At 35.4% G+C, this 53,170-nt stretch overlaps 5 protein-coding genes across 5 annotated transcripts in view; 2 read left to right on the top strand and 3 right to left on the bottom strand.

The window, feature by feature from the left end:
• LOC112099730 (MLO-like protein) overlaps window positions 1-2,203 on the bottom strand; it is a 3,781-nt gene extending 1,578 nt beyond the window's left edge. The window contains exon 1 of the mRNA XM_024187184.1: window positions 2,039-2,203. Within this exon, the coding sequence (XP_024042952.1) occupies window positions 2,039-2,203 (165 nt within the window). The remainder of the gene's footprint in view (window positions 1-2,038) is intronic.
• A 6,192-nt stretch (window positions 2,204-8,395) lies between these two features.
• LOC18048526 (TMV resistance protein N) lies at window positions 8,396-11,351 on the bottom strand. The gene is made up of 5 exons (XM_024187183.1): window positions 10,879-11,351; window positions 9,570-10,417; window positions 9,331-9,509; window positions 8,501-8,722; window positions 8,396-8,401 (listed from the first exon to the last, which is right to left on the bottom strand). Exons 1-5 carry the CDS (start codon window positions 11,349-11,351, stop codon window positions 8,396-8,398), a joined length of 1,728 nt encoding a protein of 575 aa, XP_024042951.1.
• A 4,603-nt stretch (window positions 11,352-15,954) lies between these two features.
• On the top strand, window positions 15,955-17,450 carry LOC112099729. The gene is made up of 5 exons (XM_024187182.1): window positions 15,955-15,959; window positions 16,073-16,466; window positions 16,559-16,629; window positions 16,781-16,862; window positions 17,405-17,450. Exons 1-5 carry the CDS (start codon window positions 15,955-15,957, stop codon window positions 17,423-17,425), a joined length of 573 nt encoding a protein of 190 aa, XP_024042950.1. The 3' UTR covers window positions 17,426-17,450.
• An 8,710-nt stretch (window positions 17,451-26,160) lies between these two features.
• LOC18048525 (TMV resistance protein N) lies at window positions 26,161-29,307 on the top strand. The gene is made up of 5 exons (XM_006441810.2): window positions 26,161-26,177; window positions 26,326-26,629; window positions 26,767-27,042; window positions 27,172-28,386; window positions 28,495-29,307. The coding sequence occupies exons 1-5, from the start codon at window positions 26,161-26,163 to the stop codon at window positions 29,137-29,139; spliced, it is 2,457 nt and encodes an 818-aa protein (XP_006441873.2). The 3' UTR covers window positions 29,140-29,307.
• Window positions 29,308-35,097: 5,790 nt separating this feature from the next.
• LOC112099728 (protein FAR1-RELATED SEQUENCE 9-like) lies at window positions 35,098-35,886 on the bottom strand. The gene is made up of 2 exons (XM_024187181.1): window positions 35,841-35,886; window positions 35,098-35,663 (listed from the first exon to the last, which is right to left on the bottom strand). The coding sequence occupies exons 1-2, from the start codon at window positions 35,884-35,886 to the stop codon at window positions 35,098-35,100; spliced, it is 612 nt and encodes a 203-aa protein (XP_024042949.1).
• Between the last annotated feature and the right edge of the window lie 17,284 nt (window positions 35,887-53,170).

Raw genomic sequence — 53,170 nt, 5'->3', positions numbered from 1 at the left:
GGAAGTGCTTTGGTTCATTGATTTCTTGTTTAAGCAAAGGCCAATTGCAGATGCAATCTTTGAAGATGTGAAACGAAGGTATTTTCTCTTCTCTCTATTCAGTCCATTTTTCGTTATCCTAAAACAGTACAGTCAAAAATTAAAAAAATTCTATGATGTGTATATATTGGTGCTGTAGGGAAACACTGAGGAACATTTTACTGTCCATCTATGCAAATAAGAAATCTGTGGATGAAACACTGGTAGAGGTATTAATATTCTCCACTTATGTGCCATTTTAACCTCTTACAAAAATGGCTACTCAGAATTCATGAATTGACCTAAAAATTGCAGATCATTCGAGAACCCGCCAATGATGAAGGGGCACTTGATGCATTTGTTTCGATTGTGACAGGCCCACCAGGGCCGAACCCCGTGCAATTGATGCCATCAATCTCTATACCTGTACTAGTTTTATAGGGTGATGAGGATCCATTCACCCCCCTCGATGGACCTGTTGGTAGATACTTCTAATCTCTGCCTTCTCAACTTTCATATGTGAAGTTAATTGTGTTGGAAGGAGTAGGACATTGTCCCCATGACGACAGACCCGAGTTGGTCCACGAAAAGCTGCTTCCTTGGTTGGCTGAAACATTTAATTTCTGAGGAATTTACTTTCTCATCAGCAAGTTTTGATGAGCATTATATATTATTCCTATTGTAAAAAGACAAACAGCTCTTGTATTTATATTGTATATATCAAATCTTATTCAACCGCTTGAATATCTTTTGGCGCCGAAAAGAATGTAGGAGAAACTGATCCCTGACAAGTTGTAGAAGCTCCAAATTGATTCAAGGCATATATCAAATTATTCAATAAAAAGTCAAATTCAGCATAATAATAAAGAAGAATTATTTAGTAATCTAAATTGCTCATGTTAACGATATGTGAATGATAGGATCCAATTTTATACATGGAAAACATACAATAATCTAAATCGAAATATAAGTTCACAGGCATCTTCAATCCTTTCCTTACAAGTCAGTTTTATAAATATAAATTCCAGCGATAGACGATACCACGTCAACTGTGGAATCAAATGCACCATTCCAAATATGGAATTGGTACATATACTTGAAAAAGTGCACACATGTTTATGGCTTTGTTTCCACATGATGAAACTTTCCCATATACAAAAATTTAGACTTAAGAAAGTAGAAAATTTTCAAATGTGATTGCATTATATAGATGAGAGTTGATATGGTGCGCAATGCGGTGAGTGGCAAGTTTTCATTGATAGAGAGATGGGCCCACAACATAGCTTCGCCAATAAGAATTGTTGTGCGTCCTGTAATATCCGATATCGCCTAGCTTGTGAGTTTTATTACTGGTTTATAAGTTACGTGCTCTCCTAACTACGTGGATTGTTTTGAGTTGTAAGGCTCAATAACAAAATCGTGATGTGTTGTGTGCACAAAGTAAGAAAAAGAAAGCCGATAATTTTAATTTTACAATATACATCATGTGCTTTTCATACATTATACTCTTCGCCTAATAACGTAAAGTTCTCTAGTGTGAATTTGTGTTAAATGCACCAGATTCCTCGAATGTTATTACATGGATGTCTTGTTCTAAGAACTGATTTTGGCATTTTCTCAGTCTTCTTCGAAAGTTATTAATTGTCATTAGAAAAAGGAAAACAGTGAAAATACATTCATGAAAATCTCAGTCTTCTTCGTTACAGTTGAAACACATGCTTGGATTTTCTATTGAATTCGTAGAATCTTGGGTGTGAAGTAAATGGATCCCACATTTTTCACCCCGCAGCACTGGCACTCCAGAGGTGGAAAAACATTAAAGTCGACTGCCTCAGGAATGCAATTGCATTTCCAAAAACCATTAAAATCCTCTTCACAGAACAGGTAGTATCCCAAATTTAAGTGATCTGATTCTACATAATTAACTCTGCTCTGAAATAACTGTGCCATGGGGACCACAATCTTTAGTGGTTTTCACTTTGAGCTCACAAGAAAATGAAAACCATCTGCCACAATCTACATGACTGTCTGAAAATGCTAAAATAGCACAAAATGCAATGCCCTGCACTATGTTATTACGGAAGAAATCTGGTGGCATCTCCAAGGTTATAAAAGATCCCACACTTTGAAGCTTAAACCACTTTGGAATTTCATTCCCAGACAGTACGATATGAAGTTTGCCCATGATAGGGGTCCCAGTCAAAGCGTAAGTGATTGAATATATTTCTACTTAGGGTGAGAAATAAGACCACAAGATATTTGATTTTTAGATAATAGTCAATGCCCTTTATTCAAGTCCGTTGGAGCTTATTTATACTTAAAACAACTTAGCCAAACAATCTAACTATCACTCGAGATTGTAGGCAGGTCCTAAGCTAACAACTTGACTTATTCTTTTAGCTTATCTAAACAACCGAAAATGAATTAAACCAAATGATAAATCTCCATTAAATCAGCAAGTGATCCCATGTTGACCGAATCCCCCCCATGATCCATGTAGACTGCTCCAACGACCATTCTTCCAACGTACTGCATGTTGCATGTAACGTATGCATAAGTCTTGAGCCATGTGACCGTTCGACTTCCGAGCATCCATGCATAATTCAAATGTACCCAGCATACTTGTTGCTAGGCTTTGGAATCCTTGACGACCTCCGCGGCGTATCAATACCGCCTCCACGAAGAGGACCCTTGTCCTCAAGGGTCAGGTGAGGGAATTGCTTTGCCAGGAACTCTGAATCTTCCCATGTTGCGTCCTCATGTGGAAGGCGTTTCCAACGGACAAGACTTTGTTCCACCAACTTGCCACCTCTTTTAAGCCAACGAACATCAATAATTTTGTCCGGTTCTAAAACGAGTACTCCGTTGTCATTGACATATGGAAGATCTGCACTGAATTGAGGCATCTCACCAACGTATTTTTTGAGTAAGGACACATGAAATACCGGATGCACTCGAGATCCCGTCGGTAGTTTAAGCTCATAAGCCACTTGTCCCACTCTTCGCAGAATTGGATATGGCCCAAAGTATTTACTGGCCAACTTCTGATGAGCACGACGGAATACAGTAGTCTGCCTATACGGTGGAAGTCTTAGGAATACCATGTCACCCTCCTTAAACTCCACATCGCGCCTTTTTGTATCCGCAAATTGTTTCATGCGATTGGTTGCCATTTTCAAATTCTGTTTTAATTGTCGCAGCAGCTCATCCCTAGACAACAAAGCTTGATCTACCTCGTGCACTGGAGAAGATTCCACATGATACATTGGTACTACCGGTGGATGTCGCCCATACAAAGCCGAAAAAGGAGTCATGCCTGTGGACTCATGGTACGTTGTGTTGTACCAGTATTCTGCCCAAGGTAGGTAAGAGTTCCATTGCTTCCGCCATTGGTGAACAAAGCTTCGCAGGTATTGTTCAAGACATCTATTAATAACTTCCGTTTGACCGTCGGTTTGCAGATGGTACGCAGAACTCATCTTGAGTTGTGTACCGGACATATGAAAAAACTCCTGCCAAAACTTGCTAATAAAAATAGGGTCTCGACCACTGATTATTGATTTCGGCATGCCATGTAATTTTACCACTCCATCAATAAACTTCTCAGCCACTGTTTTTGCTGTGAATGGGTGAGTCAAGGCCATAAAGTGTGCACTCTTGCTGAGCCGATCCACCACCACTAGAATAGAATTTTTACCGTGTGAGTTTGGCAGCCCTTCAACGAAGTCAAGCGTGATATCATCCCACACTTGGCAAGGAATTGGCAAGGGCTGGAGGAGACCCGCAGGCTTAAGGGTTGATGCTTTCGTTTTTTGACAAATCTCGCATTTACCTACATAGTCATGAACCGTTTGAAACATTGAAGGCCAAAAGAATTGTTGTTTCAAATGTTTGTAAGTACGTAGAACTCCTGAATGACCTCCCATCTTAGTGTCATGGGCTTCAAAAATTAAAGATTGACGGAGTCGAAGAGGAAATACAACTCGACCCTTGAAGAAAATCAGCCCATTACGCATGAAATAAGGGCCAGTAGGTTGAGTCAGAGCCTGATGTGTAATTTGCTGCATGTAATCATCATCTTGGGCAGCCGTTTTTATTTCGTTCCAAATAGATACCTGCGCCACAAATAACCTGTTAAGAGCAGAACTGTCAGGTCGTCGTGAAAGGGCGTCGGCGGCAACATTCTCACGGGCGGGCCTATATTGGATTTCATATTCAAACCCCATCAATTTGGCCAGCCACTGTTGCTGTTCGGGTGTCGTAATTTTTTGTTCCAAAAGGTACTTAAGGCTGCGTTGATCGGTTTGGATGATAAACTTTCGTCCTAGCAGATAAGGTCGCCACACACGGATAGCTTCTATAATCGCCAACATCTCTTTTGCGTATGTGGACCAAGATTTTTTTGTGACTCCCAAGGCACGACTCATAAATGCGATGGGATGCCCTTGTTGCTGGAGTATTGCGCCGATGCCGTCACCGGATGCATCTGTCACAATAACAAAAGTTTCATTAAAATTAGGCATGGCTAATGTGGGTGTACTTGTCATTGCCTTTTTTAAATTGATAAACGTTTTGTCCGCTTCTGTATTCCATTCAAACTGTCATTTTTTTAGAAGATTCGTGAGTGGCCGAGCTAAAACTCCATATCCTTGGACGAACTTTCTATAGTAACCTGTAAGGCCAAGGAATCCCCGTAGCTCTGAGATGTTCTTCGGTTGAGGCCAGGAGACCATGGCCGCAATTTTTGTCTCATCTACTTTTACCCCATGGCTGGTAATTATGTGGCCAAGGTACTCGAGTTCTTGTTGGCCAAAAGTGCACTTGCTTGCTTTAAGGAAAAATTGATGTTGTTTAAGAACCTCCATTGCCTTCTTAACATGAGTAAGGTGGCTACGCCAAGAGGGACTGTATATCAGTATATCGTCAAAGAAAACAAGGATAAATTTCCTGAGATAGGGACGGAAGATAGAGTTCATGATGGCCTGGAATGTCAATGGTGCATTGCATAAGCCAAACGGCATTACTAAGTATTCGTAATGTCCGTTGTGTGTACGAAAAGCCGTTTTGTGGATATCGGCTGGGTTTACACGTACCTGATGGTATCCGGCCCTTAGGTCCAATTTAATGAAGTACGCTGCTCCATGTAACTCGTCCAGCATGTCATCGACTGTAGGGATTGGAAATCGGTCTTTAACAGTGGTGTTATTGAGAGACCGATAGTCGGTGCAAAATCGCCAACTTCCATCTTTTTTTTTGACAAGTAGTACTGGTGATGAAAAAGGGTTGGTACTAGGCCGAATGAGTCCCGAATTCAGCATCTCCTGGACTTGTTTTTCAATTTCGGCTTTCTGGAAATAGGCGTAGCGGTATGGCCGTACGTTGACTGGCTCAGTTCCCTCTTTCAATGTGATGTTATAGTCGATTTCTCGTCTAGGTGGCAGTTTTGTTGGCTCTTGAAATAAAGTGTTGTATTCCTTTAACAAATCTTGCATATCTGGAGTTGTTGTGTTGAGAGAGTCTTCTACATTCACATGGAAACAAATAGCAAAACCGGACTGCCCTTGTCTCAGCTCTTTGGTAATTTCGGTCAAGGATGCTGTTTGGATTGATTGAGGCCCGATGCCTTGTAACCGGCAACTTTTGTTGTCCCAAGTGAAATCCATGGTAAGTTGTTTCCAGTTGCAAACCACTGAGCCTAGCATCTCAAGCCACTGGACTCCAAGCACCATATCCAACCATGTAATTGGAAGTGAATAAAGAGTCAAAGTGAATGGAACTTCTTGTAATAATACCTGAACCCGTTTGAATTTTCCCCTGCACGATAGCGTTTCTCCGTTTGCCACTCGCACCAAAAATCCTGCTGTGGGAATGATTGGCAGCCGTAACATGTTGGCCATTCGGGAGCTGATGAAATTGTGAGTTGAACCGCTATCGATCAAAACCATAATCTCATATGGTCCTACCTTTGTCGTGACCCGCATGGTTCTTGGGGCTGCCCATCCAGTGAGGGCATAGAAAGTGATTTTTGGATCGGTTGGCTCTTTAGTGTCAGGTTCTGTGCATAAGACTTCAGGAATTCCCTCATATGTAGTTTCATCATTCATTGTCTCACTTTCAAGGAGCAATAACTGAGGTTGGGTGCACTTATGACCTGCTGTAAACCGATCATTGCAATTGAAGCAAAGTCCCATTGCTCGACGCCGCTGCATTTCGTCCCAAGTCAGCCGTTTGATGGGTCTCGTTGGTTGGGCACGGGTATTGTTTGTTGGTGCTGGTGGTGTACGGTTGAGGTACTGTGGTCGTAGCAACTTCCTTTGTCGCGTCAATTGATCATCCTTCATACGTGCGAGGCTTATAGCTTCCCCTGAGATTTCCGGCTTCAATCCTCCCATAAAGGTCCCGACCAAGGCCTTTTGCGTCCAGCCTCGTACCCGGTTCCCAAGCCTTTCGAATTCCCTATGATAATCACGTAGTGACCCTGTCTGCTTAACCCTGGACAACGCCTCATCATAATCTTCGCACTCAGTAGGGCCAAACCGTGCCCAAAGCTCCTCCACAAAAATTTCCCACGTTACTGTTTTTTCCTCTTCTTGATAAGTTCGTCGCATCCACTGCCACCATTGGTTGGCCTCTCCTTCGAGGTGAAAAGAAGCTAAGGAGACTTTCTGTTCGTTGGTTGCTTCCTAGTACTCGAAAAATTGCATGATCCTATTATACCACTCCGTTGGGTCGTCGCCGGAATATCGTGGACACTCCAGTTTGGTAAGTCTTGATGCTAGCTGATGGCGGCTCCCTTCACTATCTCCACGGCTAGGCTGTGAGGATCCAACGTGATCAGAATTGTTGTGACTTGGCGTCCCTTTTGAAGTTGAAAGTGAATCTACCAGTTTGCTCATTGTTTCTTCTAGACGGTGTAATCTGTCAGTAAGCCCTAGTTCCATACGCTTCATTCCATCTTGCAAGCTTCCGATCTCGTCTTCCACACGCTCTATGCGTTCCTTGTTGGTTGACATAGTAACCTCGCTCTGATACCACTGATAGAGGTCCCAGTCAAAGCGTAAGTGATTGAATATATTTCTACTTAGGGTGAGAAATAAGACCACAAGATATTTGATTTTTAGATAATAGTCAATGCCCTTTATTCAAGTCCGTTGGAGCTTATTTATACTTAAAACAACTTAGCCAAACAATCTAACTATCACTCGAGATTGTAGGCAGGTCCTAAGCTAACAACTTGACTTATTCTTTTAGCTTAACTAAACAACCGAAAATGAATTAAACCAAATGATAAATCTCCATTAAATCAGCAAGTGATCCCATGTTGACCGAATCCCCCCCATGATCCATGTAGACTGCTCCAACGACCATTCTTCCAACGTACTGCATGTTGCATGTAACGTATGCATAAGTCTTGAGCCATGTGACCGTTCGACTTCCAAGCATCCATGCATAATTCAAATGTACCCAGCATACTTGTTGCTAGGCTTTGGAATCCTTGACGACCTCCGCGGCGTATCAGCCCATGGAAAAACCTCTTTGTACCAAAAAATCATAATTTTAAACCCAAAAAAAAAATTGTAGAAATTGTAAACAGAGAGAGTTAAAGACACACATTTTCCTGTATTTCTTACCAACGGAAAGCTAGCATATGGTCCATATGCGGAATTCTCTGGGTATCTTCAACAATTCCTGCAGTATAATTACCTTCCAATTTAAAATTATTGCTCCGGTCAAAAAACACTGCCTATAAGATTCATAACTTAGAGAACAAACCTAAGAATGGTTGCGGTGCTAGGCAATCTCGTGCAAGGAATGGAGGCTTTGGTAAGGATTGACGCCTCTCACTATAACTTAAGAGGAGGTATCGCAACATGAAATGTTGGATAATGCTTTCTGGTATTCTCTCAATATTGGTTTTCGCTAGATTCAATATTATTGGGTAGGATAATTGGCCAAGACATTCGGGCAATCTCTGAAGCTTGGAGCAACCCCGGAGATCAAGAATTCCAAGAGATTTCAACTTCCATAGGCTGCTTGGGAGACTCTTAAGCCTTTTACAATTTGAAAGGACCAAGAACCCAAGCCTAAGTAGACGCTCAATTGATGAGGGCAGTTCTTCAATTGCAGTCCCCCTTAAAAATAACCAGCTTATATTACCTGATGAGATCTCTGGAAGCCTCTTCAGTTTTGGGCAGCCCGAAAGATCAAGTTTGGTAAGAAATTCCAAGTTAAATATTCCAGATGGAAGACTTTTCAGGCTTTTGCTACCTCTTAGATTCAAGATAACTAGCTTGTTCAGACGTGGCATCAACGTGGGATTTGGTGCTTTGGCAATTATCTTATTGTAGGCAGCATGGATTATCTGGTTTAACTTACTCTAATGCTGCTCGGTCAAAAAAGAGGCCAAGACAAAATCGTTACCACGTATAATAATTTAATATTGTTATTGAAAGATTGCACATATATAATAAGATATGCATACCTTCACACAATCCCAAAGTTGTTCAATGTCATTATCAGGCACTTCAAGTAACACAAGCTTCTCTGCACTAAGGTTTGAAGGCAATGACTTCAGCGGATATCCATGCCAGTGAAGATATTTCACTTCAGCAAATCCAGAGTCTTGCAAATAAGACACCTTACATTTGTTTGGCAATAAGGACACCTTACATTTGTTCTCTCCATTGAATGATGAACCGTAGAACTTTAGGAAATTTCAATTTAGGCATCTTAGTGAAAGTATTGGGATTTAGACGGATCTCTTTTACTTTTGACATATCTAAACAGATGCCCTCGATTTTTTCTGTCCCCTAAAAATGAATAAAAAAAATTAAAGTTAAAATCAAATGAAAGATATGTATATTCCACTAATGAATCGCACTTCAACCCCACCAAGACAAATTTTTGGGGCAATTTTGTCCCTAATTCACAATTAGAGGTAGCTTAGTTATTAATTCAATTTTTATTTATTCTTGTATGGAGTTTATGTGGGATTGGAGAGGGGCTCTCTTTAATTACTCATATCAAACACTTAATTGCAAATGCACAAAGAAACATAATAACATAAAAATAAAAATTCTGTACGTGTACTACACAAATTTACATATCAATTATGCTTACAAACGGTTATGCAAGTTGTCATCGCATTTATAATTTATTGCTACGTCATCTAACCACTATTGTTTTTTCTAATCATTGCCACTCTTCTATTAATTCTAAGACTCATCCCGTTCGAGCGTATGTAAATATATTCACATCAAGTTTTTAAACACTACATTATTCCAAAATAATAATCCACAACAAACTGCTTACCATATTATATGTAAAAACTTCATAAATATCCTCATGATACCACAATCTACTGCGGTTTTCAGGATTAATTGATTCTTGTCGAACAATTTCCCTACCCAATTCTTGTAGTAAATCATGCATTGTTATCTTTTTGTGTGAATCAATAGCGATGAGAGACTTATCAACAAGAACACTTATTCCTATTTATGGGTAGAAGCCGCTTGCATTAAAGAATTTCATTATAGGATTTACATGCTCACCTCGAAAGAAACAAGCAACATCAAGGAAAATACTTTTCTCTTTATCGTCCAAATCATCATAACTTATTTGTAATACCTCTAGAATACTTGGATGGAGGATTCTTTGCAATTTATCTATTGCGCTTTCCCAAACTTCTTTTTCCCTTTTATGTAGAAAGCAACTCAAAACTTTAAGAGCTAAAGGAATACCTTGAGCATATTTCGTTACGTTGCTTGAAAGTTTCTCGTAACCAACATCAGGATGGTTTCGTTTGAAGGCATATCGACTAAAAAGCTCAAGAGCATGATGATATTCTAATGCCTCCATCTTATATATTTTACTCACCCCCCAATTTCTAAGCACTTGTTTATTTCTGGTGGTTAATATGATTCGACTCACTGGCGTCAACCAATCAAGGCTTCCCATTAAAGATTCCAATTGGCTGAAGCAAGTCACATCATCAAAAACAATCACAACCTTCATGCGACTGAGCCTTCTAAAATTGAGGTCAATATAAGGCATCACATTTTTATCCTTCAATATATTTGAAAGAAGTTTTTGTCGTAAGCAAGCTAATCCTCCTGGTCTTTGTGACTCTTCTCTAACATTTTCGAGGAAGCAAGAACATTCAAAATCACCTGAGATTTTGTCGAAAATAGCTCTAGCGATTGCTGTTTTGCCTATACCACCAATGCCCCAAATCCCTAAAGCGTAAACACCTTTCGACTCAACACCTAATAGAGATTCAATTTCATCAACTGTTGATTCCACTCCAACCAGCTGGTTTTTGTTATCACGCGGCTGAAACACTTCATCCAATCTCTTCAAAATGTGATTAACAACTTCATTTGTAAGTTCCGACTCATGCCTAGCAAATACATAAAATTAGCAGCAGTAACTTCAAATTAATAGGAGGAATTTGCATTAAATAAGAAATAAGAGAGATTGTCAGTTTTCCTACTGAAATTAATACATACCATACAAGTCTTCAATCTTCCAATGAATTGATAACTCTTAAATTACACGAATATGCGTGAGTTTTTTTTTTTTAATGGTGCTGTATGAGTGACAGGTTGACATTGCTTAAAAAACAACAGATCACCACTAATTTTGTTAGATATATATTGTAAAATTCTCATGCTTTTTCTATCAAAATTATTTTGTAATTATAGAGCACAAAAGTGAGGAAGTCAAGAAGTCTAGAATTTGATGCTTAAAAATATTTAAAATTGAAGTTTAGCATCTGGAAATTTAACTAAGAGTGCTGCGTGAATTTTATTTATTGTTAAATATTAGTATGAGAAATTAAAGGTAACTTTTCAATTTCACCTGATGTTATGAGAATGAAAGCCAGACAAACTGGCTGCTTCCTTCAAAGCTTTCCTCCAAGTCTGCAGCTTCTCTAAATTCTCCTTAAATCTTTCTTCAAGCTTCGAAAATGAAATCCCAAAAGGTCCTGTTTGGTTTCTCGCGTCTAATGGATCAACCCGATAGAAAACCGGAATCACAATCTGTGAATACTCTTTCTTGCACTCGAGGATCTTTACAAGTTCATCGAGACACCATCTGGAAGATGCATACCCTTCTGAGAAGACAATAACTGAAATGGCTGATGCTTCAATTGCATTCACAAGTGACTCCGAAATTTCGTCTCCTCTGTTAAGTTGGTCATCAATGAAAGTTTGGATATTTTGTCGACACAGAGCAGAACAGAGATGGCTAGTAAAGTTGTCACGGGTGTCCTCTCCTCTGAAACTAACAAAAACATCATACTTCTTGTTGTTTTGAGAAGAAGAAGCCATAATCAACAAAATCAGTTGAATTGATTAGAAAAAGATTTTGATTCGGATGAAAACAATTATTGAACCAAATGTGAGCGACTCTGTAGAATAAATCGATGCCATGAAGCTTCCTTCAAGTTCCGTGATAATTTTTCAATTTCATCTCATTGTCCAAGCACCGTGCACTCCACGATGATTGATTAATTCAACTGCTTTGTAGACTTTTAGCTGAAAAGTCCACAAGAACACCATACTTTTCAACGCACGGCTTCTGTGTTTTAGGGTGCGTTTGGGATTGAGGTTGGGCAGCTGTAGCTTAAAAGCTACAGCACTAAAGTGTTTGGTAAACACTAGCTGCTGTAGCTTTTAAGCTATGTTGATATGATTTTTCACTTGTATAATATAAAATTTATTATATCTTTAATAAATTTATCAAAATTATTATTTAAAATTTATATTTACTATATATTATTAACTTTTGTTTCATAATTACAGCTTTTTTTTCACAGCAGCTGTAGCTTAAAAGCTACAGCACCTCAATCCCAAACGCACCCTTAATGTGCATAACCACCAGCAATAAGTAGGGTGATATGTTACTTTTTATCCCTGAATTTATCTTATCCGTCCTCATCTCTCAATTAATTGTATTTAGTTTCAAAATTATTCTTTTTTGTTTTGTTTTAATAGCTCTTATTCATGTTCCTTAGCGTTGATTTTAAACATATGAAGTCTAGCTTTTTTTAAAAAAAAAGTTATCTTAAAATTGAGAATTCCGCACGAACACCATACTTATCAAGACACGGCTTCTATTCTTTAATGCTCATAACTGCCAGCAATAAGTAGGGTTGATATTTTAATTTTTATCTATGAATTTATCTTATCGGTCCTCATCTCTCAATTAATTGTATTTAGTTTCAAAATTATTCTTTTTTTGTTTTAATAGCTCTTATTCATGTTCCTTAGCGTTTATTTTAAACATATGAAGTTTAACTTTTTTTAAGAAAATTAGTTTTTTTTGGTAACATATGTTTGATTTTTAGATATTTACATTTGAATTAAAAAAGAAAATTTTTATGACCTTTGCCGAAATGAAAAAATGTTTGAATGGAAAATAAATACTATATCCTAAAAATATTTCAATTCAATATAGTTATTTCATAAACTACAAAACCTAATCCCTTTTATTCGTTTTGACTTATAAGGACATAAATGTTAAATAACTACATTTAATGTGTTTTCTTTATAAAAACAAACAAGATGCCACTTAATTTTTAGATATTAAAAAAATAAACATGTTTTTGAAACATTTATATTCAAAACCATTCAAATTTTAATCAAATTCTAACCTATTCAGACTTTAAATTAAAAATAAACGCTACCTTAATATCTTTTCAAGTCTCTTGCATAGTGATGAAAATTAATTTTATTTAATCTTTCTATGTTGGATTAGGCTTCAATTGTATACCATTGTATCTTATGTTTGAAAATCTTTTAAAGTATTTTCAAATTGAGAGAAAAGGAAAATTGATATTAAAAAATAATTTAATTTCAACTACTTATGAGTTGTTGGACCATAAACTGTATTATATGTCAAAGAACATGTTTAGCTGGATAAAATTGTTGGCTACATCCTTCACTAAAAGAAATTATATAATATATTAAAAATAATACAATCAATTAATGCACGTATTGTGACGCACATGCAAGCTAAAAGGGAGTACATGTGGCTAATTAGCAAGCTGTCAGCTTAAAGCAAAGCACATGCATGCTTCACCTATGTGTTTGTCATGCGTGATTGGAGGCAATAGATATATATAAAGTAAAGAATTGAAGCAGCTGTCACCATTTTCATGAATCAAACTAAAACAATGTAATTCAAAGAGAAGAAAAAGAAAGGAAAAGCTGAGAAGGGAAGAAAACAAAAGGAAAAGAGAAGAGGAAAAGAAGAAAAGATGAAGAAAGAAGAGGAAAAGAACAGAAGAACAAAAGATGAAGAAGAAAAAATAAAGAAAAGAAAAACTGAGAGTGAGAAATGATTTTGAAAAGAGGAATTGAGAGGAAATATTATCGGAAAGAGAATTGGATAGTTATATCTATATCCAGTAAGTCAGTAGGTAACGTATTTAAGAAATTTGAACAATTATGATTTAGTTTATGTCATATGTATAAGTTTTTATATCAGTTCTAACAATTAATTTTTGAATCCTATATTTTAGGAGAAACCCAAGAATTAAGGAATCTATCGGAGCTCCAACGAACCCCGAAGTGAAACATGTTTTGTGAGTGGATTACTATTATTATTATTTATATGTATTCTACAAAGTATTTATGTTTGATAGTATGATTTAGTATCATGTTATGATTATATGTACGCATATTATATGATTGATTGAATCATGAGATGTGATTGCCAGATACCATATGTGTACCCTTCCCCATAGGCTCTATGCATGTGTAGTGAGAGTTAGATTACTCGACCCTTGTGATGTAGTTAATTTCGCTGAGTATTGAGAGGTTTTTCTCCCACTTTACTTGTGCAATGATGATTCCAGTAAATATTGAGAGTTATTTCTCCTACATATTATTTGGTGCAGTTTTATCATATATATATGATTTCATATTTGCTTGTGTAATGTGTTCAGTGTGAAGTTATGTCATACAATTATGTACAAGCACCAGAGCACTAATTTATTTATATATATATATATATATATATATATATATATATAGATACAAACACACAAACACACAATTATATCCATTCATTTAGCCACAAGTATATTATTTTCCTATTTACCCCATTTCTTTAAGATTTTCGTAGGATTTTGTGCAATTCAGTTTCTAATCAGTTGAGGTTGGGCCACAACATGCATTACTGCATGACTTATATTTTAAGCACGTTTATGTTTATATGTATATATCTAAAGTGTATGTATGTACAGTAAGATGTGAACTGTGTAAGTTTTGAATATATTTTTGAATGAGGTACATATGTTATTATTTGTTTATAACAAAGGCCGAGGCTAGTGTTATGTATTCATAAATTAAATTTATGTCACAAGCTTTAGATATAAGATCACATGATTCACCTCGAATTTGGCAAAGAGGTTGGGTCAGGTTGTGTCATGTATGATATGCACTTACTTAGATTCAATATAACCATCATTTACATGATAGTTTTTCAAAATAAGTGCACATATATCATAGTATGATTTACTTTTTATATGGCTAACATGGTACTGATCATGTATTCTAAAATTTGTCCCTTAGTTAGCGGCATTTGTTTTAAAATTTTATGCTAAAAGAAGGTCATTTTAAATTTCAAAGTGTAAAATGTATTTTTATACATTTACACAATACTAAGGATGAAATGGTCTTCAACATAGATTCCTTAATAAATTTTAATAGAGCTGACAGAAAGTGGTTATTTAGAGAAATTGAACAATAGATGGTGCCTTTATTTAATTTATTAATAAAATGCATCTACAAACTGATGTAGTCCAAAAGGCGTCCTTTGTTATAGTGTAATGGGAGTAAATATATGAAATAAAATGTTGAAGAAATATCTGTGGGGAATAATAATTGCAGAAAAAGGGAGAAATAATTGATAAAACTTTATTTTAAAAGTTGGACTATTGGCACCCCTCTAGTCTCCTCATCAAACCCTTTTTTAGTTATATTTATTTTATTTCCAAAAATTTCCTTTTATTTTCAAAGACACTCTTTTAGTTTTTCATTTAATCTTCTTTTATTGTTAAAACTCAAAGTAGTATTGTGTTTTTTTTCATCTCTTTTGCAATCGTATTGTTATCCTACATACAAATTAAAAAGTTTTTTAGGTGATAAAGTTTGAATGCTAATCATTAGCTTAAATAACACATATTTTAGATTGTAGTTTGAAAGTAATCTTGAGTACAAAAATATTTAATCGATAAGAAATAGGAAAAGAAAAATAGATTATTCTAAATTTATACAATTTATCTTAGATAAGAAATAATAGGTAGGAAATAAAAAAAGATTGATTATTAATGAAAGTAATTTGTTGGGGAAAAAAATCCTACATGTGTTTATTTCTTCTTTGCTCTTAATTGTAATTTTATTTGAAATAGGGTTTTATAAGAATAATGAAGGGGTGCCAATAGTTTCACTCTTATTTTAATTGAAATATAGGTAAGAATTGATGGTGCTTCGAGACACATTACAAATGTAGTTTTTCTAGTGAAAAAAAGAGTACGATAGGAAGATTAGATAGATCACAGAAAGGTCTTGACTTCTATTTATAGATAATTATGTACTCTTTTATTTGGATTGTCACTTTTCATGATACCCTTTCATTTATGGTTATTAAATCAAATTTTGAATAAGATCATCACTGGTCCAAAATAAACCATCACCATTTCAAATTGAAGTATAAAACCATGGATGGATGCATCTTTAAATAAAATGATATATTTTTATTATATTTGACACTATTTAATTAGACATATCTTTACAATCGAACACCTATTTAAAGCTCACTTGCCAGACTCGGCTGGATTGGGCTGGGCCTGCTATAAGAATGTGTTACCAGTATGAAGCTTTGCTTTGATTATCACATACACATAGAGGGAAATTGAAATTTATGATGGCGTTGGCCGCTCAATTCCTGCTTCGGATTCCCCAACTCGGAAGGAAAAATATAAACTTTCCGTTGTACAAGCATCGCGGGAATTATAAGCCATTGTTCTTGTCTTGCAATTCAGCACCAATGACAATTGTTCTTCATCTTCTTCTTCGAAGAAGAAGAATTACTTAGAATTGACGGACGATGAGTTGCTTCGCGAATGCGAAATGGACACGTACAAATCGTCTGGACCAGGCGGTCAGCACCGCAACAAGCACGAATCCGCCGTACGTCTCAAGCACGTACCGACCGGCATCATAGCGCATGTGGCCGAAGACCGATCGCAGCACAAGAATCGCGCGTCAGCTTTGTCGCGCCTCCGCACTCTTTTGGCCCTCAAAGTGGGGGGCAGTGTGAATCTTGATACGTATTCGCCGCCGCCACAGCTTCTTCAAATCCTTCCTCCTAAGTCTACTATTAGAAGTTCAGAAGTTGGTCCACAATTTGGACCTAACAATCCTAAATTTGCTTTGGTATTACTCTATTCACTCTTGCTTCGTTTTTTGTTTTCTATTAAAATTTAAGTCATAGTAATGATTTTTTTTTTTTTTTTGGTTAACTACAGGGAATGCAAGCTCTGCTTGATCTAATTTTCGCAGTCGAGGGATCTGTATCAGAAGCAACAAAATTCTTGGGGTATTGCATTAAGCTTAATACTCTATCAAGTGATAATTGAACTTTAAAAGGAGAAATTGCTATATGTAATGTGTTTGATTGGCGTTTAGGTTTCCAATATTTTTTTAATTTAAAATTTTTCTCATATGGTGATCTCTTATAAATGTGGCAGGTTAAGCACTGGAGCATTGTCACGGTTGATTCTATCGGATGATTCTCTTCGAATGGCGGTGAATGAGTTCAGGACTTCTAAGGTATGCTAATTCATAGCTGATAGTGTGTATTACGATAAGATTCAACCTGTTGATTAATTTAAAATTGTTATCTTCTTTCTTATTTGCGCAACAAATATAATACTTGAGTAAGAGTATTTTCTTTTTTACTTTTGTGCAACAAATATAATAAGTCTGTTTTTTGTTGTTGAGTGTCTGCGTCAGTGCCCGATGGCATATTTTTAAGTAGCTTTAAAGCATATTTGGCTCTTTGTTTATGAATAATGTTCAATAGCAACCTGCCCCATTGATAAGAGAAATGTATGATATAATTTTTCAAGATACCAACCTGCATTATGAATTGTTATTGGAAGGAAGTACGATAATAAATTAAGAGCAAAGACTTATTAAAAGATGTATCTTCATTATTACGTGAAATGTATGTTCTGCTTCTCATTCACTTTACCAGAATTACAAAAGTTTTATGTTATTGATGGTTGGATTGTTTCTGGGTTATCCTTGTTTTTAATGGACAATCTTCATTTGAAACATGAAAATTTTAAAAAAAACTCCGATTTGTGCAGGGTATGAAGCCTCTTAAGTAGGACTTCTTGGGTGCTACTATTGTGTTCGGCAACTTGAAATTCTTACGAATTGCTTAAATATGCAAGCAACAGAGAACAAACAACCCTTTTGTATATTATGATAACATGAATTAATAAGTTATACACATTCTTCACATATTTATACTAAACGAGAAAAATGGTAGCTTGCTCAAAGGATAACAGAAATGAATAAAACAAAAGATTACAGCTGCACTAGCCAATCATTGAAAACATTCTAGAAACTCCAGGTTGCAGTATTCACGTGTAGATATTCCCCTGCATAACTGTTCTGCCAGCTCATTGAATACACCTCAGCTTCTACATCAGCTGGCTGCTGGATATGGCTGCTCAGGTGGCATGCCAACATGGCCTTGGGGTCAACTGTTGACTCATCTTCACAATCTGAATTCTCAACACCCTCTCTCAAACTTAAGGTCTTGTCGAAAACATTAAGTTTGCTTCTAAATTGACTGAACTTGTAGTAAGGCAATGGTTTGGTTAGTATGTCTGCGACTTGATCTCTGCTGGCTACAAAACTGATTTCCAGCTCTCCTTGAGTGACTTTGTCTCTAATGAAATGAAGATCTATCTCAAAATGCTTTGTTTTTGAGTGATACACAGGATTTGTGGCTATTGCTGCTGCACTTGTGCTATCACTTAAAATCATTGGAACTCTTTGCATCTCGATTTCCAGTTCACCAAACAGAGAACTGATCCAAGTGATTTCAGTGGTACACAGAGCTATGGCCCTGTACTCGGACTCAGCTATAGATCTTGCTACCATGCCCTGCTTTCTTGAGCTCCAAGCTACTAAATTATCTCCCAAAAACACACAATATCCACTTATCGATCTTCTGTCATCCTGATCACTAGCCCAGTCAGCATCTGTATAGGCTATTAAATCTAAGTGTTCTAACTTCTGGAATTTTAAGCACATGTTACCAGTGCTCTTTAGGTACCTCAACACTCGTTTGCAAGCTGTCCAGTGAGATTGTCTTGGGTCAGACATGTATTGGCTAAGCTTGTTAACAGAATATGCAAGCTCTGGTCTTGTTAGGACAGCATACTGTAGACTCCCTACAACACTTCTGTAAAATGAGGGATTGTCAAGTTTGGTGCCTTCACCCTTCTTTAGTTTCTCTGTTGTGCTGAATGGTGACTCTATTCCCTTGCAATTTTCCATCTCAGTTTTAGCTAATAGGTCTTGAACATATTTAGCTTGAGAGAGCATAATTGAGTGCTGATTTCTTATGACCTGTATCCCAATGAAGTAGCTCAAATTTCCAAGATCTTTCAGTGCAAAAGCTCCACTTAGCTTTCCTATCACTTCCTCAATACCTTTGTTGTCACTGCCAGTTATAATTTTGTCATCTACATACACAAGCACAATGATTATTTCAGCACTGCTTCTCTTGAAGAATAGAGAGGTATCACATTTGGAATTGTTGAATCCCCAAGAGCACAGAGCATTCTTTAATTTGTCAAACCATGCTCTGGGTGCTTGCCTCAGTCCATAAAGAGCTTTCTGGAGCTTGCATATGTGGTTTGGTCTTCTCTTATCTTCAAATCCCTCAGGTTGTGGCATGTACACTGTTTCTGTCAAGTCTCCATTCAGAAACACATTATTTATGTCAACCTGCCTCAACAGCCAATCATTGTTTACAGCCAAAGTTAAAATGATTCTGATTGTTGCAGCTTTGACCACAGGGCTGAAGGTTTCATTAAAGTCAAGTCCTGGTGTCTGCAGAAACCCTTTTACCACAAGTCTAGCTTTGTATCTATTTATGGTGCCATCTGGATTCTCCTTTACTTTGTACACCCATTTGTTGCCAATGAGTTTGTAGTTCTGGTCATGTGGTATTAAGATCCAGGTTTGGTTTTTGACAAGAGCATTGTATTCATCCTCCATTGCTCTTCTCCATTTAGGATCTTTTTAGTGCCACAGTTGAGTCAGGGGGTAAGGAAGTTTGAGATTGAGTAGATATTTGATAAACTTTAGGTTTGAAAATCCCTGCTTTGGACCTTGTGATCATGGGATGTAAAGAGGCTTGAGTGTTTGGTTCTGTTATAGGAGGCAAGATGCAGTTTTCTGCTGAGGAGTTTGGTGGGAGTTGAGTAGGTGTGTGGTTGTCTGATACAGTGTTGAGGTTCAAATTCTGACAGGCTTCTTCTTGACCAAAGCTTGGGAGTTGTTCTGAGTTTCCAATAGTGGCCTGAGATTGACTATGAGCTGCGTTTTGTTGTGCTGACTCAGGGGGAACACTGGTGTTGAAGGATACAACTTGAAATTTTTCAAGAACTGTGAGGGAATCATTTTGGTCAGTGAGCCTGTGTTTGCAGAAGTTTGAGTCATTTTGAAAAGGGAATAAATGTTCATTAAATTTGACACTGGCTGAAATGTAAATTCTCCCTGAATGATGCATGCAAATGTAACCTTTGTGATTGTTGCTAATGCCTAGCAGTATGCATTTGGAAGTGTGGAAATCAAACTTATGCTTGTTGTAGGGTCTTAAGTATGGAAAGCATTCACAACCGAAAACTTTAATTTGGGAATAATCTGGTTTGGTGAGATGTAGCAGCTCAAAAGGAGTTTTATTTTTAAGAATGGGTGAGGTTAGTCTGTTTATGATGTAGATAACATAGCTAAAAGCTTCTTGCCAATATTTCAAAGGCATTTTTGCTTGGGCTAGTAATGTTAGGCCAGTTTCCACAATGTGTCTGTGCTTTCTCTCCACTTTTCCATTTTGTTCATGCAGATAGGGGCATGAGTGTCTTAAGGCTATTCCTTCTTTCTTGAGAAAGGGTTCGAAGGTCTTAAACTCTCCACCCATGTCTGTCTGTAAAGCCTTGATTCTTAAATTTAACTGGTTTTCTACTTGGCTTTTAAACACAATGAATGTGTCAAGGGCCTGTGATTTTGTTGTTAAGGGAAATAACCATGTATATCTTGTTTTGTCATCCATAAATGATATGTAATATCTGTGCCCATGGGTAGATGGAATAGGTGCTGGCCCCCAGAGGTCACTGTGTATCAGTTCTAGGGCTGTGCTGGTCTTGGTTTCAATGCTTTTAAAGTTCAGCTTTGATTGCTTTCCATACTGACATGCATCACAAAATGAAGGAAATATATTTTTATTAAAGTTGAGCTGATTACAGGATAAAAGAGTATTTTTCAGAACTGACTCATTTGGATGCCCCAGCCTAAGGTGCCAAAGATCCATTTCATTTGTTCTAAAATTCCTACTGCTTGTGCCAACTCTACTGGACTCAACAACACTGGTACCTAAAGACTCATTACTATCAACACTGAAATTAAAACATGCCATTGACATTGGATTGCTAATGCAACTTATTGACTCAGGTATTGAAGATGAAGATAACTCAGCAGCATATGTGACCTTGTTGCCACTCAAATGAGTGGGCATGCATAGCAGCTCATTTAATCCATCTCTAGCCACTCCTTTCACCAGAATTCTCCCTTGGCTCTTGTCCTTGATGAAGCAAACAGATTTTTGGAACTCAACATCAATATCATTATCATGAAGCAATTTGGAAACACTAATGAGATTTTTGGTAATATCAGGTACACATAAAACATGATTTAATTTAATGTGTTTGTGTGGACAGTAAGCGGGCAATATAGAGTAACCAATGTGAGAGATGTGAAGTTTGTTACCATTACCGACAGTGAGCTTGTCATTACCTTGGTACTCTGAGTTCCGGTTCATGTTTCCAATGGCATTGGTCACATGATTTGTGGCACCACTGTCAAGGTACCAGGGATTGCTGCTTTGTCCTTCTGTTGTGGCCATGTAGGCTCCTCTTCTCCTATTTGGCTGTGGCATATAATTTTTCTTGAACCTATGCCAGCATTCAGCAGCTGTGTGTCCCATTTTGAAGCAGATTTGGCATGGACCCTTTGATTCAGAGCTTTCATTTTTTTGCAACAGCTTTGGCTTTCCCTTTATCTTGACCATTTTGATTTCCCTGACCAGGACCACCATTACCACCATTTCCAAAACCACCACTAGGATTTCTGAAAACTATCCCAGGTTGTTGCTGATTACCAAATATTTCACCATTGCCCCAGTTCCTTCTGCCATTTCTCATCTGTGTGAAGTTAGCCTTAAGTGTCCCTGGACTGAGATTTTGCTCAGTCCTGGTTTCTTGGCTGAGGAGCATGCTATAGACCTCTGATAATGAGGGAGTTTCTGGCATAGAATTAATGTTAGTGACAACAGAGTCATATTCAGATCCTACTCCAGCTAAGACACATATAATGAAGTCCTCATCATTCATATTATTTCCAGCTGCTCTAAGTGTATTTAAGATAGTTTTCATTCTGGAGTAATATTCATGAATTGTAAGAGAGCCCTTTTTAGTGGTTTGAATCTGTGTCCTTAAATACAGGATTCTAGCTCTTGTTCTTGCACCATACTGATTGGTAAGAGTTGTCCAGACTTCATGTGAAGTAGAACAATCCACCACAGTGCCTAGGACACCCTCACTGAGTGATGAGAGCAACCAGCTCAACAAAATATGGTCTTGTTTCTTCCAGATTTGATATTCCAGATTTTGGTGGGTAACAACAATTTGGTTAGGTCCAGGACTGGTGAAACATCTAGGGGGACATGTATAACTTCCATTTATGAAGCCTTCAAGCTCATTGGCTCGTATGCTGGAGACCACTTGTGATCTCCAGAGCATGAAGTTGTTCTGTGTTAACTTGATGGGAGTGGTGAACACATATGTGTTGCTGGTGATATGTTGGGTAGGAGATGGGTTCATTATGGTCACATTTCTGGTGTTATTATTTGGATTCTGATTGTCGATATTTTCAGGTTGGTTTTGATTCAAGTCATTTGGTTGATCATCTGGATTTTCCAGTGTTTGATTCATGTTTGTTTGTGAATTTCTGCTGCTTTCCATAGCTCAAAAGTTGCTTTGATACCAACTTGAAATTCTTACGAATTGCTTAAATATGCAAGCAGCAGAGAACAAACAACCCTTTTGTATATTATGATAACATGAATTAATAAGTTATACACATTCTTCACATATTTATACTAAACGAGAAAAATGGTAGCTTGCTCAAAGGATAACAGAAATGAATAAAACAAAAGATAACAGCTGCACTAGCCAATCATTGAAAACATTCTAGAAACTCCAGGTTGCAGTATTCACGTGTAGATATTCCCCTGCATAACTGTTCTGCCAGCTCATTGAATACACCTCAGCTTCTACATCAGCTGGCTGCTGGATATGGCTGCTCAGGTGGCATGCCAACATGGCCTTGGGGTCAACTGTTGACTCATCTTCACAATCTGAATTCTCTACACGGCAAATATTTTTTTTTTCTTTTTTCAGTCACCATAATGGGGGTCATGGTGAAACAACTTGCTATTCACTCTGGACAAGAATGGGCTTCTATAAGTAAAGCACACTTATTTCACTCTTTCCTTAGTATGGAGCTGCTTACCGTTGGGATGAAGATGGTAATAGCAGATTTAGAAATTAGTTTTCTTCAGTAGGAAAATTCTAAATCTTGGAAAATTTAAAGTTGTACTAGAAAACAAGCTGCCTATTCAACCAATGGCTAAATGTAGCATAGTAGTCTCCTTAGACGATTAATTAGATTGCATTCCTTTTGATCTCTCTCTTTTCATTTTTTCTCCTTTTTGACTTGCACTTCTCTGTTCCTTTCCTCAAAAAAAAAAATTTGCACTTCTTTGCTGATGTCTTCCCAATATCCTATGATGTACAAATGCACAAATACCCTTGTTGTGACGTTAACCATATATGGTTTCTTTTTTATTTTGGTCCATTTTCCAACAACATAGAATAGTAAGAAGAATACTTTATTTTAATGATGCTTCTCTGCTTTCTTAAATGTATGCTTGTTCTTGTTCACATTTTACTGTTCATCATAATTAGTATGGTCTTTCTTTGGCATCATCAAGCTCCAAATGTGATGAAACATTTTGAATTTCTTATTGATCCAGCCTTCACTTTAGTATAATGTATACACCGTACCTGCAGTAAGTATCATTGATAGTTCTGAATGAGTGCGAAAGCAGACTAGTGTGTAACTTCATGATTTATTTACTGGTTTGCACATCCATATTTCAAATGGTTTACTGGTCTCTGGCCTAAAGAGAGGGAAAATGAAAGACTTGTGAGACAATCCTCATGGCTTTGTTGACATCAATTTGGTGGTTGATTGAGAAATGAATGATCATACATATACATACATACATATACATATACATACATACATATACATATACATATACATATACATACATACATATATATATATATATATATATATATATATGATTTTCATGGACTAGCATTTGACAGATGACTTGATTATTATTTTTTGTCTCTGTTTATTGATTCTGTTGCTCAGTCATAGCTAGACATTGCTCATTGACTATTTGTTAGTGACAGGCTCAAATGAGATGCTTGAACTTTTGCTTTTATCTCTTGTACTTACTTGCTTGGATTTAGTTTGGAAAAGCAAATCAACTAAGATTTAGTCAGGCGAGCTTTGCAGCAAGTTGGGATCTGACCCAAGTCATAATCCAAGTTGAGCAGAATATCCACAAAAACCATCATCTCATCCATGAAACAAAAGCAATTTTGAGAGCCAGCATTGGGGAATCCTTTACTAGACATGAGTTTTGATATTTGATATTATGAAAGTCTTTTATTTGACATGGAAAGGTAGGGATTTACTTTGTTTAACCCCTATTCGTGCTATAGGTTGACAGTAATCTATCACTTAAATGCACTTTTTCCAATCAGCCAATGGCAAGCAAATTGCTAGAATGAAAATGAGGCATAAGTTAAATGCTTTCTTGAAATGTGGTGAAATCATTTGTTTATGGTATTACTTGTCGTGGCAGAAGCATCCTCCTAAAATTATTTATAAGAAACTCTTTTTACTCTCTATGCCAGTGGAGTGGGCCTTCAAAAGGAAAGGAAAAGTTGTACCTAAAGTTGTGAAAAGGAAGAATTTGCAAGTAAAAAATGAATATATTATGCATGGCTACATAAATTGGTACATATAGCTTTTGCACCTAATCTGATTATCTCGATTCCTGGACCCGGAACTAATAGCCTAATTATTACACATGATATTTTGCTGCTGCCATACTACTTACATGCGAGTGCTGATTTTTAAGTAGAAATATTCAACAGAGCACTGACAGAAACAGAGTTAACACCCGAGCCGGGTTACCGTGTTAATTGAAAACAATTAATTAACAGGACAAAAACACGATAAATCTGGTGGTTTTGTAGTTAATTCTGCCTGCCCTCTGTCAGCTTCAGTTTCTTTAGTATTTTTCCTCACATATTTTTACTTACCACCAAAACCCCGCACATCTATGTACAGTTAAATTGAATACTCGTATTGTCCGAGCTCCAGCATTATTCGTTAGGGAGCCAAGTGTAATTATGCTCTGGCTGATATTTATGAAGTTAAATTGAATACTTGCATTGTCCGAGCTCCAGCAATTATTTGTTTGGGAAGCCAAGTGTACTTATGCCGTCGGCAAGCAAAATACTGGGGATGAATCTTTTGAGGCTTGGTCACAGGTATTTCATGCCGTGCATCAGCTTGCCTTATTCTTTTTAAAGAAATGACCTTGCCCTAATTTTCCTTTCAAGTTTAAACTTAATGAGCTTTTATTACATCCTTTATTGTTGAAATGCTTGTGCTAATCATAGTATTTTCAAAATTTCCGCCCCAGTTGATTATAAATTTTGTGTGAATGTTACAAGATAAAACTTACCTTTAAAATGTTAACGAACCTGTAAGATTGGACTTCTCTTTAAGACCTTGAATTAAGTGGAGGGTGTTTTGGGGTTAATAAACCAGCAACTATGCATATACTTGGCCAATGTGGAATCCTACTTGTACAGAATAAGGTTGCACAAGACAGTTAAATAGATGACGCAATGGAGACGTCTCTGTATCGACTCAATTCAAACTAATTGTACAACTTCATTTCTGAAGGAGTCACCATTTTTAGTCCCATTTGGAGAATGTGTACGTCAGGTGTTAATGCTTATAATGAAAATGATGCGCCATGTTTGGTGTTTTTCAATTTAAAAATGTGTCTAATAGTGTGTTTTCAGAATTGGACTATAAAAATAGAAATAGAGAAAACGATATAAAATTAAGGTAATATAGGACGAAAAACAGAATGGACAAGGAAGCAGTAATATTTGGTGTTTTTCATTTTTTTCAATAAAAAAATGAAAACAAAATTTTCAATATCTATTCATCATTTTTTGGGAAAAAAAAAAGAAGCTTAAAGAATAAATGAAAGGGTGTTTTAAAACAAAAATGTGATTGGTGTTTGAATAATGACCCTCTCAGTTAGGCAAAACAGTCACATAATCATTTTTTTTATAAAACACAAACCTTTTGGTTCAGAAATAATCACACAAATCCCAATCTTTTAGCTAAAAAAGAGTCTGTGTATCTCAAAAGAGACATGTGTGACATTTTCTAAAAACAAAATATCTTTATAGTTATTTTGCCAAATCACGTGGTGCCTTTAGAAATAGGATAGATTTTAATTTGCCCCCAATTTAAAATGAAAATCTTTAATTTATCACCTAAAGTATAAAAATATCAAGTTACCCCATTTATTGTTAAAAAGATTAAACAAAAAAACCATCAACACATTCCTTATTTGCCCCTCATCTTTTGGACGGAAATGAAGAATAAATTGAGGTTTGCATTGAGAGCAAATTAGAGATTATCATTTTATTTGGGAATGAATTAAACTTTATCCTTAGAAATAAAAAATTCAAGAGAAGTACATCAAAAAAGGTAATATAGTTTTCACTTTTTATGAAATTCTTGATGTACTTCAAATAAGTTTTGATGGGTTAAAAGAAACAGAGAAGAAGATATTTCTCGATATTGCATGCTTCTATAAAGGGAAGTATATAGATTATGTAACCAAAATTCTCAACTACTGTGATTTTGACCCAATTATTGGAATTGGAGGTCTTATTGAAAAATCTCTATTAACTGTAGATGATTTCAATGGACTGTGGATGCATGATTTATTACAAGAAATGGGTCGACAAATTGTCAGGAGGCAATCCCCTCAAGAGCCTGGAAATCGCAGTAGATTGTGGGAGGACGCAGATGTATGCCATGTATTATCACAAAATACAGTAAGTGATTAGTTAAGTTGAAAACTTGTGATTTTAGGATCATGATCATATCTTTAAATAATTCAATCTTTGCATAGTTTTATCAAGACTTTCTTTCTTTCAATTTTTTCCCACTTATGTTTTGTTAAAATGTTTAGGGAACTGATGCAATTGAAGTCATCGTATTTGATTGCTTTAGCAACAAAGAGATGCATTTCAGTGCTAAAGCCTTTTCTAATATGACTAATCTTAGAGTGCTCCAAATCCTTTATGTTCAACTTTTGGGAGACCTTGAATACCTCTCCAACGAGTTACGGTTTCTTGATTGGAAAAGATATCCATTGAGATCCTTGCCATCAAATTCGAGATTAGATAAACTCATTGAACTTAACATCCCTCATAGCAGCATTGAACATTTGTGGAGCGGAATCAAAGTAAGATTGTTCAACTACATATTTATAGTTTTCAGTGAATACTTATTGATAATTTCATACTTTCATTCTTTTAAGTTATGTGATAATCTGAGAAAATCATGTTCTTTTGTATCATTTTGTTTCTTATAGCCTTTGACCAGGTTGAAAATCATGAGTCTCAAGCATTCCGAGAACCTCATAAGGACACCAGATTTCACAGGGGCACCAAATTTAGAGCAGCTGATTCTTGAAGGATGTACGAGGTTGCATGAGATTCACCCATCTTTGTTGGTTCACAAGAAGCTGATTTTTTTGAATTTGAAAGGTTGTACAAGTCTTACAACTCTTCCAGCCAAGATCTTTATGAAATCTCTTGAAACACTTGTACTTTCTGGTTGCCTGAAATTGAAGAAATTTCCAGACATTGTGGGAAGTATGGAGTGTCTGCAGGAACTTCATTTGGATGAAACTGATGTTAAAGAGCTGCCACCCTCAATTGAGCTTCTATCTGGACTTGGTCGGTTGACTTTGTATGGCTGCAAAAATCTTGAGCGTATTCCGAGTACCATAAGTGCTCTAAAATATCTATCAACTTTGAATCTTTCTGGCCTTTTGAAGTTCAGAGAGTTCCCGGAGATCGTGGAAAGTATGGAGCAGCTGTTGGAGCTTCATTTGGAAGGAACTGCTATAAGAGGACTGCCAGCGTCTATTGAATTACTTTCTGGCCTTATTTTGTTGAATTTGAAAGATTGCAAAAATCTCGAGAGTCTTCCAAGAACTATAAATGGTTTGAGATCTCTTAAAACGTTGCATCTCTCTGGCTGCTCCAAACTTAAAAATGTGCCAGAGAACTTGGGGAAAGTAGAAAGCTTGGAAGTACTTGATATAAGCGGGTGCAAAGGACTGTTGCAATCAACATCATGGTTTCTGCACTTCCCCATCACTTTGATCCGAAGGAATTCAGATCCTGTGGCTTGGAGATTCCCATCTCTATCAGGTTTGTGTTGTTTAAGAAAATTAGATATCAGTGACTGTAATCTAGGGGAAGGAGCAATCCCAAGCGATATTGGCAACTTGTGCTCATTAAAAGAGTTATATTTGAGTAGAAACAATTTTGTTTCACTTCCAGCAAGCATTATCCATCTTCCTAAGCTTCGGAAAATGGTATTGGAGGATTGCAAGAGGCTTCAATCTCTACCACGACCTCCACCCAGTATTTTGTCAATTAGAGTAGATGGTTGTACTTCATTGGAAATGATATCATGTGTGTTAAAATCTTGCAAGTCGAACAGCACATATATTCATTGTATGGACTGTTTGAAATTCAATGGCTTGGCATTTTCAATGCTGAAAGAGTACCTCGAGGTCAGTCTCTTACTCCATGTCTCTCTACCATGCCAAACATATTGCAGTAAATTTATGCAGAGGTATGGTTTTATTTTTTATTTTTTCCTCTTAATTTTTTGGTTGCAGGCTGTGTCACATTCGCGACAGCGTTTAAGCACTGTTGTTCCAGGAAGCGAAATTCCAGAGTGGTTCATGTATCAGAACAAGGGTTCTTCAATAACACTCAACAGGCCTCCCGATTCATTTAATAAGAATAAGGTGGCGGGATATGCTATTTGCTGTGTGTTTCATGTCAATAAGCATTCAACTAGAATCAGAACTTTACGTTCATATCCCACAAAGTGTTTGACCTGGCGCTTGAAAGGTTCTAGAGTCGTTGATAGTACTACTTTTAGGGAAAAGTTCGGTCAGGATGGGTCAGCCCATCTTTGGCTACTCTATTTACCTTGTCAAGAACAAGAATGCTATGAACACAATTGGCATTTTGAATTTCAACCCTTGTGGGGCCCAGGATTGGAGGTGAAAAAGTGTGGTTTCCATCCAGTTTTTGTGCACCAAGTGGAGGAGTTCAACCAAACAACAAACCAATGGACTCGCTTTACTTCTTATAATCTAAATGAATTCCATCGAAATCTTGTTGGATCAAATATGGAAGTAGCCACAACATCAAAGCGAAGCCTTGCAGAACATGTTGGGACAGCTGAGGCCAGTGGAAGTGGCTGCTGTGATGATGAGGAATCTCAAGCTAAAAGATTTAGACAGCTCGACTGAAGGGAAATAAACTAGTGATTATTCTCTGAATTTATGTGCAAGTACGCATCTCAGATTCTGAGTTCCAATTTATGTTCGCTGCATATGGCAAATCATTTATATTCTCTTTATTTATTTAATGTATCTAGCCTTGCAAAACAATTTCATGTTAAACTCCCAGAAGATGCTCTGCTTGGATCAAAAGTAAAGGACTGAAATAAATCCTCTGTTTTGGATCTTACCATCACTGTTTCATTGCATCATTATCTCTTGCAGCTTTCTCATTTTTGTATTTGTTATTTCATGCACGTGTGCACACACAATGTATAATTAATAACTTTATTTTTTATTTTAGTACAGTGAAAGAAAATGACTCGGGGGCTTTTGAACTCAAATGAGATGAGGACTTAACTATATCCATTCCCTTCCTTTTGAGCAAAAGATGCCAGATCAGGAAGTGATAAGGGCAAGTTCTTGGGTACACTTGAAAGTGGTTTGTATCATAGTCGATGAATTGCATTGCAATGAATGAACAATAAACAAATTAGGTGATTGCAATCTGATTGAATATTCTTGTGTTGCCTATGGCTTCTGGAGTTCTAGTTGACACAGTTTTTGCTTGTTGATATTCTTACTGAATGAACATAGATTTTACTTGAACTGCACTAGTGCCTTCTGATGCTGTGGCTGTTGTTTGTTTACTACCCGTTAACAGATATTAAGATTTGGAAAATTGATGAACTTAACACATAACTTGAGATTACGATTAAGCTTCAAAATATGATGGATAAATATCTTCCTGCTTGTTGTTTTGGGTTCAGAGCAAATGAAAAATAGAAAAGGAATGACTGTGTATTTGCAGGGAAATGACAGATGATCGATCTCACCTTTTATGGAATCGGTTATAATGTAATGTAGGGTGTATAAATTAATTATAATATAATTTGTTAGATAAAATCGATTAAATCAATGATGAATATCATATTAAAATTTTGTTTGTTTTAAAAATAATAATTATACATTCATACTATGGGTTAGCACCAGATCAGAGGCGTCTTTGTTTCAACCTGGAAACATTAATTGTTTACTCTCCAGATGAATATGAGTCTGCAAAGTAGTCTCAAAATGACCAAGCAATCCTAATCCTGGGCTGCTAAAATAACTGCCTGATTCATGCATTTTTGCAGTAAGGAACTTAAGGAAAAGCCTTCAATAAATTGCTTGCATCAGGAGTCTTGCTTGGTTTACTGCTCATCACCACATATCATTGTGGTAGTTTTGGCAGAGTGATTGTAGTACAGAGCTTTCCTCTGGTTTGTTCTCTGATTTTGCATTAACTTTGGTTTTCCGAATAACCTGAACCGGGTATTGATGGAGACTTTCGAGGCAACTTTGCATCTGGTGTACTTTGCACTTCTTCAAGCTTCTTGTTCTTCAAATTGTTGTTCAATCCCTCACTGCTTAAAACAAGATCTTCATCTGGTTCATGCATGAAATTTTGTGCATATTAAGTATAGTTAATTAACATTAATATTAGGTTTAAAGTCTCTGAATTTATCAGTAAGTATGCAATTTCAATTTCAGTTTTGTTCTTTTTGTCTGTTATATCTACTCATGCAAAGTTTTATTTTAAATTACCAAAAAATGCTCTGCTTCAATCAGAAGCAAAGAATGTCTCCAAAGTTGCTTTCGCGCTCGATCAGATTAGCCCCTTACTGGAATTTCTCCAAGGTTTGTTAATAAATCGTAGTTAAATCCAATGCCTGCTGATAGAAACAAGCCGTTGAGTCGTATTTCAAATAGCAAAAGGAATGGATGGCCCGTGAGGAAAAAATGCAGCTAATGCCGTACGATGAGTCTTATTTTCTTTATTTTTTATTTTATTTATTACTATTATTTTCTTTTTCGTTTTTCGTTTTTCGTTTTTTGAGTTCATTGTTAAAGAAGAGAAAAGAAAATTTAAAGATTTGAATTTTATGAATTCTGATGAGTTGATAATTAAAGAAAGAGAAAACACAAAGGACAAACCCCAACCAAAAAAAAAAAATTGGTTTCTTATTCTAATTATCTCTGTTTTGATTGGCGAATCATTTATTCTGTTTTAATTAATGGTGTGTTTACTTCATAGAATGGGGAATGGGAATGAAGGAATGTGAAATCCATGTTTACTTGGCAAAATGTAATTTGGGAATAAGAATAAAGGAAAATGATATACGAACTCAAAGAAGACAAAAGGACGACAGAAAGGCAGCGTTGAATTGCCGTTTCACGTGTTGAGTTCTGCTTCTTTGAGTCTTGCGTGGACCCACAAGAAACGCACCTCCCCAACCACTCATTTTCCTTTCCTTAGTTTACTCCCCCTCCACTCATTTTACTCCCCCTCCATTTGCTTCGTTACCAGACTCCCTCTCCATTTGCTTCGATTTGCTTCATTACCGGACTCCCCCTGGACGACAGCCGCTTCTTGTTCTCGCCGAGCCCCTTCTTTTTTTTTTTTCCTTCTCGCCCAGCCCCATTTGCTTCGTTACCAGACGACGTCCACCACTCATTTTACTCCCCCTCCATTTGCTTCGTTACCGGACTCCCCCTAGACGACAGCCGCTTCTTGTTCTCGCCGAGCCCCTTCTTTTTTTTTTTTCTCGCCCAGCCCCACTTGCTTCGTTATCGGACGATGTCCGCTTCTTGTTACCGGACAACGACCGCTTCTTGTTCTCGCCTAGCCCAGATCTACAACAGACACGATCGACTCTTCTTCATCTACGACATCGCTGCTTTGGAGACTTCTAGTTGTTGCATGCTGTTGCAGTTGTAGTGACCCATCTGTAAGCATTTCTTTTTTTTTTTTATCTTGTGGATGATGAAATTTTGAGATTGACAGTGTGAGCATTTCTTCCATAAGCATGTTCAATTCAAGCTCATTTCAATTCTCAGTGCTACCGATTGACAGTTTGAGATCATCTTTGTGTATCAACTAGTAATGGGTGCTGAACAGATAATCCTTTTTCTAATTAATCTTTTCCGAATTCTATTAATCTTTTACTGCGATTTGTCACACTGATGATATATTAAAAAAAAAAGTTGCACTTTTGATATAAAAGAAAATTATCTCTAATTAATTTTCATTTTTGCTATGAAAAGGTAATTATTCCCGAAAATCTTTATTCTCATGTCCCCATAAAATTAACCCTTAAATTGTTGTTACTTTTTATTACTATTTGATGCAAGAATAATTTAGCAACTAGAATTTCCATATATAATTTATTTTGCCTTAAATAATTTCCCAAATTGTTTTTCTACTTCTGGGAGTTGTATTTCTTGCATTTGTTGTTACTTTTGGTTTTTCTTTTTCGTGCTACGAATAGACTTGTTTCTTCTGACAAGCTTTGCATAATATATGCTTCAAATCACTCTCATTGAAATTATTTTGTCTGTGGAATTCTTGTGGTCAATTCTATTATAGCACAACTTAAATTTCTATTGTTATATTCGAATTATAAATTTCTATTCTTAATATACAATATTTTGAGAGTTGAAGACTAGTCACTTTTTTCTGGAAAAAAAAAATCATATTGGAGTACATTGGGAAGAACATAATAATCAGTTCAATTTTAATCCTAAGTTACGTGACTTATTACATTTATTTTGATTGACTATTTGAAGCCATTGTTAGATAAAAATTTGGTTATAATAGAGATGGCCGACTGAAAGTCCATAAGATCAATGTAAGTGCAGGGCAGGGAAATCAACAAAGTCCATAAAAATTTCAAAGTCTTACTTCCCTGTATTGCATATCAATATATATTATCATTAGGAGTTTCTTAGCATAAATGTCTAGAATATTTATTTGTGATAATATTTTATCTAAATTTTTCCAATGTAGAATTCAAATGCCTACTCAAAGTTGTTATGTTGTTTTCAAAGGACGAAAGTCGGGCATATACAATTCTTGGCCTGAATGCAAGATGCAAGTAAATGGATTCAAAGGGAATTCTTATAATCTTATAAATCTTTGTTGGATGCCGAAATAGCCTACAATGATTACATAAAAAGGCATGAAAAATTGCCAGAGACATCCAATATGTTAAAAACTACAAAATTTATTGTGGAAACACTTGAAAAGAGGGTGCAAACTGAAGTGCCTACATGCGACAAAGTTGTGCAAACTGATAAAGGCAGAAATGATTGTATTATTCTGCCTATATTATCCATTGTATGTTGTATTTTAGGGATAATCATTGCTATATGTATTTTGCATAAATGAAATTGTACCCCGTGTTATGTATAAATTTAAATAATTTAAATAAAATGATTGTTGTGTATGAATTGTTTTCCTCTAGACTCTGCATATGAGATATGAATTCTGTAACATAAGAAAAATAATTTTGTAAAATTATGTCCTTGCACACATTTGTGCAACATGGCTCTTTAAGTGAATTTTAATTCTTTGCACAGGGCCTCTGTTATCTACTAGTGAAAACAAAGCCTCCAATTTATATTAATATTGTATCACACATTAGCTTTGCATTTTCAAGAGGATACAAGAATCTGAAACAGTGATAAATTGAAGATGATTAGATTTGATAACTTAAACAGAATTGAGAACCTGAAGAAAGGCATGGACATAAGTATAAAAGCAGAAAGAACAGTTCAATTAAAAACGTGGACATGAGTATGAAAACAAAATTTAAGAGGAAGAATCATTATCTTTCACATAGCTGGAAATATTTGCACTGACTGCAAACCATCGGTGCCTATACAATATCACTTCATGACAGTGCGAGCAAACAAATTGCAAGTGGACAACGTTAAACAAATCTAACATAATTTCAAAAATTTAAAGTTCACTTTAACACAAAACATTATTCCATCACTACAATTTCAAAGATTTAAAGTCAAATCTAACATAATTTTAAAAATTTAAAGTTCAATTTAACACAACATTATTTCATCACTACAATTTAAAGCCAAAATACAAGTCAAGTATCATCATTGTTATCTTCATTACGCTGCTGCTGCTGTAGTAACTGTTGGAAATTCTCACTTTGAGATCCTTGATAAGTCATCGAAGGAGAAGAATAATGCAACTGCGAAGTATACGGTGGGACTGGTTGCTATAATACATAAAAATAAACATCATATTACATTACAGAAATTTTAAAATATATGTATTCATTAACGACTTATAAACAACAACTTATTGTGTGCCAATTATAAGGAAATGACTGATAAATGTTGCTTCCACTGAATTGGGATTGGTACATAGGTACCTAATCAAATAATAAAATATATGTAAAATTCATATAAAAATCTTAAAACTAAAATTTAAATAATTTAATTCTTACATTATAATAGCCCGTAGTGCCGCATTAGTTGAGATTTCCATAAATAGCACTTCCTTCTTGTAGCGTCTACATATGCGCAATCTTATACTTAATTACATATCCTCAAAACAAAAGAAAATTTCACAAAATTTACCGTGGCTATGTTGCTCCCTTGTGTGGAGATTTCATTAGGCACATGATAAGATGATGGGGCATTTTCTTGTAAATCCTACAAGATTATTAAAGACAATTAAACTAAGACCAAATTAATTGGAAAATAGATCTTTTTTTTTTAATCATACCTTATTTCTTTGTGCGGACTTGTTCTTTTGAACGGATTTCTTACGAATCGAAGATTCTTTCCTTAGGCAAGGTGGGCGGCCTTTACGACATGTCACTACTGGATCATTCAGTGCAAGTTGAACACTGTTGCTGTTACAACTTACTTCGCCAATAACAGTTCTTTCCACACTCACTGTTAATTTGTTTGTTGCTGCTACAACTTGCTCCACCAGTATTAGTTTTTCCCACACTTTCACAATGAATTTACTTGGGCAGATCCTTCATTGCTTTCTCAATCCAATCCAACACCGTTTTATAGTTATTTTCATCATCAGAGGCTATGTCTGCAACCTCACTGAAAGTGTTACACATTTTTTCATCTTTCTTGCTGGATGGTCAAATTCTGCACACCATAACAAACTTTCAGCTTACTATAACATCTCCTCACATCTTTCCTCCACCTTGATAAAATGTATTTTTCTGGAAGTAATTCAACTGAGTTACGTATCAGCACTGCAAGGGCATGCCTGCAAAGAATCCCCCTAAACTGGAATTTTGAACATATACAATTAACTTCACACTCAGCTTCTTCAAAAACAACCTCAAAGAAGCCTCTCCGACCTTGCCCAAATGATTCAATTATTTGATTTATTGATCCCACAGAATCCGAGATATCACAATACATCAGAGCAGTCAATTCTTCTTGAAATTCTTTAAACTTGGAAATGGTGTACACTTCTTCAACTTGCCTCTCCATCTCATATCTTGATACGCATGGTGTCCTTTTACTGAAACACTTGGTATCTGCTTGCCATTCTAATTCAGCTTTCCTCCTCAATGCATTTTCATATTGTTTTACAAACTGTTTCAAGTTTGTTTTTGAGTTAACAAATCCATCAAAAAATGCATTCATACTTTCACTTCCCTGAGTTGTTGATATTCCTGCCCAAAAATAGCCTTTTAAATAGCATGGGACCCAACGATGCCTCTCCTCGTACAAACCATTTAACCAATCATTATCTCATAAATCATATTCTGTTATCATGCAATGCCAAGCTTCCTCAAACGCATCAGAACTCAGTGAATCATAAACAGCAGAAAGCAGGAAAGATATAATACCTTCACGTTCGTTAAAAGCCCCTAACTTCTCAGGCACCTTCTTCATTATGTGCCATAAACACCATCAATGCCTAGTAGTAGGAAAAACGTTTTCAATTGCCTTTTGCATTGCCATGTCTTGATCTGTAATGATACCAAAGGGAGGAGAATCAGACATGCATGATAGCCACGCCTCAAATAACCACGTAAATGTCTCCGTATCCTCGCGTAAAATCAATCCGCATCCCAACAAAATAGATTGTCCATGGTGATTAACTCCAACAAAGGGCGCGAATGGCATGTCATACTTGTTGGTCAGATAAGTAGTATCAAATGTGATGACATCTCCAAAATATTTGTAAGCTGCCCTACTCCGCGAATCTGCCCAAAACACATTCTTTAATCAATCCTCTTCATCCAAATCAATGCTAAAAAAAAATCCATTACATTCTGCTTGCTTTTTCTAGAAGTACTTTAAAAGCGCCATAGCATCTCCTTCCTCAAGCTGTAATCGCCTTGTTTTGTCAACAAAATTTCTACAATCGTTTTCTAAGAATGACACATTTTCATACCCACCAGCTCCAACAACAATAGAATTGAAATTTTGGGCAATTCTAATTCTTGCACAATCATTCATTTCAATTCGCTTTTTAGGGCTTGCACTAATTCTGCGATTGCATGGGAAATACCTAGCTTTGTCTGGACTCAATCCATGGTTGTGTTGAAAATTTAAAGTTTCGAAGAACCCATTTTCCATCTTCATTTAGACAACCTCCAATTTTTGCATCACAACCATTTTTCACATTCTGTTTCGACTTCAATGCATTAGCAGATTTACTTTCTGACTTGCCGCTACGCCCACATGCAAATGTCGCATATTTTACAATTCCATCGGTCTCCTTCTTAGTACTTCGAACCTTCACAGGAAACCCCTCTTGTTTACCCTAAGCTTTGTAAAATGCAAACATTTCTTCATGATTATCAAATAACATTCCAAGAGCTGGCTCACATTTGTTCGGTTCCATAATTTCATTTACATCGTTAGCTCTTGTTTCTTGCAACTCTTCAAATGCATGCTCATTTTCCAAATACTCCATTTCTACAAAATAATTAACATTTGTATTAAGAAACTTATATAACATTTTGTCCAATAACGAAAATTCCTAACAATTTAAATATATAAAACACATCCACAAATTTTTATAATTTATTCCATTATCTCCAACAATTTAAATTATAAAATCCTAACAACTTAAATATATAAAACACATCCGGAAATTGTTATAATTTATTCCATTATTTTCAGCAATTTAAATTAAAAAAATCCTAACATATATAAAACACATTTAGAAATTGTTATAATTTATTCCATTATTTCCAGCCATTTAAATTAAGAAAAATCCTAACATATATAAAACACATTCAGAAATTGTTATAATTTATTTCATTATTTCCAACCATTTAAATTTAAAAAATACTAACATATATAAAACACATTAAGAAATTATTATAATCTATTCCATTATTTCCAGCCATTTAAATTAAAAAAAAATCATAACAATTTAAATATATAAAAAGCAAAAATCTACAAATTTTTACAATTTAAATTAAATATTCTAACCATTTAAATATATAGAATACAATAAAAATTTTATTTGAATGTAGTGAGAGTCACCAACTTACCAATTAATCAGTATCAAATTTATCAAGGCCTATGTTTGTAGATCTAGGTCTAACTTCTTCCTTGTGATAAGCGAGATGCAGAGACGAAACTGATGAGATACAGAGACGGAACTGGTTTTTCCTTCCTAAATGCATATAGCTCACGTTGAGTAAATGAGAGGTGAGAGATGGAGAGAGACTAAAGATGACCGTAAAAAAGTAATCTCTTTTCGTTACTTTTCTTTCTTTCTTTTGATTATTTTATTTTTTAAATGAAAAAAGTAATGGACAAAAGCTGGTGAGTGCAGTTGAAGCAACAGACATTCACGTGCCAATTTTTCTGTCGTCCCTTTGTCGTGGCGGAGTTCAAATAGCAGAACTCAAGAATAAAATGTGTGGGTCCCACACAATTTGGGAATAATGATAATAATAATAATTGTTATTATTATTAAATTTTATTAACTTATTATTTTAGTTATTATTAATTATTTTATTAATATTATCATTATTAACAATAAAAATAATGATAAAAAAAATAATTAATAAAAATAATGAATTTATCATTATTAATGATATTATCATTATTGTTGTTGTTGTTATTATTATTATTATTATTATTATTAAATTTTATTAACTTTATTATTTTAGTTATTATTATTTTTAATAATAATATTAATAATAATAATAACAATGTAATTTTATTATCTAGATATAAAAATGATATTAATTAATTAATAATAATAATAATAATAAATGTTAATAATGATAATATTAATAAAAATAATAATAACAATATTAATAGTAACTAAAATAATAAATTTAATAATAATAATAATAATAATAAATGTTAATAATGATAGTATTAATAAAAATAATATTAACAGTAATTAATAATAACTAAAATAATAAAGTTAATAAAATATAATACTAATAATATATTATTATTATTAATAATGAATGTTAATAATGATAGTATTAATAAAAATAATTAATAATAACTAAAATAATAAAGTTAATAAAATTTAATAATAATAATAATAATAATAATAGTAATAATAACAACAATAATGATAATATTCTTAATAATAATAAATTAATTATTTTTATTAATTATTAATACTATGGGTATTTTGGTAAATTGATTCTTATTCCCATTTATTTTGCCAAGTAAACACATCAATGACATTCCAGCACATTCTCATTCCCATTTATTTTTGCCAAATAAACATTGAAATCTCATTCTCATTCCAGTCCATTCACATTCCCAGCCCTTTCTCATTCCACCCAATTCCCATTTCATAAAGTAAACGCACCATAAAAGATGAAATTGTTACAAATCTTCCTAGAAGGTTCAAAAATAATAATGATTGAATACTATCAGCTTTTATTTAATAGCTAAAACTTTCATGTCACAAAACGTATAACTTAAAAGTGACAGAACCACTATATATTAAACGAGACTTTAAAAAAAATTTTGTTATAGTTTTGTATTCGTAGTTCACCTTTATCCTACTTCCATGGCAATTTGGATTCAAAAACAAAACACGTGTGCTTTAGGCAGAATACTCTATACTGAAATGGCCTTATTTTTTATTATATTTTATATTTTTTAAAGATAAGACAGCGAGCAAAGCTCAAATCAATTCGAGACCCTGTGGGAATAGGTAAGTGAAATTGTTGCTTTTCTACATGCAGAGTTTTACAGCAACAAATTCTATTTTTCCAAGTATGAGATCAACTGCGCTTGAGTAAATAAAGCAAGAGAAAACGCTTGCAGAAACCTCATATACATACAATGGAAAAAAATTGAAAGTGTTTTTGGTCCAAAATGACCACTGTATAAGTAACCAACTTTACCATTAGGGACTCTCCAGCCACCCCTCAACCTGAGATGAGACTCCCGCCGAAAAACATTCTTCTTCCGACAGAACCTGCCACCAAGCTTTGACAAGTCGCTAACTTGCTCGGAAACAATATGTGAAAGATTGATCTCAAATTTAAGCTTCTATAGCGAAAGACGTTGTCGGTTTCTGATTGTATTGCTTACTGTTATGTCGTCTTAAACGTGATCGAGATAACGGTTTCTCCTTCAATATCAATGTATGATCATCATGTAATGTCGGTTACGAACATTATAGTAGAGCACTTGTCTTGCGCGTGACATATGTTAAAGATAAACTTAACTTGTCACTCCCCGGACACGTGCGCCGAGGCTGGTCAAATGATTAGTTGTTACAGCCGTTGGTTTTAGCGGGAAACGAAGTTGGCAAGTGGGGGAGGTCCCAGAAGGTTTTCGAGGCTATATTAAATAGCGTTAGAAGCTGCAATTTGTCAGCATGTAATCAGATCATCATAATTTTGACCTTGTTCTTGAATTCCTGATGATTAATGAAATCCGTTCGCCTGTTCTGCACCAGGAACTAGGCCATCTGGCTTAGCCTCGAAAATCTGTGTTCGTTGTTTTCTGATTACTGTTTTTGCTTTCAATTATGGTATGATTCCCAATCCCAAAAAGTTGTTCGACAAAATGCTCAAGAAGGAAAGGAACCGTGCATCCCACCTGATGTCTTGAACAAACAAAAGAGACGATTCCCACCTGATGCCAGCGGCTTTTACGAACCACGGAAAAAACAGAATGGTTTCAACTCTGTGGAACAGAGTGCAGTTAAGCCAGTAACAGATTTAGCAAAAGCAACACTTTGATAATACTCTCTGCTTGTGCGCTTTACAAAATTCCTAATTTCCTTTGTAACATGCAAACTGTGTCAGTTCATCAATGTGCATTCCTATCAGTATTGATCAACGTAATGGTTCAGACTCATGGAGCAAGAATGTTGATAAGGGCAGCAACGATGAATATCAGAACTGATCTATGTAAGTAAACTCAGGCTCTGATTTTCTATCCCTTGTTTCACCAGTACTTCAACAAATGGAAAAGTTAGGTTGAATAACAGCTAATCACATCTTAGGTGGCCGCTTCTTCTTGCTTAGCAACATCTAATCTTCTGTAAGTTAATTTCTTACATTTTATATTAACTTGTCTCCTGTATTTAAGCGTTTGCTTATGTAATAAGTGTGACGTTTCTCATAATTCAGTTAATCAGTTTAAGAGGAGATTTTGTTCTCTTGTAATTGCAACTTTGCTGATTATGATTATTTAAGAACCATTTACTTATAACATTTAATTCCAAATTAATTTTCAGGAACTTAAAAATAAGGCTGCAGAATCAATTACTTGCATCATGAGCATGAAGAAGCATTTAGAGAGAATATAGAAAAAGTGCAAAATTGGAGAGAAGCTTTGAAAGAGGTGGCCAATTTCTGGTTGGGAACTGAAGGACAGGTAACAATTCTTTATTTTTATTTTTATTTTATTTTATTTTTCATTATTCATAGCTAGAAAGCAGATTTTAAGCCCTTCTCTTAAGTTTGCATTTATTTGTATATGAATAGTGTTAAATATATAAATCTTGTATCCAAACCCAACTCCTGGTATTTTATTGTCAATTGTTTATTGCAACCAACAACTTGTCAGCAATTTTCAGAATGGAGGAGCACATGAATAAATGACAGTGTCTGGTAAATTTGATTTTGAAATAAAATTTTGATAAAAATAATAAAAATATTATAAGTTTTTCATTATATAAGCGGGACAAATTCAACTTAACTTCTAAATCACAACAGTTTATTTTATTAAATACTTAAATACTATATGTTTTGAACAACAACCGCCCATCACAATATTAAATAGGGCTTGAGTCCCTCATAACAAAGATACTTTTTACGGCTTATGTGCCCAAAACATAGGAACCCCGTCAAAGCCCAACAAAAGTTCACTTCCTAACGGAGGGAGGAAAAAAAAAAGTGACTTCTACAAAAAGTGAACAAATATTATAATCAGAATGGATATTTCCATTGTTGATGATTACTTTTGTTTGTTTTGGAGTCTATTTTATTTCTTATACATACGCGTAGCCATTTTGATAACTTCACGGAGACTTTTAAGTTTTTTGCTATTAAGAAATGAGAGTTTACTTTCGTGCTATTTTATTTTCTTTTATTGTTTTTTAGAAAAAAGTCATCTACACCCTCAGATTTTACTTAAATGGCTATAGAGATCTATTTAGTTTGAGAAATGGTCACATAGACCCTTTTTTTTTACGATTATACTCTTTGATTATAACAACCCAAAATATATTATTAAAATAATCTAACATATAAAATATTATAATTTATATTGAATAAAATAATTAATTTAATATTATTAATATGTCATATGTCTTAATGCTAATAAAATTTATTTCACAAATTACTTATATTAAAATAATTGTATTAACATTAAAAAAATTATAAAATCTGTATCATATATTTATTTAGATTTTTTTATTACTTTTTATGTAATGTCGATATTAGCATAATTTTTAAAATTAAGTTTTGGATTAATGGATTTAAGTATTAATAAAATCTGTCGTGATATGTTGATAATAACTTAATATTAAAAATAATTTGCATGACATATATATGTTATTTTATTAATTATATTTATTTCAATATTTTATTTGTACTGATGTGCTATTTTATTTATTATTCTTGTCTAAGTATTGTATTCAAATTTATTGTAAAATCTTTGACTACGTTCAAAGGTATAATAATAAAAAGAGGATTTGTATATCCATTTCTAAAACTAAGGTGATGTTTGGTTGGGAGGAGAGAATGGAGGAGAGAAAAGTAATTTAAATTCTCTTTTTATTTCCATTGTTTGGCTTGACAAAATATATAAGAATTTAATTTCCATTAGAATTTAATATCTATCATAATGTAGAATTTGAATTACACACCAAGTAGTGTAGAATTTAAATTCCTCTTATGTTAGAAACTAAAGTTTCCAAAATTACCCTTCAACTTTTTAACTTGTTTAATGCCATTAATAATTATTATTTATAATTTTATTTTATTGATTTAATATTATAAATGGACCTCCGCCGCCGGCCACCGGACTACCATTTTATTATTATTATATATGTTATTACTAATATAAATTTTTTAATATTTAAGGTAAATGATAAATTTGTCTAAAGAAAAAAATTACAATTCATTTCCTTATCAAATTTTATATCAAACCAAACAAAAAAAAAAAATCTAATTTCACTACTCTCTCTCTTACTCTCCATTCCACTCTTTTCCTCTCCTCTCTTTTCTTCAAACCAAACATGGCCTAAGGAAATTTATGTGATCATTTAAACATCCTTTGGGGCTGTGGGTGACTTTTTTTAAAACATCCTTTGGGGCGTGGATGACTGTTTCCCTTAATATTTTAAGGGTAATTTTTCGTCAGCCCCCAATTGTTTCGACATTTAGCACTGCGTACCCACATTTTTTGACCATGTGCATCACGTACCCATTTCTGTCTATCTACTGTTAACTTAATAGAAAAAAGGGTAAAATGATAATTTTGTAAGAGCGAACTCTTTTATCCTTCGTTGCTTTTTATTTTCTATGTTTTGTTTTTCTTTTCTTTTTTTCTTCCCTTCCCGAGTCCGGCGGACGAAGTTGGCCAGCCCCACCCCCCAAGGCTATAGCCCACCCGTTTTTGTGGCCTTTTTCCGCTGGACGAACTTGGCGCCCCGGCCTTCGGGCGGCTATTTTTGGGTGTGGGTTTGCCCGCGGCCTATTTTTGGCACACGGAGGCCCCTCTCAAACCACTTGAAGCCATCGCCATCTCCGCCGCCTCTATAATTTGATTTAGGGTTTGAAATCTTTTGTAACACCCCAAATCTAACACGTGCGGAGCACGTGAAGAAGGAGGTTACTCACAAATCATAATCTTTACTCATAAGTTTCAAACTGAAATTCCTCCAATTCTTATTCAAATAAATCCATAAATCCAAACGTCAAATACTAAATAATCTCTCTCGAGGACATATAAAAATAATAACAAAAGTCTCAAACTCCAAATTACACGTTCATAATAAAAGTAACTAAATAGAAACACAAGTCTATTCCTCCTCTTATTCAATAGCAAACGGAAACTGGAAATCATTAACTCCAAAGCTAAGTGCACCTCTCAAAAGAAACTTAATCTGCAAAAAAGTAATGACGAGGGGTGAGCCGTCAACTCGGTAAGTAAAACCATTCCTAACACACTAGGCCTATCGATACCAAAAATATTGCAAGCCTTCTTTTGTTTAAAGCATATATCATAATCCATAATTTTCATAAAACGATATATCACAATAACATAAGATAAATTCTTAATAATTCAGAATATTCAAAAGCATATTTACTTACGAATCAAATCATGTAATACGTATACAGAAAACAAACAGGTTAGCTCATGTCACATAGTGTCACCTATAGTCCCGGTGACCCGGCCAGAAACATAATCAGAATATCGTGTGCACATTCAGAACAGAAACCCAGTACTGGTCCAGACAGATATATCGTATATTACGATCAGAATCAGAATCAGAATAACTATGGACAATGAGCCAAAACATTAGGAATCTCATACAATCATCAATAATTGAAATCAAACATAGGTACAAAACATTCGTATCAGTTTCATAAAAGTTCATATCAATAATATAGGCTTGCATAACATTTTATAAATAAAATCATAAAAGTAGGCATGTAACAAAATAACTTGCATATTCAAAAGCATTTATAAAATACTTTGTTAAAAAGAATTTAGCTTTAAAACATTTACATAAAACTAATTTTATTATCAAAATCAATTAATCCTTTAAGTAATATAAAAACATTTATACTTATAACAATAATATCAAAATACTTATACATATCCAGTATACTAGGAATGAAGTTACTTACCTCGACAAATGAACTTGGATTAACACACCTCTAAGCTTCTAAGAGCCTCAAACACCTTCAAAACCTTAAACAAATACAAGATATGACAATCAATAACTTATTCTAAGAATTTGATTTTCTAATTCATACCCGTACAGGTCTGATTCTCGGAATTGTAACTCTTAATCCAAGTCTCAGAATGATATAAAATCCTATGGAACCATTCTGGACATCCATGAGTACCCCATGTAAAATTTACAAGAGAATCCGATATCAAAAACATTTTAAAAACTATTTACTTCTCAGCAAATTCGAAACTGTTTTCACATAATCTAAACCAAACAGAACGGGTTCCGTGATTTTTATAAAATAAAATACTAATCAGAAAATCAGAACGGGTTCCGTGATTTTTATAAAATAAAATACTAATCAGAAAATTATGAAATTAAAACTGGGAATCCTAGACACATATATTATGAATCTGATCACAATACTGGAATCGTGGATTTCCAGTGCAGTGGTTTCTATTTCCAAAATACGTATAAAATTGAAAACGAAGTTGAATTTAATGAAATAAAATTTAATCAAGAAGCCCTACATGTCTAGTTTCCAGAAATATAAATTTTATAAGAAAATTCGTTCAGAAAATATAGCTTTAAAAATTCGAGATACTCATGCTGTTCAGAATAAACGTTGTGAACTTACCCGTCGCTTTGAGTCTCTCCTAAACAAAGGTTTGAATCCTAAGATTTGGGTAGGAGCGTAAAGAGCAGCAGAGAAGAATAATAAACGTTGTGAACTTAGGGTTATGGAAGGGGGAAAAGTATGTATTTATAGGGGATCTTAAGAAACCCTATTCAATAAGGAAAAATAGCCCTTTTCCAAAATGATCTCATAAATAACCTCTATTTAATTAGTACCCCTTTCTAAATAAGGGTTATAGGCCACCCATAATTCTCAATGAAAGCCCAATTTCCATAATTTAATATGTATGGGAATTTGTGGCGTTACAATTTCTCCCCTCCTAACAAAAATTTCGTCCTCGAAATTAAAAGGTTACCTTATGCATGGAAGAGTTGAGGATACTTCTCCAACATTTCTGCTTCTCTCTCCCAAGTGGCTTCCTCAATAGAATGATTCATCCATCGTACCTTCACTAGGGGAATAACTCTATTCCTTAATACTTGTTCGTCTCGATCGACAATCTCAATAGGCTGTTCCTCATACGACATGTCTTCATTTATCTGAATCGGTTGATAGTCTAGCACATGTAAAGGGTCTGCAATGTACTTTCTTAACACAGACCCAACATTTCTGCTTCTCTCTCCCAAGTGGCTTCCTCAATAGAATGATTCATCCATCGTACCTTCACTAGGGGAATAACTCTATTCCTTAATACTTGTTCGTCTCGATCGACAATCTCAATAGGCTGTTCCTCATACGACATGTCTTCATTTATCTGAATCGGTTGATAGTTTTTCGAATTCCAACTCACGTCTACGACGATCTGCATAACTCTTTTGTCTGCTCTGAGCTGTTTGAAGACGTCCTCTAATCAACTTGATTTTATCAACAGTAATCTGTATTAATTCTGGACCCAAAAGTTTTCTTTCACCAACTTCATCCCAGCAGATTGGGGACCTACACTTTCTTCCATATAATGCCTCAAATGGTGCCATGCCAATACTCGAATGGAAGCTATTGTTATAAGCAAATTCGATCAACATTAGGTGCTCTTCCCAACCACCACTCAAGTCTAGGACGCAAGCTCGAAGCATATCCTCAAGGGTTTGAATAGTCCTTTCGGATTGCCCATCTGTCTGTGGATGAAAAGCAGTGCTAAATCTCAATTTCGTCCCCAACTCTTTATGTAAGCTAGCCCAAAATCTTGAAGTGAACAGTGGATCTCTATCAGACACTATTGACACTGGAACCCCATGAAGCCTCACTATCTCCTTAATGAACAACTTAGCTAGTTGCCCTACATTGTCTGTACTCTTCCTTGCCAAGAAATGAGCTGATTTCGTCAATCGATCAACAATTACCCAAATGCAATCACATCCCCTCCTAGAACGAGGTAATCCAGAAACGAAATCCATTGTTATGTGTTCCCATTTCCACTGAGGAATAGGAAGCGTTTGTAAAGTTCCTGCTGGTCTTTGATGCTCAATCTTTACTTGTTGGCAGACTAAACACCGAGACACAAAAGCAGCAATATCTCTCTTCATATTCCTCCACCAAAAACTTTGCTTTAGATCACGATACATCTTAGTACTACCAGGATGCATACTGTAAGATGATTCATGAGCTTCTCTTAAGATCTCCGCCTTCAACTCTTCGTCTGCTGGCACGCATAACCTTTGTCCCAACCATAATCCATCCCCATTATCAAGTCTAAATCCGGGCTTATGTCCTTTGCTCACATCTTCACGGATTTTATTGAGTTCTATGTCGTTCTTCTGAGCTACCTTAACTCTATCAATTAGAGTGGGTTGGACTGTCAAATGTGCTAACACGTCTGCTTGCCCATGAGTAACTACCTCAATCCCACATCTCCTCAAGTCTTTTACCAAATGAGATTGCATGGTGATAAGATGAGCCATGCACCCAGATGATTTCCTACTCAAGGCATCCGCTACCACATTTGCCTTACCTGGATGGTAATTAATAGAACAATCAAAATCCTTTACCAACTCCAACCATCTTCTTTGCCTCAAATTCAATTCCTTTTGAGTAAACAAGTACTTCAAACTCTTATGATCGGTGAAGATCTCACAAGTCTCCCCATACAAATAGTGTCTCCAGATTTTTAGAGCAAACACTATAGCAGCCAATTCCAAATCGTGTGTTGGGTAGTTTTGTTCATGATTCTTTAGCTGCCTAGAAGCATATGCTATAACCTTACCATGTTGCATTAAAACGCAACCCAAACCTTTTCTGGAAGCATCACTGTAAATCACAAAACCTCCACCTTCAGAAGGGAGAGTTAAAACAGGGGCAGTCACCAAATGACTCTTGAGCTCTTGAAAGCTCTTTTCACATGCCTCATCCCAATTGAACTTCACATTCTTCTTAGTCAAATTAGTCAATGGTGCTGCTATGCTAGAAAATCCTTTGACAAAGCGCCTATAATAACCTGCCAATCCTAAGAAACTCCTTACTTCAGTCACACTAGCAGGCCTTTCCCAATTCACAATTACCTCCACTTTGGCTGGATCTGCTGAAATACCATCCTTCGTCACTATATGTCCCAAAAACATCACATGATCAAGCCAAAACTCACATTTCTTAAATTTTCCATACAACTTCTTCTTCCGCAATGTTTCTAATACAATCCTCAGGTGCGTCTCATGCTCCTTCTTACTCTTAGAGTAAATTAATATGTCATCAATAAAGACGATGACAAACTGGTCAAGATAAGGTTGGAAGATCCTATTCATCAAATCCATGAACGCTGCAGGAGCATTAGTTAATCCAAAAGGCATAACTAAGAACTCATAGTGTCCATAACGAGTTCGAAAAGCTGTCTTCGATACATCCTCACTTTTTATTTTCAATTGATGGTAGCCAGATCGTAAATCAATTTTAGAGAATACCGCTGCACCTCGTAATTGATCAAAGAGGTCATCAATTCGGGGAAGAGGGTATTTATTCTTGACGGTAACCATATTCAACTGCCGGTAGTCTATACACAACCTCATTGAACCATCTTTCTTCTTTACGAACAAAACGGGAGCACCCCAAGGTGACACACTAGGACGAATGAAACCCTTATCTAGTAATTCTTGTAGCTGGACCTTTAGTTCTTTTAATTCAATGGGTGCCATCCGATATGGCGCCTTGGATATAGGTGTAGTACCAGGAACTAATTCTATAGTAAACTCAACCTCTCGATCTGGGGGTAGTCCCGGAAGATCGTCAGGAAATACATCAATAAACTCCCTTACAATAGGTATGTCTTCAAGGCACGCCCCATCGGGATGGTCAGCAACTATATACGCTAAAAATCCTTCACACCCCTTCTTTAGCATTTTCATTGCCTTAACCATAGAAATCAAAGCTTTATGACTCTTATGATTCCCTTGAAAATGAAATTCTTCCTCACCAGGTAGGCGAAAAATAATTTCCTTAGCAAAACAATCTATTGAAACATGGTAAGGTCCACCAAATCGGCATAATTGTTAATCTTAAGGATGGTCAATCGTGCTTTAATGTTAGGACGTAACCCTTCCAGGAACTTCCTACACTTACTACCTTCATTAGCAACCAAGGTATGAGCAAAACGAGAGAGGGCAGTAAATTGTTCCTCATACTCCGCAACAGACTTTGTTCCTTGAGTCAACCTCAAGAAATCAGCCTCCATCTGATGTCGAACTCGTTCAGGAAAATACTTTTCATGAAAAGCCTCCAAAAATAACTCCCAAGTAATGGGTGCATCTTGCAAGCCAGCCCTTATGAGACGAGATTTGGCATCCCACCAGTGGTCTGCCTCACCCTGAAGGACAAATGAGGCTAATATTACCCTTTGATCATCATTACAACCCATAGCCACAAATATCTTCTCCATCTGTTTTAGCCATGCCTCTGCAACCATGGAATCGGCAGTCCCCTGAAAGGTAGGTGGTCCCAATTTCTTAAATCGTTCTAAGTTCACCATAGCCCCATGATCTCTTGCGCCACCTTGCCTTTCAACTGGCACATTCTCTTGTGCCCCAACTCTGCCTCTAGCCATATCTTGAATTAACTTACTTTGTTGTTCCATCAATCTAAGCATTGCGCGCATCATAGGATTTCCTTCGTTAGCCATCTCGTGCAAGGTTGGGTCAGCGTCGTCAGCGATACCTAAAACACCTCTCGAGCTAAAGGCATGCCTAGCACCTCCCCTACGTGACATCTCTTGAACTTATAACAAGAGTTATTACAAAGTCACAAGCAACATAGAAAGCCAAAAAGACCAAAATATAATTACTAGTCATAAATGATTACTCCTTGCCTTAAAATATTTAATCACTCTATTAACCTCAATAAAGTCTACAGAGTTTCATGTCCTACAGCCACAAAGTTCATAGGTGTACTCAACCGGATAGGAAAAGGATCTATCTTTACTTTCCTTTCCTTAGTCGTGACTCCATCTGTCTCGATTTCCTTAGGAGTTCTATAAGGTAGTTTATTTAGACCTGGAGATACCCATCCTTTGCTATAGTAAGGCTTAAATCGAGGTCCTGTCCAAAATAGGCGACGTATTACAAGCTTATTCTTGTTAGCTCCCTTGCCATAAACACGTAGTCCACGTATAGCCTCATTGAGCTTCTTTCTTGAAGCTCCAGGTCCTGGAGGAGTATCGATGTAGACCTCTATAGTCCGTCTTAGTCTATCATCCATTCGCTGCTTATGAAGTCTCCTAAGATCTTTGACAAGAACTCCTCCTAAGATAAATTGTTCGGTCCTATCAATTTCTGTCCATCCCTTATTCTTGACACTTTTCATACCCATATTGTCCTTCTTCATGTCTACAAAACAAATGTAATCGATTTAATTAGACAATCTAATTAAACCGTAAAAGAAAGTCTACAGAATCCTCACCTAGTTTGCTCTGATACCACAATTTCATGGCCCAACCCAGACCTGGCAAGATATTGTCCGCTTTGGGCCTTAACAAGGCCCGCACGGATTTGTTCTTGGGGCGCCCATACACCCCAAAACGCGTCTTGCCAATTAAGGTGTGGATCACCCCTTATAAACCCAGCATCTCTCCCGTGCTTTGCCGATGTGGGATTCGCCTAGGGTGTTACATACACCCCCCCTTAGGGACTCAGCGTCCTCGCTGAGGTTTGCCCCACCATCGCTCAAGAGGACACGCGGAGCCGCTCTGATACCACAATTGTAACACCCCAAATCTAACACGTGCGGAGCACGTGAAGAAGGAGGTTACTCACAAATCGTAATCTTTACTCATAAGTTTCAAACTGAAATTCCTCCAATTCTTATTCAAATAAATCCATAAATCCAAACGTCAAATACTAAATAATCTCTCTCGAGGACATATAAAAATAATAACAAAAGTCTCAAACTCCAAATTACACATTCATAATAAAAGTAACTAAATAGAAACACAAGTCTATTCCTCCTCTTATTCAATAGCAAACGGAAACTGGAAATTACTAACTCCAAAGCTAAGCGCACCTCTCAAAAGAAACTTAATCTGCAAAAAGTAATGACGAGGGGTGAGCCGTCAACTCGGTAAGTAAAACCATTCCTAACACACTAGGCCTATCGATACCAAAAATATTGCAAGCCTTCTTTTGTTTAAAGCATATATCATAATCCATAATTTTCATAAAACGATATATCACAATAACATAAGATAAATTCTTAATAATTCAGAATATTCAAAAGCATATTTACTTACGAATCAAATCATGTAATACGTATACAGAAAACAAACAGGTTAGCTCATGTCACATAGTGTCACCTATAGTCCCGGTGACCCGGCCAGAAACATAATCAGAATATCGTGTGCACATTCAGAACAGAAACCCAGTACTGGTCCAGACAGATATATCGTATATTACGATCAGAATTAGAATCAGAACAGAATAACTATGGACAATGAGCCAAAACATTAAGAATCTCATACAATCATCAATAATTGAAATCAAACATAGGTACAAAACATTCGTATCAGTTTCATAAAAGTTCATATCAATAATTTAGGCTTGCATAACATTTTATAAATAAAATCATAAAAGTAGGCATGTAACAAAATAACTTACATATTCAAAAGCATTTATAAAATACTTTGTTAAAAAGAATTTAGCTTTAAAACATTTACATAAAACTAATTTTATTATCAAAATCAATTAATCCTTTAAGTAGTATAAAAACATTTATACTTATAACAATAATATCAAAATACTTATACATATCCAGTATACTAGGAATGAAGTTACTTACCTTGACAAATGAACTTGGATTAACACACCTCTAAGCTTCTAAGAGCCTCAAACACCTTCAAAACCTTAAACAAATACAAGATATGACAATCAATAACTTATTCTAAGAATTTGATTTTCTAATTCATACCCGTACAGGTCTGATTCTCGGAATTGTAACTCTTAATCCAAGTCTCAGAATGATATAAAATCCTATGGAACCATTCTGGACATCCATGAGTACCCCATGTAAAATTTACAAGAGAATCCGATATCAAAAACATTTTAAAAACTATTTACTTCTCAGCAAATTCGAAACTGTTTTCACATAATCTAAACCAAACAGAACGGGTTCCGTGATTTTTATAAAATAAAATACTAATCAGAAAATTATGAAATTAAAACTGCGAATCCTAGACACATATATTAACATACATATAAACTTTCAGAATTTTTTGAGTTCATTTGCTGGTACAAATAGTCTTGTGAATCTGATCACAATACTGGAATCGTGGATTTCCAGTGCAGTGGTTTCTATTTCCAAAATACGTATAAAATTGAAAACGAAGTTGAATTTAATGAAATAAAATTTAATCAAGAAGCCCTACATGTCTAGTTTCCAGAAATATAAATTTTATAAGAAAATTCGTTCAGAAAATATAGCTTTAAAAATTCGAGATACTCATGCTGTTCAGAATAAACGTTGTGAACTTACCCGTCGCTTTGAGTCTCTCCTAAACAAAGGTTTGAATCCTAAGATTTGGGTAGGAGCGTAAAGAGCAGCAGAGAAGAATAATAAACGTTGTGAACTTAGGGTTATGGAAGGGGGAAAAGTATGTATTTATAGGGGATCTTAAGAAACCCTATTCAATAAGGAAAAATAGCCCTTTTCCAAAATGATCTCATAAATAACCTCTATTTAATTAGTACCCCTTTCTAAATAAGGGTTATAGGCCACCCATAATTCTCAATGAAAGCCCAATTTCCATAATTTAATATGTATGGGAATTTGTGGCGTTACATCTTTAGATTTAGGATTTTTGATTCTTGGATTCGTTTTTGTAATAGACTTTTACAATGAAATTTACAGCAAGTGTTTTGTATAATTAAATTAGTTTTCTTTATTATTGGAATTTTTATGTAATCTGATGATGATTGTGTGTTTGATTTTCTTCTTTCCTTTTGGAATCATGCTCTGTTTCTCATTTTGAAGTTTCCCGGTTTTACAATTTTGTTATGATAATGAAATTAAAAAAAAATCGTTTCAATTTAATTGTAAAAAATATAAAAATAAATATTGTTTTGAAATTGACTTGTTGACAATCTGCTCATCCATGTCTCTGATGGAAATGGTACCGTAACAAGGCTAATTGAAAGCCCCAACTTTTTCTGTATTTCCCCTTTGTTTAATATTGTAATTAGTAAGATCTAAATCCAAGTAGTTTCCCAACCTTTTCGTGGTGTTTCTTTGACGGATCGGCACTTGAATCATGATGCCCGCTTTTATCCTTCTTCTTATCCTTGTCTTTGTCTTTATCCTTACTTCGATCCTTATGACGGTGCTTGTGCTTCTTATGCTCTCTATCCTTCTCCTTATCTTTGTCTTTGTGCATTTTTATGCTTCCTCTCCTTGTCTTTGGACTCACTTTTTGATTTTCCAGCAAGGGTAGGAACCCCCTTTTCTGCAGGAGGCAAATCAACAATATATATTTATTTATTATAAAAATAAATATTGTTATAATAAATCTTTATTTCTTGATGTTAATTTTTAAGTTGTAGGGGGTATTTTAGTACTTATATATCAATTCAATTCAAAAGAGGGGTAGTATGGTCTGTTAGGTTAATAGCAGCCTAAACCATTAGAATTAACTGATTTTTTGACGGAAATGGGGGCGCAGTGCACATGGTCGAAAGATGTGGGTGCCCGGTGCTAAATGTCGAAACAATTGA

This window comes from Citrus clementina, unplaced genomic scaffold (genome assembly GCF_000493195.1).
Source record: "Citrus clementina cultivar Clemenules unplaced genomic scaffold, Citrus_clementina_v1.0 scaffold_3, whole genome shotgun sequence".
Taxonomy (NCBI): Eukaryota; Viridiplantae; Streptophyta; class Magnoliopsida; order Sapindales; family Rutaceae; genus Citrus; species Citrus x clementina.
This window is presented reverse-complemented; position numbering and strand designations above follow the sequence as displayed.

What these genes read in the sequence shown, in the direction of transcription:
- LOC18048526 (XM_024187183.1), bottom strand. Translation starts at nt 11,351, where the DNA reads ATGGCTTCTTCTTCTCAAAACAACAAGAAGTATGATGTTTTTGTTAGT. An exon ending in TTTCATTCTCATAACATCAG is followed by an intron (nt 10,418 to 10,878) that starts GTGAAATTGAAA and finishes TGTATTTGCTAG; the next exon opens with GCATGAGTCGGAACTTACAA. An exon ending in TGTTGCTTGTTTCTTTCGAG is followed by an intron (nt 9,510 to 9,569) that starts GTGAGCATGTAA and finishes ACCCATAAATAG; the next exon opens with GAATAAGTGTTCTTGTTGAT.
- LOC112099729 (XM_024187182.1), top strand. An exon ending in ACAATCCTAAATTTGCTTTG is followed by an intron (nt 16,467 to 16,558) that starts GTATTACTCTAT and finishes GGTTAACTACAG; the next exon opens with GGAATGCAAGCTCTGCTTGA. An exon ending in GAAGCAACAAAATTCTTGGG is followed by an intron (nt 16,630 to 16,780) that starts GTATTGCATTAA and finishes TAAATGTGGCAG; the next exon opens with GTTAAGCACTGGAGCATTGT.
- LOC18048525 (XM_006441810.2), top strand. An exon ending in ATTTGTGGAGCGGAATCAAA is followed by an intron (nt 27,043 to 27,171) that starts GTAAGATTGTTC and finishes TGTTTCTTATAG; the next exon opens with CCTTTGACCAGGTTGAAAAT. An exon ending in TGCTGAAAGAGTACCTCGAG is followed by an intron (nt 28,387 to 28,494) that starts GTCAGTCTCTTA and finishes TTTTGGTTGCAG; the next exon opens with GCTGTGTCACATTCGCGACA.
- LOC112099728 (XM_024187181.1), bottom strand. Translation starts at nt 35,886, where the DNA reads ATGAAGAAGGTGCCTGAGAAGTTAGGGGCTTTTAACGAACGTGAAG. An exon ending in GGCTTTTAACGAACGTGAAG is followed by an intron (nt 35,664 to 35,840) that starts GTATTATATCTT and finishes ATTTTTGGGCAG; the next exon opens with GAATATCAACAACTCAGGGA.